The sequence below is a fragment of the Triticum urartu genome, chromosome 5A (assembly GCF_056163025.1).
Source record: "Triticum urartu cultivar PI428250 chromosome 5A, HENAU_Tu73, whole genome shotgun sequence".
In the NCBI taxonomy this organism is placed as follows: Eukaryota; Viridiplantae; Streptophyta; class Magnoliopsida; order Poales; family Poaceae; genus Triticum; species Triticum urartu.
The window spans coordinates 686,301,298-686,373,386 of NC_141877.1; the positions used below are offsets into that span (position 1 = coordinate 686,301,298).

Sequence of the window (72,089 nt, forward strand, 5' to 3'; positions counted from 1 at the left end):
TCGTAACTCAAATATTCTCCTCCACGATCAGATCGTAGAAATTTTATTTTCTTGTTACGATGATTTTCAACTTCACTCTGAAATTCTTTGAACTTTTCAAATGTTTCAGACTTATGTTTCATTAAGTAGATATACCCATATCTGCTTAAATCATCTGTGAAGGTGAGAAAATAACGATACCCGCCGCGAGCCTCAACATTCATCGGACCACATACATCTGTATGTATGATTTCCAACAAACCTGTTGCTTGCTCCATAGTTCTGGAGAATGGCGTTTTAATCATCTTGCCCATGAGGCATGGTTCGCAAGTACCAAGTGATTCATAATCAAGTGGTTCCAAAAGTCCATCAGTATGGAGTTTCTTCATGCGCTTTACACCGATATGACCTAAACGGCAGTGCCACAAATAATTTGCACTATCATTATCAACTCTGCATCTTTTGGCATCAATATTATGAATATGTGTATCACTACTATCGAGATTCAACAAAAATAGACCACTCTTCAAGGGTGCATGACCATAAAAGATATTACTCATATAAATAGAACAACCATTATTCTCTGGTTTAAATGAATAACCGTCTCGCATCAAACAAGATCCAGATATAATGTTCATGCTCAACACTGGCACCAAATAACAATTATTTAGGTCTAAAACTAATCCCGAAGGTAGATGTAGAGGTAGCGTGCCGACCGCGATCACATCGACTTTGGAACCATTTCCCACGCGCATCGTCACCTCGTCCTTAGCCAATCTTCTCTTAATCCGTAGTCCCTATTTCAAGTTGCAAATATTAGCAACAGAACCAGTATCAAATACACAGGTGCTACTACGAGCATTAGTAAGGTACACATCAATAACATGTATATCACATATACCTTTGTTCACCTTGCCATCCTTCTTATCCGCCAAATACTTGGGGTAGTTCCGCTTCCAGTGACCAGTCTGTTTGCAGTAGAAGCACCCAGTCTCAGGCTTAGGTCCAGACTTGGGTTTCTTCTCCTGAGCAGCAACTTGTTTGTTGTTCTTCTTGAAGTTCCCCTTCTTCTTCCCTTTGCCCTTTTTCTTGAAACTGGTGGTCTTGTTGACCATCAACACTTGATGCTCCTTCTTGATTTGTACCTCCGCAACCTTTAGCATTGCGAAGAGCTCGGGAATTGTCTTATCCATCCCTTGCATGTTATAGTTCATCACGAAGCTCTTGTAGCTTGGTGGCAGTGATTGAAGAATTCTGTCAATGACGCTATCATCTGGAAGATTAACTCCCAGTTGAATCAAGTGATTGTTATACCTAGACATTTTGAGTATATGCTCACTGACAGAACTATTCTCCTCCATCTTACAGTTGTAGAACTTATTGGAGACTTCATATCTCTCAATCCGGGCATTTGCTTGAAATATTAACTTCAACTCCTGGAACATCTCATATGCTCCATGACGTTCAAAACGTCGTTGAAGTCCCGGTTCTAAGCCGTAAAGTATGGCACACTGAACTATCGAGTAGTCATCAGCTTTGCTCTGCCAGACGTTCATAACATTTCGTGTTGCTCCTGCAGCAGGTCTGGCACCTAGCGGTGCTTCCAGGACGTAATTCTTCTGTGCAGCAATGAGGATAATCCTCAAGTTACGGATCCAGTCCGTGTAATTGCTACCATCATCTTTCAACTTTGCTTTCTCAAAGAATGCATTAAAATTCAACAGAACAATAGCACGGGCCATCTATCTACAATCAACATAGACAAGCAAGATACTATTAGGTACTAAGTTCATGATAAATTTAAGTTCAATTACTTAAGAACTCCCACTTATATAGACATCCATCTAATCCTCTAAGTGATAATGTGATCCATATCAACTAAACCATGTCCGATCATCACGTGAGATGGAGTAGTTTCAATGGTGAACATCATTATGTTGATCATATCTACTATATGATTCATGCTCGACCTTTCGGTCTCCGTGTTCTGAGGCCATATATGTTATATGCTAGGCTCATCAAGTTTAACCTGAGTATTCCGCGTGTGCAACTGTTTTGCACCCGTTGTATTTGAACGTAGAGCCTATCACACCCAATCATCACGTGGTGTCTCAGCACGAAGAACTTTCGCAATGGTGCATACTCAGGGAGAACACTTATACTTTGATAACTTAGTGAGGGGTCATCTTATAATGCTACCGTCAAGCAAAGCAAGATAAGACGCATAAAAGATAAACATCACATGCAATCAATATAAGTGATATGATATGGCCATCATCATCTTGTGCTTGTGATCTCCATCTCCGAAGCACCGTCATGATCACCATCGTCACCGGCACGACACCTTGATCTCCATCGTAGCATCGTTGTCGTCTCGCCAATCTTATGCTTCTACGACTATCGCTACCGCTTAGTGATAAAGTAAAGCATTACAGGGCAATTGCATTGCATACAATAAAGCGACAACCATATGGCTCATGCCAGTTGCCGATAACTCGGTTACAAAACATGATCATCTCATACAATAAAATTTAGCATCATGCCTTGACCATATCACATCACAATATGCCCTGCAAAAACAAGTTAGACGTCCTCTACTTTGTTGTTGCAAATTTTACGTGGCTGCTACAGGCTGAGCAAGAACCGTTCTTACCTACGCATCAAAACCACAACGATAGTTTGTCAAGTTGGTGCTGTTTTAACCTTTGCAAGGACCGGGCGTAGCCACACTCGGTTCAACTAAAGTTGGAGAAACTGACACCCGCTAGCCACCTGTGTGCAAAGCACGTCGGTAGAACCAGTCTCGCGTAAGCGTACACGTAATGTCGGTCCGGGCCGCTTCATCCAACAATACCGCCAAACCAAAGTATGACATGCTGGTAAGCAGTATGACTTATATCATCCACAACTCACTTGTGTTCTACTCGTGCATATGACATCTACGCATAAAACCTGGCTCTAATGCCACTGTTGGGGAACGTAGTAATTTCAAAAAAATTCCTACGCACACGCAAGATCATGGCGATGCATAGCAACGAGAGGGGAGAGTGTGTCCACGTACCCTCGTAGACCGAAAGCAGAAGCGTTAGCACAATGCGGTTGATGTAGTCGTACGTCTTCACCATCCGACCGATCAAGTACCGAACGCACGTCACCTCCGAGTTCAGCACACATTCAGCCCGATGACGTCCCTCGAACTCCGATCCAGCCGAGTGTTGAGGGAGACTTTCGTCAGCACGACGGTGTAGTCACGATGATGATGTTCTACCGACGCAGGGCTTCGCCTAAGCACCGCTACAATATTATCGAGGTGGACTATGGTGGAGGGGGGCACCGCACACGGCTAAAAGATCAATGATCAATTGTTGTGTCTTTGGGGTGCCCCCTGCCCCCGTATATAAAGAAGCAAGGGGGGAGAGGCGGCCGGCCTGGAGAGGGGCGCGCCAGGAGGATTCCTACTCCCACCGGGAGTAGGACTCCCTCCCTTCCTTGTTGGATTAGGAGAAGGGTGGAAGGAGGAGAGAGAGAGAGGAAGGAAAGGGGGGGCGCCGCCCCCCTCCTTGTCCAATTCAGACTAGAGGGGGAGGGGCGTGCGGCCTGCCCTAGCCGCCTCTCCTCTTCTCCACTAAGGCCCATGTAGGCCCATTAAACCCCTGGGGGGTTCCGGTAACCTCCCGGTACTCCGGTACATATCCGATAACCCCCGGAACCATTCCGGTGTCCGAATATAGTCGTCCAATATATCAATCTTCATGTCTCGACCATTTAGAGACTCCTCGTCATGTCTGTGATCACATCCGGGACTCCGAACTACCTTCGGTACATCAAAACATATAAACTCATAATATAACTGTCATCAAAACTTTAAGCGTGCGGACCCTACGGGTTCGAGAACTATGTAGACATGACCGAGACACGTCTCCGGCCAATAACCAATACCGGAACCTGGATGCTCATATTGGCTCCCACATATTCTACGAAGATCTTTATCGGTCAAACCGCATAACAACATACGTTGTTCCCTTTGTCATCGGTATGTTACTTGCCCGAGATTCGATCGTTGGTATCTCAATACCTAGTTCAATCTCGTTACCAGCAAGTCTCTTTACTCGTTCTTTAATACATCATCTCGCAACTAACTCATTAGTTGCAATGCTTGCAAGGCTTAAGTGACGTGCATTACCGAGTGGGCCCAGAGATACCTCTCCGACAATCGAAGTGACACATCCTAATCTCGAAATATGCCAACCCAACAAGTATCTTTGGAGACACCTGTAGAGCACCTTTATAATCACCCAGTTACGTTGTGACATTTGGTAGCACATAAAGTGTTCCTCCGGTAAACGGGAGTTGCATAATCTCATAGTCATAGGAACATGTATAAGTCATGAAGAAAGCAATAGCAGAATACTAAACGATCGTGTGCTAAGCTAATGGAATGGGTCAAGTCAATCACATCATTCTCCTAATGATGTGATCCCGTTAATCAAATGACAACTCATGTCTATGGCTAGAAAATATAACCATCTTTGATCAACGAGCTAGTCAAGTAGAGGCATACTAGTGACACTCTGTTTGTCTATGTATTCACACAAGTATTATGTTTCTGGTTAATACAATTCTAGCATGAATAATAAACATTTATCATGATATAAGGAAAAAATAATAACTTTATTATTGCCTCTAGGGCATATTTCCTTCAAGATGACCCAAGATGTGACACGTGGCGAACCAACTTGTGGTTGGATGGTTAGAGGGACTGTGGTATCACCAGCCCATCAGGATTCAAGTCTTGGTGCTCGCATTTATTCTTGGATTATTTCAGGATTTTTGGCAATGCACATTCAGTGGGAGAAGACGTTCTCGTCGACGATGAGGTGCATACGTTGACTTCGTAAATTTCAAGATGATATTGCCGGCTCAGTCTTTCGAATGTGCTCTTAGAAGTATGGTGTGTGTATTCATAGGGGTGAGTGTATGCGCGTGTATATGAGCGCTTGCGTTTGTATTGTGTTAAATAAAGAAAAAAAGATATGACACGTGCATCTAATCGGGTCCACTTATATGTACGTGCAAAGCCCACACATTGTTTGTGACCACTATTTGTTATGCCCTCCGGATCTTTCTTGTCCGCTCATTTTATGGCTCCGTCATTGACTCAGCGTCCCATCTCGTTTCCCTTCTTTCCCAGCTCTTCTTTTGTTTAGAGCAACTCCAATGGGGCGACCCAAACGGACGGCGCATTTATCCGCTTTTTGTCCGTTTGAGTCGGCCGTCCGCCCAAGCGTCTGCCCAGTTTTGCATTTGGATCGGCAATGCGCCCAACGCGCCGACCCATTTCATGTCCGCATTCAACTTTTAAATAAAAAAGGCCCGGGGCCGATCATGACAGCGGCCATGTCTCATGCCGGCACCATACCAGCGCCGGCATACAATGCCGGCTTCAGAAAATACCACAGTTCATGCTGGCGCACTCGCCAGCCGGCCGGCACACATGCCCGCACACAAAAAATGGTGGGACTTGAGTTCGACCACGCCATCGCGGCTCCCGTGGTCATGCCGGCACACCTGACGGCATACAAAAAGATGGCCCTCGACGCCATAGATCACTTGTCGTCGAACTTGAGCATGTCGGCCTGCATCTTCTTGAACCACGGCCTCTTCCTTGGTGACAAGGCGTTGAAATTCACCTTCATGATCTCCACCCCGGTCATCATGCTTGCAAGAGCCACTTCTTTTGCCTTTGTCTTGGCGTTGGCGGCCTCGATCTCTAGCATCTTGGCTTGCTTCTCCGCCTCGAGCTCGAACATCTTGGCTTGCTTCTCAGCATCAAGATCAAACCTCCTCCTTTGGATGTCCATGAAAGCATCCATTTTCTCCGCCTTGAAACGCCGGCGCTCCTCCTCCCTTGAGTCCTTCTTATTCATCATGCCGTCCACGCTTGCGATCAAGGCGTTGGTGGCCGCATCTCGCTTGTCCTCCTTCTTGGAGTTGGTCTTCCCCCGCGGCCGTGTCGGCTCACCCTCCCCAACATCCTCCACGGCGCCCTTCCCCCCATGTGCCTTGAGCGTGGCATATTGTGCCTTGAACTTCTCTTCATCCTTGATGAACTGATAGCAATGGGAGAGGTTGAAGCACTTGCCATTGTGTTGAACCTTGAATGCCTCCAAAGCTTGAAATGCCTACAAAATGTTTCCATGCAAGCATATGGGCAAGTGATAGCAAATGAAGACGTAAAAGAATGATCTTGATGGCACAAAAGAGGGCGGCTTGCTTGCTATCATACCATGTCTTGCACGCCGATGCCGCTCACGGGGCGGGCCTTGACGCTCTCAAGGGTGGCGCAAAACTTGTTGCACTCTTGTTGGATCATCTTCCACCGCTTGGAAATGGAGACCCGCCCGCGCGTGCTCACAAATTGGTAAGGTGGAAACTTCTTGCGCTCATGAAACTCGCGGTGCACACGAGTCCAAAAGTTCGAATGCTTTTGCTCAGCGCCCGTCTTTGGGTCTTGTCCAATGTCTCGCCAACACTCGCAAAGAAGCTTGTCCTCGGCAGCTGTGTACGCCTTCGTGCGCTTGCTCTTGCGCTTCGGCTTAGGACCGGCGGTTTGGTTGGCGAGCTCATCCTCGAACAAAGGCTCCACTTCGATGTCGCACTCGTCCTCTTCCTCTAGCCCATAGTCCTCCAGGAACTCGTGGTCGAGGGGGGAAGCCGTCCAGGTCGATGCCGACTTGACCACGCATGAAGGCCGCCTACTTGGGATCATAGCCAGCGGCCGGCGTGAACGCCCCGCGGCCGTCCTGGCTTTGTGTCTCGTCGGGATCGTAGCCAGCGCCCGGCGCACCACCCTCGAAGATGAGGTTTTGCATGTAGTCCTCATCAACGGCGGACGACATTTTCTCGAACAGGTTACGGGCGTCCGGGAGCCCGCCGGCATGCGTCTGTTGAGCGCATTTCCTCGTGCCGCTGGACGACGAGCCACCGACCACCGGGGTGGCGTTGAGGTCGATGGGCGCGGGCGCGGGCGTGGAAGGCGCGACCACGCTCACGTCGGGTGAGCACTCCCCGGAGAGGCGGGAGGCCTGCGGGTAGACGTGAAAGCCGGGGACCGGGTTGCGAACCGACGCGCGGGGTGAGTCCGGCAGCACCATCCGAGGAAACGCCGACGAGCCGGTGCTGGCCGCGGCGACGGTGGCTTGGAGGACGTTGTGCTGGCTAGGGTTTACCCCTAGCATGTAAAGTGCCTCCCTCGTTGCCGCGACGACGCGAGCGTTGATGAACTCCTGCTGCGCGGCGGCGACGGCGGTGGCCTGTCCGACGGCCTCATCCCTCGCGTCTGCGGCGTGCCTCCGGCCCTTCCTCTTGGCCGACTCCCTTGCCCGCTGTTCGGGCGTCAGCGCCTTCTTCGGCTTGGTCGCCGCGGCGGTCTTGCGCGGGGCATGAGGCTTGCCTTTCCCGGAGGGGGCGACGGCGCCGGATGAGGCGAGGGAGGCGAGGCCGGCAGCGGCATCGAGGTCGAGGTCGAGGTCGATGGCGTCCTCCATGGCTGGTTGGGGGGCGGGGGTGCGCGCGGGCGGGAGCGTTTTTGTGGAAAATGGGGGGAAATGTTGGTGGCTGCCACCGACCGGCGGACCCGGGGAGAGGAGTAGGCGCGCACGCGTCCGTCTCTTGTCCGCGCCGACGCAAATCCGGCTCAAAATTGGGCCTGGAATGAGTCGCCCGCGGACGAAAACGGAGACGCGTTCGTTTGGGTCGGCGCGTTGGGCCGCCACTTTTGTCTGCGCTGACCCAAACGGACGCGGACGGACGAAATGGGTCGCCCCATTGGAGTTGCTCTTAGAGCATCTCTGACAACCTTTATATATTGGAGTGCTAAAATGTGATGATAGAAAAAGGAGAGAATGTTTAGCAATCCAAATCAAGTTTTGCTTTGGCAGCTTTGTACATTATATTAGTATATTTTTACAAAATACACAATGACATATAAAAACAATTTGCCATATATACTACAGACTAGCTTACATACATGAATACATATACAACCACAAATCGTCACCGTACACGTCACATACACACTGCATGAAAAGACCATGCAAAAGAAAAGCGTACACAACACATCACACACGCGGCATGAAAAAAAATTCCATGCAAAAAGGAAAAAAAGGTACACACGCAGCACACAGTACACAACACACACGCGGCATGCAGAGCCCATCGGTTATTGAGACAAAAATATGAAGGGGATCATTTTAGGAAGCTTTGTAAAATTATAGCAAGTGTCCTCTTCTCTTTGCAAATATACAAAATCTGGGTGCAAATATAGCAAGCTTTTGTAAAAAAATTGGTGAGGAGCCACTTATACAAAAGCTGTTGGAGGAGGGTATTTGGCCAAGATCTCTACCTAATAATAAAACACGGATTGCTTCCGTCGCACCTTTTTGCAAAAAGGCCCCTGTGTATTTTGTAATCAACTCGCAATCTAGACTTAAGTCACACCCGAACCGTTATTTTACATTTTTTAAAAAAAAAACAACTAACCTTTTAGGTAATTCATCCATGGATCATATTTAAGTCAAATAAATGCTTTTCTAAATCATCCATATTTTTTAAACCGTAACTCCAATTGTAACATGTTATATATGAAATTTGATTAAAAAATATGTAGAATATGAATACGAGATTATTTTTACCTGTTAAGTATTTTTAAAGATTATTTTGGAAGATATTTAAGTCAAACAAATAATTTTCTAAATTATCCGTATCTTTTAAACCGTAACTCCGATTTTAACATCTTATATATGAAATTTGATTAGAAAAATGTGTGGAATCTGAATATGATGTTAATTTTTCCTGTTAAATATTTTTTAAATATTATTTTGGAAGCAAACTTATAATTCATAACACATGATTCATTTTTTCGTACCGACGGCGATTCAGATTGCAAATAAACACCCAACCATATAGTGAAAAGAAAACATTAATAACTACACATGCATACCTCTGAAAAACGTCGCATGAGAAAACAATAGATTTATCATCGCGCGCGCGAGAGAGAGAGAGAGAGAGAGAGAGAGAGAGAGAGAGAGAGAGAGAGAGAGAGAGAGAGAGAGAGAGAGAGAGAGAGAGAGAGAGAGACGCCTAAGCATTAACCACATTCAAACACGTTTTGGTTTGTGTGAACACTGAGGCCATCACCGACGAGGATGAGAGGGAGGATAAGCGGCAACACAAATATGATGCCTCGCTAAAATAAAGGAGATGGACCTATTGTGGTCTTGAGTGATGGTTGTTGGGTTAAGAGCGTGTGTTATCTTTTTCTCCCATTGCAACACACATGCTCTTTTGCTATATTACTAAAATAGTAATTGAGAGCAAATATACAAAGGATGTTGAAGATGCTCTTATCACACCTCCACCATCACGCTTTGGATCCAGTTCAGAGTAGTTCAGAACACAAGAGAAGGAACTATGGTCTGATGATGATGAGGTCAAGACACAACCAGAGGTCGGGGTAGCATTATCTTTGCCCAAGAGAAGGAGATGGTGATTGGCTCACGGATAAACCTTAATTAACTGCAGCAAATCATTGTTTTGAGCAAAGCATTGCAATTAATGGGAGAGGGTGAGAAAACACATCCAGAGGAGCTTCTCGCACTCTGCAGCCTGCATCTGCAAGAAAATGCTATGTCAGACAAAAGATGCGCACTGACCGACCCTTGTGCCAAAAGATGCTATGTTAGTAGCGTTAAATCTATTGTTCTAAAAGATTTATTTGTTAATCTATCAACATCAAAGTGTAAGGCTGCCAAAAAGATAGTGTTACAGAAACTACTAATGAGGATGAAAGACGAGTACATCAAGGTCTTTGATTACGAGCTAGAACTAGTAAGAAGCAATCTCGGGAGTACAATTCTTGTTGGCTTGAAGCCTGAGAACACAGGGCAAAGTGTTTTCCAAAGGTTACATGTGTGTTCAACGCTATGAAACATGGAAAAATATATTTCATTATGTAATAAAATGTCCATTCAAAATTTTTGGGTTTTCCTTTTACTTTTTTCAATTCAATTTTTTAAAAGTGAACATATCTTAATTCCCTCTCTATTTTAAATATATGTTCATTTACTCAAATGCAAGAACATTTTTTTAAATTCGTGAATATTATATCAAATCTATTAAAATCTTTTCAAATTTATTATGTTTTAAAACAATCATTAATTTCTTCCAAAAGCATGAACATTTTTCATATTCATGACTATTTTTAGCAAAAAAAAATTCAAAACAAATCATGAACATTTTTGTAAATTACCAACATGCCTTTGGAATATTAAAATATTATAAAACTTTCTAACTTTTTTATTTCGAGATTATGTTTTAAGTAAAATAATTATATAAATCAAAAAAAACAACGTTATTTACTAGACCGCTTTTCGTAGGCCTTCTACTCCCCACTGACCGAGGGAAACAGTAGACCTTTCGACCGGGTGAGCGAAGCCTTACTGGGCCTATGCTGAGCTAGTGTCAATAGGAGCGGTAGCTCCTTTTTTTCCTCACATTTTATTTATTTAAAAATGTTCTAAAATATAATATTGTTTCATCTTGTATGTGTCCGAAACTATTATTATTTTACTTATTGTAAAACCATTACATTATGTAAATTTTCTAAAATATCTATTGGTTTTTATCGGTTAGTCTTTTTTTTTCATTTACTTTTTTGTATCAACTTCTTAAACTTTTGTATATGTTTTCATTTCCTAACTGCATTTTATTTCAAAATTCATAATTTTTTTTTCAAATTTGTGATCATTTTTCGAATACATGAACGATTTTAATTTTTTTTAATTTGTTATTTTCTTTCAAATGCGTGAACATTTTCAAATTCATGAATATATTTTCCCAATTCATGAATTTTTCAGGTTTAGCATATATTCTGAAACTACCGACATTCTGTTGGATTTATAAAACTTTCAAAATGTCATGAATTTTCTTCTTTCATGAACATTTTTGAAATATAATGATTTTCTAAATCTGTTAAAAAAATATTAAACCGGTAATTGCTGGCTTTTAACTAGCTAGTGATCCAGATGATTGAGGGAAGCGCTAGTGGGTCGCTGCCGACCTAGTGTGTGCATATGCCGCCTATGGTGAGCGACACGCCCACCTCGCTACAGGGACATATTTTGTGCCAGGCCCACAAAGCACGCCTAGCTGGGCTACACTTTCTTTTATATCGCCTATAGGATACGTGGTAGGTAGGCTTCCTTTTATTTTTTTTCAATTGTTTTCTAATATATATGTTTTTGGCAAATATTGTTATTTTACTTACTATGAAAACATTTCTTAATGTATAAAAAACGTTCAAAAATATCTATTCAGATTTTTTTGGTTTTCCTTTATTTTTTCTTTTCATTTTTAGAACTTTTTTCGAGTTCGGTAGCTTTTCAAAATCCATGTACATTTTTCCAAATTCAAGAAAACTTTTTCAAACTCAAGAATATTTTTCAAACCCATGAATATGTTTTCGAATCTATGAACACTTCTTTCACATGCACGAATTTTTAATTTGTGAACAGTTTTCAAACTTGCCAACAATATTATAGTTCAGGAACATCTTAAAATTTCATGAACGTTTTTATTTTGCGTTTTGCTCAATATAAGAATTTTCTAAATCTAACAAAAAATAAAATCCACTTTTTATTTAACTAGTAGTTGTTGACTTTTTACTGGCTACTGAGCCAAGTGAGCAATAGAAGTATTAGACCTTCCGAGCGACTGTGGGAAGCCTTACGGGGCCACAGCCGAGCTAGTGAGAACACGAGCATCAGCTTTCGTTTCTGGCGACTGCACACAAGGAAGAGGAGCTCACATATTGCCTATGGCCAGCGTCATACCTAGCAGCGGGCATTTGGGTAACCGAACCCGAATCAAACAGATATAACCGAATTTTCGGTTATTTCCGTTTTTGGTCTTCGGTACGGGTTTTATTTTCTGTTAATTCGGTCTTCGGGTTAGGTTTCAGGTTTTTAGACTTCAAACCAGAATAAACAAAACAAACCGATAAAACCATTCACCCACGAACCCGTCGCTTTCTCTCCTCACCCCACGTGACGCCCCTGGTCCCCACCATCTCTCTCTCCTCAACCCACATCCCCACCAGGCCACCACCTATCTTTCCCCGTCCCCCACAATTTTTGGATCAGAGCAAAGCTCCTCTCCCCCCCACGCGCCATGGGCAACGCCGCAGCTTGCAGCGGAGGTGATCTCCTCCCCGGCCTTAGTGCTCCTCATTCCCATGCCCCTCAGACAAGACTCCTGCTTCCGACCTGGACCTCACCGTCTCCTACCACCATATCTCTCCAGCCACTGTCGTCCCCTCCTCTGAAGAGCTCCACCATGCCATGCCGTCCACTGCTCGTCGCCTCATCTGATCCGACGACGAGCCCCGGATTCGAGGAAGATGGCGACCTACGACATCATCCACGTGGTTCCCTCCCGCACGTGGTCGCCTGAATCCTGATGCAGAGGACATAGGGTCTTATCCCTCCCCGTATTTTCGGGGATGTCTGCTTCCTCACGGTTAGCCACTTGGATGAAAGCAACTCATGGGTGTTTGATTTTTTGACGCGCGCATTTCTTTGGGATGTGGCGGGGTAGAAACTCATGTGTGGCCGTGCGTTTGTTTTGTAAATTTTTTGAACTTGCTTGCTCCTTCACCGTGTGGCTTTAGCCGTTCAAGATGTATGTGCTTCACGTGTTGTGTTGGTTTTCAGTTATACTTTTCCTTTTTACGCCATTCTAGCATGCAGTAGCCCAGGTTGTGTCACAGAAAATATATGTATATGTTCGCATGCCAGAGGAACCACGTATAATGGTTAAGAAATGAAAGCAAACCGGTGGTCAGCACTACGTACGTACGTTCAGATGCAAGGCAACAAATGTACGTTCAAATCAGCTACTGCATGCATGCAGACGAATGGGAACACGCCGCTTGGGTGGACGAGCGATCAATTGCAACTGCCCGAAGCGGTGATCAGGGGATTTTGACGACAAGGTGCATGCAGTCGAGACGGAACACGACGTCTGCGTACGTGACTGGCCAATAATCACTCACCGAAGTGGTGCTCTGGGGATGCGTGGTTGGGGCCAATGGCAACACGACAAGGAGGTATGGGCGGTCCGGCAGTTGGTTCAGCGATAGCGAATTGTTGGGGTAATTTAAAATTGACCGGGACACCCACGCCAGTCCAGCTTGCCGCTTACTCAGTTCTTAAAGATGTTCCAGAGATTGGCACCGCTTGCATGGTCTACTCTGGACGCGTCTGTGTTTTGCTTTTTGTAAGCGGCGCCGCTTATATGGGTCATTCTACACCTGCCGCTGTTCTACACTCTGTGTTTGGTTTTGTTTCCGACTCTCCATCCCTCTATACACTATAAATAGGTGTCCCCTGGAAAGAGAGCTATGGTGAGTTATGGCCTTGGACTGGAACATCCCCAAGGTGGAGGCCATCGTCAACACTGGCCCAGAGTGGATCTTTTCACTACTGGACCCCTTGGATGAGACGGCGAGACTGGTGGTGCTCATTACCATGTGGAGAGTATGGCATGTCCGAGATGAGATCACACACGACAAGGCGCCGCCCACTGCCGAAGCCTCTCGATGCTTTTTGCAAGGATACATCAACTCACTCCTGTGCATACAACAACATCCTGATGGTAACCTAGAGAAAAGGAAGATGGTGGTCCTGCCTTCACCACCATGCGCTCCAGAAAGTACGGCGCCCAAGGTGCGCGCACGCTAGGTACCACCCTAGCCGGGCTCAGTTAAGTTGAATACAGGTGGGAGCTACATAGCGGCCACATGTGCGGCGGGAGGAGGTATGATCCTGCGTGATGATAGAGGCGAGATCATCTACAACGCATGTAGGGAGCTACACACATGTGACAACGCCTTAGAGGCAGAGCTAGCAGCGTGCAGAGAAGGCTTGGAGCTGGCCTTGCATCGACCTAACCTACCTATTCTGGTTGAGTTGGATAGCGCGGAGGCAGTGTCAATGATTACAGCGCGAGAGATGGATAGATCGTCACATCATGCACTTATAGAGGAGATTCGTAGGTTGGCTGGGAGCGATGCTAGGGAGATCTCTTTTACTCTTTATAGCCTTCTGTAGAACATGATTAGTTATGAAGAGTTAGGAGTGTTAGGGATAAAATCAGCCACACTACTCCAAACAGGCGAAAAGAGAAATCAGTTAGCATGTAACATCTCATCATGCTCCTCTCAATGAAATAAGTAGCATGTATATAACATCTCCTCATACTCTTCTCAATGAATTAACTTTCGATTTGACAGTAGTTTCTATTGAAGATTTGTTCAACTTCTTTGTTTCTTTTCAGTGCAACCTGTAATAGAGGATTATATCACACAAATGCTATGTGGGAAGAGGTATTTACAATTGAAAATATCAAGGCAATTTACTAACAGCGCATCATTACTTGCCTTATTATGACTGTACAATTTTACACACATATCTTCTACATTGAATCACAGCCGATTGAAAAAAAGGAATGTCAACTCAGCAACACCTCACACAACATGACAACTTTCATTAGCAACATTGAACCAATTTCATGGCAATGAATAAACAGGGTGCGGCGTGTCGCCGCGCGTGCATAACTAGTACTTAGCTAGAGCACAAAGCACGGCTCATCCTGTCACTTGCTAGAACTGCTATACTCTTTTTTTACCGCCCACAAGCAACGTAGTACCCTTACAAAAACAAGCAACGTACTAGGTACGCTTCACTTAGATCCCCCCTCTTTTTCTCTCTTTTTATTTATCTCTATACTTACTGTGAAAATATCTATTCAATTTTTATAGTTTTTGCTTTTATTTATTTCATTTCACTGTTTTTAAATATAACATTTTTCATTTCACTATCATTTTAAATCTATGTACAATTGTTTTCAAATTTTATGGACATTTGAATTCTTGAATCTTTTTTAAAATCCATTTACTGTTTTGTAAAATTTTGAAATTCTTCAACATTGATTCCCAATTCAGGATTTTTTTTTCAAATTTGTTGACACTTTTTTGGATTCATGACCATATTTATTATCATTTTTATTTCATGAACATTTTTTAAATGTAAGAATTTTCTACATATATAAAAGAGGTTAAATTCTTATTTTTATTAAACAAGTAGTTGTTGACTTTTCACTGGCTACCCAGTAGGGAGAGAGAGAAGCGCCAGATAGATCGAGTGACTAAGCGAAGTCTTACTGAGCCAGGCCTAGCCAGCATGAGCACGAGGACCAGCTCCAATTTGCTACCGCCTGACACACCGAAGAGGAGGTCTCATATGCTAATCCAGAAACAAGAATCACGGGAGAACCCGGCCTCCTTAGAGTTTAGCAACATCCGGTCGTCCGTTACGTTTGCTTGTTGCGACTGCGACCGTCAGATCTTGCGTGTGGACGATCTGGGTCGTCGGATCAAAAAAGGCGATGTAGCAATGAATAGTTACCTCTCGTTCGTGCCATCGCTTGTAATTCAAGTCGAGGGCATTTTCATTGTTTCATCAGTTGACGTATAAAAGGAAGCGGCTCCAGCAGAGACCTAGCTACTTGCCTCCTCCCGCACTCGCGCCCCCTCTCCTCTTCCCAGCCGTGCCTTCCCATCCTCTTCCTCCGCCCCTCCCGCCGCCATCTCCGCCTCCTCCCCTCCGGATGCCACCTCTGGCTCATCCCCTCTCACCCGCTCATCCTCGTCCTCCCGCTTCCCATCCCCGTCGTGCCTCCCTGCTCCTCCCCACGGAATCACAAGCGGCCCTCCCTTGTGCTAGCCACTCATGGCCATGAAGGCGGTGAAGCCAGGAGCGACTGAGGTGGCTTGATGCGGATGCGACTGCGGCTCCCCTAGTGCTCCTCTCGTGCTCCCTCTTCTCATTGACGACTTCTTTGGATCCCTCCTCTTCACCCAGGTAACATGGCCAGCGGTGGCGGAGGTGGATGTGGGGATCATGAACACCACCCTGTAGAGAGGATCAACAACGGCATGGGGTGGTTCCTCCGGCTGTTGCTGTTGCTTGGGGCTCAGGGTCGGTGTCAGCGTGCTGATCTTGGCACCCCTGACCTTCCTGTGCAAACCCTAGGCTCCCAGTGTGGATTGGTGGCGGCGGCACAAGGAGGAGGTGTGGATTGGGGCGGGGTGGGGGTGAAGGGGAGGCTGCACATGGTGAGGCGTGGCAAAGACCTCATCCTATCGATACTCCAGCTTCCATTGCACACTGGTAGCCTCTTCTTTCTTCCTCTTATCTCCATTTTACTTTGCACTTACTCTGTTATGCTTGATAGCGCGATACTTGCATTGAATATCAATGAATGGCACTATGGCAGCAAGGAGTAGCAACAGTAGGTCTGCTCGATCACAATTGCAAATTTCTTTGTTATTTTGTACTGTTAAGCAATGAATCTTTTGGATGACCTTGGTAATTTCAGAATCTGCAGTGCCATATTTAGTTTTAATTTGTTTACAATCTGTGTGTGTGTGTGAGAGTGTGATGTTTACCACGGTTTCCTTTTGTTTTCCGGATTGGAATTGGCCTGAAGAATGATGTAGAATTAATAGTTGACTGTTCTATTTGTTGTTAATACCAGTTCCACATATATATGTCGTTGGTCTAGCTATTAGCGTTATGGTGGCATGCTTTTGTATTTTATTTCTATTTGCACTGCTGCCCATTGGATGACAGGACAACATACCACCGCTCCATCATGCTAACACCATATTCAGGTGGGAATTCAGTATGACAGGACAACATGCTTGCAGTAACAAGTAGTAGTAGTAGTAGTAGTAGTAGTAGTAGTAGTAGTAGTAGTAGTAGTAGTAATGTCTAGAACTCCATGCTTGGAATCACAACCAACCAAATGCGAGTCCATACTTGATTAACCAAGCAGGATTATTTCAGCCATCGACTAAGATAAGTCACACTAAAGATGCAGGAATTATATAGCATATGCACTTGTTCGTCTTCTACAATGAGGAGCTCTCACAAGCAGTCCAAAAGAAACAGCAAGCACAATATAATATAATGCCCAATTCAGTGACACAACTTTAATTTAGGGAAGAACTCCCACACACACACAAAAGGGGGAAGCAGAACTAGAGGAGTGCAATCTCTATATACGAGATCAGGCGAAGTAAGATTGTCAAAAAAAGAGAGGTGGAGATTAGGCAAAGGGGAACAAGCTGTGTACTCATCTGCCATTCTTCAGTAGCTCCTTCCCTCCCTCCCTATTGAGCTTGAGCATCCATCCATCTACCTTGAGCAAGTAAAGTAATTTGTCAGCTACGTACATTGACGGCACAGACCTTGCACTGATCTGCCATTGCTAGCTAGCTAGGGTAGTAGCGTAGGAGGATGGAATGGATGGATAATAGTAACCAGCCGCTTGCCTGCCGCGGTGAGGGATGGGTCTTGCTGCGGTGAGGGATGGGGAGGAGAAAGAGCACCGCTTTCCTGCCATCGTCGGCCGGCGTGGTGCGGCGGAGCGAGAAGAAGAAGAAGAGTGCAAGTGGGGAATGCGTGAACAAGGAAGGGCTGGCGTGGTCTAGGTGATGGCCACGTGCTTCGGCCCATGTATGTTTTCTCTATCTCTATATAAACTAATAACCCTGACTCTCATTTTTTTAGTTGGAAAAAAAATGTTGCCTCTTCATTCAACGCTTTCTGTGATATCTCGTCTTTGACGGCTCATTCTGCAATGCTAGCTTCATATAAGCTTTACTTATATTGTATTCCCTCCGTAAACTAATATAAGAGCGTTTAGAATACTAAAGTAGTAATCAAAACGCTTTTATATTAGTTTACAGAAGAGGGAGTAACTCATAAGCTTCAAGAAGCATAGCTAGAGCTCCTCCAAACACAATCACCCAAAGCTTTAATCATGACGTATGACGGGTCACACCAGCCACAATTTGAATCACACCCATCGCCACACAAACTTTCAAGTTCCATCCTGAAGAAAAGGCAGGCAGGCATATAAACACAAGAATTAATATGTTTGCCACCAAAGGTAACTGTGTGTCGAAGGTAAAAAAAACACTGAAGACACAATTTTTTAGTTCGTTTCCGTCGTAGCTGGCCTTTATTTATGACACGGGCTCAAACTTGTAACACCACAAAAACATGGTAAAACTAACAGCTACTCCCTCCGTTCTATAATACATGCCTTCCATTTGTTAAAATCTAGATGTATCTAGACTTGTTTTAGTATATAGGTACATCCATTTTTGGACAAGTGGAAGTCAAGTATTTTAGAACGGAGGGAGTACAAGATTGTTCAAATATTTATTGTCATACTATATGCAGGGTAGATAGATATAGTATGCAAAAGATCAAATACTGTAGAAGGAGAAGCAAAAAGGAACTTTACCGTAGTCAAGGTCATAGAAGTTAAGATACAAGATGTGTGTTGTAACAAATACTAGAATAGGTGCAGCAACCATCACCCTGGCAGGCCCCTCCTTGACATTAAAAATTTGTAGCAATGTAACGATTAAAGAGTAGCCAAGTACGACCACAACTGAAGAGTAATCCAATTTCTCAGTCACGTCAATATCCCTACAATACAAAATGAAGAATGAATGAATGATGGTGAGCAAGATATCAAACCCAATATATTATTATGACAGCAGCATGCCCAAGCTCTGATTGAGCAAATGCGCACCTGGTATGGAATAAAGAGCTCCAGATCCATGCATTCATTGATAATATTGCATAGATATGCCATAGGCCAGTGTATTCATAGTACATCCTCTTCGTCTGGGGTCTAAGAGGTAATCTGTATTTCACTAGCAGGAAGAACGAAAGCCAGTCAGTGAAGTGCATCAATAGGTTGAGAGCAGACAGTGCAGCCGAGAGGGGCTCCTGATAAATACACAGCCAACAAGTTAGTAGTAGTAGTCATCATGGTGAAATTATAGTAAGTATCACTACTCATCAACATACAAGCCAGATATTACAAGACAGAAACACGTTTGAAGGGACATTTTCCGTGATATTGAACAGGGCTCAGGCCACCTAGCCGCCGTTCCTCTTCTCTTTGCATCATGCAGTAGTAGCGGCAGTCTGTCATACAGTTTAGTTGCTTCCAATGCATGCAAGGGCCTCCTGTGTGTACCAAGAACTTCCAGCAGATATGCTGTCGTTCTCCCGGGACTGGCAGTGACTGATGATGTTGCTTCCAATAATCCCTGTATTCTGACACTCCCCCACACAGGTGAAGGAAATATGTCCTAGAGGCAATGATAAAGTTATTATTTATTTCCTTATATCATGATAAATGTTTATTATTCATGCTAGAATTGTATTAACCGGAAACATAATACATGTGTGAATACATAGACAAACAGAGTGTCACTAGTATGCTTCTACATGACTAGCTCATTAATCAAAGATGGTTACGTTTCCTAATCATAGACATGAGTTGTCATTTGATTAACGGGATCACATCATTAGGAGAATGGTGTGATTGACTTGACCCATTCTGTTAGCTTAGCACTTGATCGTTTAGTATGTTGCTATTGCTTTCTTCATGACTTATACATGTTCCTATGACTATGGGATTATGCAACTCCCGTTTACCGGAGGAACACTTTGTGTGCTACCAAATGTCACAACGTAACTGGGTGATTATAAAGGTGCTCTACAGGTGTCTCCGAAGGTACATGTTGGGTTGGCGTATTTCGAGATTAGGATTTGTCACTCCGATTGTCGGAGAGGTATCTCTGGGCCCTCTCGGTAATGCACATCACTATAAGCCTTGCAAGCATTGCAACTAATGAGTTAGTTGCGGGATGATGTATTACGGAACGAGTAAAGAGACTTGCCGGTAACGAGATTGAACTAGGTATTGAGATACCGACGATCGAATCTCGGGCAAGTAACATACCGATGACAAAGGGAACAACGTATGTTGTTATGCGGTCTGACCGATAAAGATCTTCGTAGAATATGTGGGAACCAATATGAGCATCCAGGTTCCGCTATTGGTTATTGACCGGAGACGTGTCTTGGTCATGTCTACATTGTTCTCGAACCCGTAGGGTCCGCACGCTTAAGGTTTCGATGACAGTTATATTATGAGTTTATGAGTTTTGATGTACCGAAGGAGTTCGGAGTCCCGGATGAGATCGGGGACATGACGAGGAGTCTCGAAATGGTCGAGACGTAAAGATCGATATATTGGACGACTATATTCAGACATCAGAAAGGTTCCGAGTGATTCGGGTATTTTTCGGAGTACCGGGGAGTTACGGGAATACGGGGGAAGAAGTATATGTGCCTTATTAGGCTTTAGGGGAGAGGAAGAGGCAGGCCGCGCGCCCCCATTGACTAGTCCGAATTGGACTAGGGGGAGGGGCGGCGCCCCCTCCTTCCTTCTCTTCCCTCTTCCCCTTCCTTGTCTCCTACTCCTACCACTTGGAAGGACACCTAGTTGTACTAGGAAAGGGGGAATCCTACTCCCGGTGGGAGTAGGACTCCCCTAGGGCACGCCCTAGGACGGCCCTCCCCTCCTCCACTCCTTTATATACAGGGGCAGGGGGCACCCCATAGACACACAAGTTGATATTCGTGATCGTTCTCCTAGCCGTGTGCGGTGCCCCCCTCCACCATAATCCTCGATAATATTGTAGCGGTGCTTAGGCGAAGCCCTATGATGGTAGAACATCAAGATCGTCACCACGCCGTCGTGCTGATGGAACTCTTCCCCGACACTTTGTTGGATCGGAGTCCGGGGATCGTCATCGAGCTGAACGTGTGCTAGAACTCGGAGGTGCCGTAGTTTCGGTGCTTGATCGGTCGGGCCGTGAAGACGTACGACTACAAAAACCGTGTTGTCATAACGCTTCCGCTTTCGGTCTACGAGGGTACGTGGACAACACTCTCCCCTCTCGTTGCTATGCATCACCATGATCTTGCGTGTGCGTAGGAAAATTTTGAAATTACTACGTTACCCAACAGTGGTATCCGAGCCTAGGTTTTATGTGTTGATGTTATATGCACGAGTAGAACACAAGTGAGTTGTGGGCGATATAAGTCATACTTCTTACCAGCATGTCATACTTTGGTTCGGCGGTATTGTTGGATGAAGCGGCTCGGACCGACATTACGCGTACGCTTACGCGAGACTGGTTCTACCGACGTGCTTTGCACACAAGTGGCTGGCGGGTGTCAGTTTCTCCAACTTTAGTTGAACCGAGTGTGGCTACGCCCGGTCCTTGCGAAGGTTAAAACAGCACCAACTTGACAAACTATCGTTGTGGTTTTGATGCGTAGGTAAGATTGGTTCTTGCTAAGCCCGTAGCAGCCACGTAAAACTTGCAACAAACAAAATAGAGAACGTCTAACTTGTTTTTGCATGGCATGTTGTGATGTGATATGGTCAAGGCATGATGCTAAATTTTATTGTATGAAATGATCATCAAATTAAGAATTAGCTGTGGTAATTGTGACTGAAATCATCCAACAGGACGAATTAGTTAGGGCCATCATGCAGTAGTTGGTGGTAGCACAGCAAATTGACAGTTGGTAGTGAAAATATAGTGTATATGAGTGGTTGGTGTTACTGATGAATTGCATTGGCATGCAGATGCAGATGTACTGTGATTACATAAATCTCACTAGCTACTACGTAAGTACATGATAGTACGTACAGTACGTAGAGTAGTACACAAGACCGATGAATTACGGGCACATCATCCATCACGCAGTACATCTGAGCTACATACTGTGATTAAAGCTCACTTGTTAAATGAACTAGATGACCCGTTGCGCCAATGGCGCAAAGGCCGAGCGTAAGCTAATCGGTGTAAGAGTGTGCATTAACATATTGTTGTTCAAAAAAAATAACTCATATACTATATGCAGTAAGTACATAAGATTGGAAATGATGCACTAAGTCATGTAGAAAAGGACTCTTGAGCGAAATAAAAAATTGTATGGGAATAATTAGGATGGGACAGTGCTTATAAGCATTATATCAAGAACCAGAGCTATGGCAAAAAGCATGGTGATTTCATATGTTAATAAACCTGAAAAAGTAGCAAGATGACTCTGAAAAACAAATCTCTTGACAGTGCTCTCTGGCAAGTGTTGCAGAGATAAATAAAACTCAGTCACAGTCTCTATACCAACGTTTTCCTGTAGGCTGGGTGTAGTATACATATATTGGGAGCTAAAGTGTCTTTCAGCACAGCATCTAAAATAATGCTTGGTGAAATGTGTACATGATCCATTTGGAAATCTTAAGATGATCTTGTAAGTGCTGCAGATATGATCACAGGGAAGCTTTGATGAAAACATTGAAGTGAAAGCATGCATAAAAGGAAAGGTTGTTTCTTGAGTCATAGTGTTCTCGAAACAAAAGTAGAAGAGGAGTCCTTCACATATGTACAATAAGCGATGATAAACCGCTTTTGACCATAGAGACAACAACAAAATCTAAAGATCATAGACTACATCATAGACTACTTTTCACCATAGAGGCAGCAAGGAAGGACTAAAGTCTATACATTTCTTGCTCAGAGTACTCCAACCCAAATCGGAGAAGGGGCATGGTTAAATCGAAGATGTGTTAGTCGTACCGTATGTACATATCTAGATTACGCCATGGAAGAACTACTGCTTCGCTTTCTTTGGTATGCCAGCCCCCTTGCCGGTATTGTTTGTTCTGAATTTGATCCATTAGCAAAAACCAAAGACATGTTAGTAATTTTGTTCCCGGCGAGAAAGCCTAGAGCTCTAGAATGTTGTAGAAATAATGAGAAAAAAAAGATTAGACATAGGAACTGCAGAAAAACATAAACGACCAGAAGTCTCATTGAACCTTAGCACATAGAAAACCAATTATATAGATAATCAATCTGCATGCACATGGAACAAAAAAGAAATAAGAATGCATATAAATATGCTGAAGGTAAAGGAATGTTTTACTGAGCCTGTCATAAATCTAAAAACAGCGGTTCTAGAAAGAAAAGCCAGATCAAATGACATTGCATGCATGAGTGAAGAAGGAAGCATGGTCAATATGCACAAGGAAGACTGTTTTGAACTGTAAAGAACAAAAGACCCATAGGATTCCTACATGAGAGACTAATATTACTGGATAGGCATCCAACTTGCAATGCATCGTGAGCAATGAAACAGGCAAAAGCTGAGTTTTTTTTGTGGGCAGGTAATTAATCCGCATACACCAGAGAGCTCAGAACAACTAGTGAGCCTGGTAACAAACTTGTATTTAGTAAATTTTTAAGAGGTATGACCAAGTAGCAAGCGAAACAATAAGTGGATGCTAGAACTTATATCAGAAAGAATACATATCAAATGCACATACTAAAGCAGGAACCATTCCATAGTCTAACAGCAGAACTTAGTTTGTTCCATAAAAGGCAGCGCAAGACGCAACTAAATTCAATGCCTCTCTCATACGTGTTGAAATAGTTAAATGTAACAGGTCATGAGTCTATACCTCTTGGGCTTAGAGGGGTCAGGAAGGGTGTTCTTTGGATCCTCAGCAACTGCACCTTCAGTTTCCTGTCCAACCTGTATAATTTGGTGCCATCACAGATTATTGTACATCAAGCATGGTTTGTGCAGAATAGAAACGATATTTGCATCTTAAGCATAGGCACGAACATCTGGCATGGGTGCAGGCTGAACAACATTTCCGGCAGCGGCAACCTCTTCAGTTTGGCTAGCCACCTTGGTAGTAGAGGCAGAAAGTTCAGTGTCCTTAGATTTAGAGGGTCCAAGACAGAGTTTGCGGTGAGCACTTTTTGGGCACGGTGATTTGCTGATTTAAAAAAAACAGCAGTCATAAGCAAAGAGGAAGAACTCTCAGAATGTATGATAGGACAAAGGAAGGGCCGATACCTAGGAGTTTTAGGCACAATAGCCTGTCCTTTTCCTTTGAATGCAGATATAGGAGTGTTCATCTGCCAAAGAAACAGCAAAGGAATTAAAAGACTGAAAGAGAATTTGAAAGAGGAAACCAGCAGCAGGAATACCTCATCGAGAGGCATCACAACAAGTGTAGAAGGGAAGGGAGCTACTTCCTTTCATTGACACAGGGGAGAAATGAAATCTTAATACTTGTGTGGAGATGGACTCAATTATATTAGAAAATTAAATAATGAAAAAGGACCCCGTTTGTAAATAACTTGTTCATGAGAAGAAGAAAAACTGGGATATGAAAAATAGATTTAATACAGAAGCTTGATGCCACCTGTAGACATATGTAGTAAAGTACAACTACTTTTGTGGGGGTTGTGGTGAAACAAGTTTGCACAGAAAATCATGATTATGCATGCCACCTAGAATAGAAATTAACCAGTGAGAAAGTTACATTTCATACAGAAGAACTTTCCTGGCACCTTTACCAAGACAGGGAAAAGGTAGTCGCTCAGTTCATTTATAAGATGTTGTAGCCAATTCAGACATCACCCAAAACAGTTCATGTTAGCTGGCTGAAACGTCTTATAAAAGTGCACGGAGGGAGTATATCTAATTGTAACCACCATCATAGGATTCAATGAAAAAAATTCACAGGGTGTCACTTCTGCATAACAGGTTGATTCTACTGGAGAGAAAACTGAGTCGGACAACTTATTTGCTGGTGCAACTGTCCATGTTGGACAGTCGTAAGAACCCATCTTTTGTAGTGCATGCATTACAGTCATTCCTTATTCCACCTACATTTACCCAGTAAAACCTCTACAACCTAGACATTTTTTTTAATACCGAACACATGTCCTCCCTTTTTAAGTGTGTGTTTGAAGCTTCAGAAAATTCAAAACAAATCTTACATGTACATCTCAGAGCGCACTATGTATCTTCAATGTTTTGTGAAGAGACATCATTTGATTTGCCATTTGCCATCTTAAGTGGATTCTCCTTAGTCTTCTGACCACATGAGGTGAACCAAGGTACCAGATGGGGAACGATGAGCGGCATGTCTGGAAGGAATGAAGGATGCCATAACGGTCAATGTTATATTTCTATGAGATTACTTGCTATAGGATGATCTTTTATGATCCTCCATAAAGTAAAAAAAACAAAAAGATATGTGTTGAAGATTGACTATAATAGTAAATTTCCCCTATGGAAAACACAATGATTAGTCCTCCATCTGTTGGAGATCATTCGCGAGGGCAATAATCTTTGTTATCGCTGCCTCCTCTTCACCTAGTTGCACTTGTCCATTTTATACATGCCCTCGTGCCTGTCTGTGTATCCTCGCACTACTTGCGGTTGAAGATGTCTAATAGTCATTCTTACGTCATGATGGGAGAGGTGAGAAGAGGGAGGGTGACTCGGTATCTCTTTTTGTCGAAACTATTGACACATAAAAGTCAGCATCACATTGAATGGTGTTGGAGAGCCAAACGGCCAACATGCTCGACGTGCAACCAACATCTTCTTTACTTGATTATCTCGAAGTGGGGAAGTCGGTTCTGCAGGGTGCACAGCTAGGGGCATCCGAAGTGGCCAAGGGTTGTTGTTGTTGCTCTTCTAAGCAATGGGTTTGAAAGAAAAAAGCGGCCTTGATTCGTCGGCAATAAAGGCATCCATCCAATTTACATTAATTAATTATACCAATTTTATGTATCTTCCTCTGTCCACTTACCCAAGGCCATGTGTAGAGGATGGCGAGATCATTTTGTAAAAGAAATGGATAAAAGAGTTGTCAAGCATTCAATCGATCAAGAACAACAACAATTTGGTCAGGTTGTCAATCTAAACCAGGTGTCATGTAGCAACGCGAATCAAAGAATTTCAATGCTTCATAATCTTATCGTCTGAATTGAAGCTTGGTTGGTGATTTCAACCATGCTCCTCTACTCAGATAGCGCATACCGTCACTTGTGCTAAATCCCAAATCTCTCAAACAGATGCTCCTTCAAGTAATCGAAAGCACTTAAATTCCTTGGCTAGATATGAGATTAAGGTTCTGGGGGTCTTGTTATGTCAATCCAGCATGCCAAATTTCCGGCATGCATCTGCAACATTCAGAATCCACAAGTATTCAGCTTCAACGCAAACCAGTATCTTGTGACACATGTGGGTGAATTTTGAAGAAACCTATGGTTTCGTGCTTAAAACCTAAACCCAAAATTTGATCTTTCCTAACACGTCATCTTTTTAGGCAAATCTTGATTGAATCCAGCACAAAAAACAAGCGCGCATGATGAAAACCTACCCCCCCCCCCATTTTTTTTCTTTTTCATTTTGGCAAAACATACGATTCAAAAACTAATTATTTCAATTACCGGCAGTGCAGAAAATGGAACTAGATGTGAACCTTAGACAAGAAATAATAGAAATAAGCCGAAGACGTGGCGTGTCCAATCAGCTCCAAAAGCAAAATACTCCCTCCATTCCTAAAGAATAGTATTTGTTTTTTAGAGATTTTAAATAGACTACCACATATATGTAAGGATGTATATAGATAGACATATTTTAAAGTGTAGATTCACTCATTTTGCTCCGTATGTAGTCAATTTTTTTTTGCGGAAAAATTTCTGATCTATTCATCTTCAATCATGGCAGTACAACAAATACCAGAAATAAAAACTACATCCAGATCCGTAGACCACCTAGTTTAGGAACGGAGGGAGTAATAGGGAAAAGGTAAAATGTGTCACAAACATATGTTAATTGAGTGTAAATTGAGAAGTAAATCTATGTATGTATTCCGTCCGGGTGAATGGTGATGGCCGGGTTAGGTTGGGTTGGGTTGGGTTGGGTTGGATCACTAGCAGACAGGCAGTACGTCTCTTTTCTTTCTGGAATTCTTTCTTGTTTTCCATTGGGATTCATTGCTTGCTTGCTTACCTGAATGAATCTGAATGAAAAATAAATTAGGGGCCGCAAGCGCGCGTGCATCACCTACTGCATCACCTACATCCTCAGCTGCATCACCAAGCACTCCCCGCAGTACCGGGTCCTCCTCCTCGGCCGCATCCTCGGCGGCGTCGCCACCTCCCTCCTCTTCTCCACATTCGAGTCATGACTCGTCGCCGAGCACAACAAGGTTTCTTTCCCCTTCTTTCTTTCTTTCTTTCTTTCTTTCTCTCTTGGTTTTTACTCCACTCCACTCCTGCCACCACTCATCATTAGAGTAGTAGTAACAACCACTCATCATTAGAGTAGTAACTATTTTCTGTATCTTTGTATGTAACCCACCCAAACCAGATGAGATCTACACTACTCCCCAGTGTCACTGTCAATCAAATCAAATCAAATCAAATCAAAATCAACTCAACCCAAACCACTGTGCTAGCTAGCTAGCTGCCTTTGCCTTTAATCCAAAGAAAGAAAGAAAGAAAAAGATTTAACCTTTTGTCTTGTTCTATATCCACAAGGCAAGGCATCAAGCACTCACTAGATTGTGTGTACTACTCCCTCCGTTCCAAAATAGGTTACCCAACTTTGTATTAAAGTTAGTACACAGTTGGGTCATCTCTTTGGAAACGGAGGGAGTAGATCTTTGGAATGTGTCTTGTGTTGAACATCCGTCCTTACTACTACCTACGTAATGCTGCTGCTGCTTATCCCTTCCTATCTACCCCCTGTCCCAAAATATAAGAACGTTTTTAACACTACACTAGTGTCAAAAACGTTCTTATATTATAGGACGGAGGGAGTATATTTGTCGTGAATAATCTAGTACTAGTGCTGAAGTGAATATGCTGGCTGCACTGGATGTTTGACTGCCAATGCTACAAGCAAGTCCAATATAAATAAATAAAGATGACTACACAAGTGGTGTTAGTTAAATAATTGGAGATTTCACTCACTTTGTCTATGAGTGAGTGCCCAGCAAGAGGAAAGGAAAACCTCACTCACTTTGTCATCATCCATCTCAAAGGAAAAAAGACTGAATGAAATCTTGCCGCCTGCAATCTTAAATGAAATCCACCATGTTTTGTTTTTGTTTTTGTTTCATCAATCAGTCACTTGTCCTTTGTTTGTTGTGTCGGTGGAATGGATTAGATCAGGTGAGGTGAGGTGAGGTCAGGTCATCCTATGGTGGTTGCCGACTTGCCATTGGCATTTATTTAACAGAGCAAGGAAGCATGGCCCTTTCTTTCTCTGGGGCATCAATCTGGGACCTTATCCTTTTATTCGCCCTCTCTCTCCATGTGCTGTCTCTCTCACTATTAATTAACATAACACTGTGCTCACTGAATTATCCATCCTAACCTAACAAGAGAGAGAGAGAATCCAAGGATAGGATGGATCCTCTAACTACAGTATCTGCAGCATGCATGTGACACTCTATTTAATCCTCTTCTTCTGCCCCTCCCTCCCCTCCCCTCCCCTCCCCTCCCCTCCCCTAATGTAATGTACTAATAGGCCGCAAGTACTATTTTTTGATTAACAACCAACCAGAAATAAATCCTTGTCATCTCCAAATTGCCAAATTATGCATTATTATTATTATTATATCTTGTTGATTTCTACAGTACCTTTTTGCAATGCAACAAGACTAGTAAGTATTATTCACCTTTTTGTTTTGTTTCATGTCATCTTTCACAGAGAGGCTATGACCCGCAGTGGTTGTCAATCACATTCTCAAAGGCTATATTCCTCGGAAATGGTCTCATCGCCATTATAGCCGGGCTGTTTGCAAACCTGCTTGCTGACAACCTGGGCTTTGGTCCTGTGGCTCCTTTCGATGCCGCCGCGTGCTTCCTGGCAATAGGCATGGCTATCATCATGTCCTCCTGGAGTGAAAACTACGGAGATCAATCTGAAGGCAAGGATCTCATGTCTCAGTTCAAGGTTGCCGCCAAGGCAATCGCTTCAGGTATGTATATATGCTGCTTACCATAGCTTCACTTCCTTTATTGGACGGACGGACTGCAACACAACATTACAAGAATTGTTATTCTGACACTAACCATTTATGAATGAATGAATGAATGAATCTTCAGATGAGAAAATCGCATTCAGTCGCTGTTCGAGGGCTCCATGTACACCTTTGTCTTCCTCTGGACTCCAGCCTTGAGCCCAAATGATGAAGACATTCCTCATGGCTTCATATTTGCTACCTTCATGCTGTCGTCTATGCTGGGTAGCTCCATTGCATCACGCCTGTTGGCCCGCAAGATGAAGGTCGAAGGCTATATGCAGATCGTGTTTGCAGTATCAGCCTTCACCCTTCTCCTCCCGGTTGCCACCAGCGTAAGACCATACTTACTCTTCATTTCTTTCTCTGCCTTTCATTCTAGTACGACGATTTCTTCTTACTGATAGCGAATCGTTTTCGCATGTGTGACGTGACAGCTTCTGGTGCCGACGTCTTCAGTGAAAGGAAGCGGCATCTCGTTTGGGGGCTCTCTACAGCTGCTTGGTTTCTGTACCTTTGAGTCGTGCGTCGGCATTTTCTGGCCATCCATCATGAAGATGAGATCTCAGTACATTCCTGAGGAGGCGAGGAGCACCATCATGAACTTCTTCCGCATACCGCTCAACCTGTTTGTCTGTGTGGTGCTCTACAATGTAAGCAAAATGTTCTTCTCCTATCCAAAATATCCACTGATGGTGATCTGTCAGTCAGGATCTTTTGGAAACCATGGCACTGAAACTCCTTTTTACCTAGTAGGAGTAATAAACATGCATGATTATGTTGCAGGTGAATGCTTTCCCTATCACCGTCATGTTTGGCATGTGTTCCATCTTCCTCTTGATGGTGGCAATCTTGCAGAGACGGCTCATGCTTGTCGCTGACCTACACAAGCTATCCACAAGTAACTTGCCTTTCCTTTAATTTGTTCCAGCAGCTATCTTTCCGATCGATGTATGTATCGATTCAGAGTGTCCCTAACTGCTGCTAACAACCATATATACTTACCGCAGAATCACAAGAGATGACTGCGCAAGACGAGCCTCTAAATCCTTGAAAGGCCAACCTGGGTGCTGAATAAGATGGAATTGGGGAAAGCAAAAGATGTTTTGATTGTAATATTTCTTTTTTCTGTAGCCTAGATCACATGGATCGATATTATTATTGGATGGATGGATACACCAAAGCAAGAATTCAGAGGCTGCTGAGTGAATTGGTATAGTCTATTATTATGATTCCTGCTCTTGTTGTTCATCGGGACGGCATTATTTGTGTTGAATACGCTACGAGTATCTTCGTCCAAGCTATATATATATATATATATATATATATATATATATATGTATTATTACACCAGATAACAATATCTGAGTGAATATCTATCTATTGCCAAAAAGAAAACAAAAAAAGTTTATGTTGTTTTCTGCTTTTTTGCATACTAACACAAATTTCAAACCTTTGAATTTTCATTGTTTTCTAAATTGCTGATGCTTCTTTCATTTATTTAGTAAATGTATGTATGTATGTATGTAATTCTCAATGGAGGTTGTGAACCAATGTACTTGTATCTATCATGGGATGGAAGCGGAAGGCGTGAGCCACACCGGCCGCTGCCAGCTCCGGTGCCGCCCCAGCCCCCACACCTTCTTCACCGTGCCGTCCTTGAGGCTCAACACTCCGACGGCAAGCTGTCGGTCTAGTAGACGCAGCCGGCCCTGAGCTCCTGGTGGACACGCACAGGGACTCGTTCGCCCACACGAACAGCGCCGCGTCTCCGATGTCCTCCGTCTCCTTCCACCTGCCTCCGTCCAGCACATGCACCTTCAAGGACCACGTCCGGCCACACCAGCCCGTCGTCGTCTCCTTCAACTCCTTGAGCACCACCATCAGCCGCCACGAGGTACTTGCGTCGGCGCCACGGTTGGCTGTCCTCATTAGTCAGCCTTGGCGTCTGCTCGGCCTCCAGCGTGAAGGTGCCAACAGGGGTACGGCGGGCCCCTGGTGAAGGGCTCCAGCGTGAACTCCAAGTCCGTGGAGCGCGTGGACGCAGGGGAGCGCGCGCTGCTCGCCGGTCACCGGGTTGACGAGGCGCAGCGCGGCGTCAGCGTCGGCTGTGACGAGCCACCCGCGGGAGGAGCCCATGAAGGCGTGGCCCCGGGAGCGCACGGCGGCGGCGCGGCGGTCGGCGACGGAGAAGAGTGTGGCGGTGTCCGGGGTCCGGCCGGGGATGAGGAGGTACGGCGCCTCGGGCCTGAAGGCGTGGCGCTCGGCGCGGAAGACGGCGGCCAAGGCGAGGCGCTCGGGGAAGGCCAGGCGGGCGTGGATGTTGCCCAGCACATCCGGCGACAGGCTGACGCCGGCGACGGCGGGCTCTGGCTCTGCCTCTGCCTCTGCCTCTGCGTGGTCTGTCGGCATGGCACTGGCTCCCCACGGATCGATGGTTTGGGCGGCGGCGGCGGCCTATATTACTCCGTTACTATATTTTTTTTTGAGATGATATCCGATTCTACTACTACTCCTACTTTGACGGCAGTTCAAGCCCTACTCAAATTTTTTATTCTTTTTCTAAAATCAAATACAAATCCAATATAGTAATTACTAAAGTTTATTTATTCAACCTCCAGTTTAGACTAAGGTCAACTATAAATCCCAAAGTTATTTACTAGACTAGAGTTCAATTCAAGTCTTATCTGTGCTTGGACTAAATTCAGTTTAAATTTATTTTTCTAAAATCAATTTAACTCCAAAATTTTACTAGGTAAATTTTAAGTTTCCCAATTATATTGCAAAAGGATTTATTCAATTTGAGTTCATGGTTCTAAGGTTATAACCAATTTTAACTTGAACTGAATCCAAATATTACTTTGAATTTCCTAAAGTCAAATAATAATCCAAAAATATTAATAAAGTTCATTTTAAGTTTCTGAACTTAGTTGCAAAAGGAATTATTCCATTTAGGTCTTTTATTTAAAGTCAACTCAAATAGTTCCAAATTTCTTTTAAATTCTGGCATCTACTGGATTCTACCTAAATTCATTTTTTTTAATTATTCAAATTTTATTTTCAGTGAGACCATTTGAAACTTAATTTTACTAAGTTTATTCTGTAAAAGGATTCAATTTAATTGGATTTATAAATTACAAGTTATGCCCAATTTAAATTTAAATTCATTCTGCTTGAATTTGAATTTTATACTATTCAAAGGCTAAATATTTTTGGACTAGCTGAAAGTGTATTTCATAAGTATCGTTCTGCAAAAAGTTCACTAAATTAGCATTCGTAGATAAAAGTTACGATGGTTTGAAGTGCTAGGGGTTTTCTATAAAACTACCAAATAATTCAATTAAACGGAAATTGTTCTGAATAATGTTTTGGATAAGGTGGGACACGTGATTGGCCGGTACCGATTTGGTAAGTGAGTGCGTGTGTGAGCTGAGCTATTGGATTGAAACAAACAGATGAGATTAGATCTGGGCCTCACCGGGGTTAGGTCACCGGAGATGTCGCCAGAAAAATGTAGGCACGACGCTGAACGATGGTGCTACGCCCTGCGTTCGACAGATTTGGCACTCCAGGGAGTCTTGGGGATGGGGAGGGGCTCGGGTGGACGCGGCTCGATGCGGTGGTGCTGATGGTGGATGAAAGAACATAGTGGTGCCCCCATCTTTGGTTTTGGTAATTGATGACAATCTCTATGGACTAATGGTTGTCTTGAGTTATATTCGTAGGATTTGTCCATAGGCTTTTCTTGAAGTCCATTTGTTGGTTGTGACCAAGGTGTTATTCAAGGAATTATCCAAAGATTGGTCATAAACAATACATGATACAAGGTTGATCAAGACTAAGTCAAAGAGTGATTCAAGTTGATCAACACACAAAGTGTAGAAGATATACCAAGCGGGATCAAGTGAGGGCGTGAGGAGATTACGGTGACCCTATTAGAAATATGCCCTAGAGGCAATAATAAAGTGGTTATTATTATATTTCCTTGTTCATGATAATCGTTTATTGTCCATGCTATAATTGTATTGACTGAAAACTCAAATGCATGTGTGGATACATAGACAACAACATGTCCCTAGTAAGCCTTTACCGGACTAGCTCGTTGATCAAAGACGGCTATGGTTTCCTAGTCATAGACATGAGTTTGTTGGGGAACGTAGTAATTTTAAAAAAATTCCTACGCACACACAGGATCATGGTGATGCATAACAACGAGAGGGAAGAGTGTGTCCACGTACCCTCGTAGACCGAAAGCGGAAGCGTTAGCACAACGCGGTTGATGTAGTCGTACGTCTTCACGATCCGACCGATCCGAGTACCGAACGTACGGCACCTCTGAGTTCAGCACACGTTCAGCTCGATGACGTACCTCGAACTCCGAGCTAGCCGAGCTTTGAGGGAGAGTTCTATCAGCATGACGTCGTGGTGATGGTGATGATGATGCTACCAACGCAGGGCTTCGCCTAAGCACCGCTACAATATTATAGAGGTGGAATATGGTGGAGGGGGGCACCGCACACGTCTAAGAGATCAAGAGATCAATTGTTGTGTCTCCAAGGGGTGCCCTCCTCCCCGTATGTAAAGGAGTGGAGGAGGGGGAGGGGGCCGGCCACCCTAGGCGCGCCCCATGAGGAGTCCTACTCCCACCGGGAGTAGGACTCCCCCCTTCCAAGTGGGAGTAGGAGAGGAGAGGGAAGGAGAGAGAGGGGGAAAGGAAAAGGGGGGCGCCGCCCCCTCCTTGTCCAATTCGGACTTGGGGGGGGGGGGAGGAGGGGCGCGCAGCTGGCCTTGGCCGCCCCTCCTCTTCTCCACTAGGGCCCAATAGGCCCATTAGTCTCCCCGGGGGGTTCCGGTAACCCCCCGGTACTCCGGTATGTGTCTGAAACTCCCCGAAACCATTCCGGTGTCCGAACATAGTCGTCCAATATATCGATCTTTATGTCTCGACCATTTCGAGACTCCTCGTCATGTCCGTGATCATATCCGAGACTCCAAACTATCTTCGGTACATCAAAACACAAAACTCATAATACCGATCGTGATCTAACTTTAAGCGTGCGGACCCTATGGGTTCGAGAACTATGTAGACATGACCGAGACACGTCTCTGGTCAATAACCAATAGCGGAACCTGGATGCTCATATTGGCTCCTATACATTCTTCGAAGATCTTTATCGGTCAAACCGCATAACAACATACGTTGTTCCCTTTGTCATCGGTATGTTACTTGCCCGAGATTCGATCGTCGGTATCACAATACCTAGTTCAATCTCGTTACCGGCAAGTCTGTTTACTCGTTCCGTAATACATCATCTCACAACTAACTCATTAGTCACAATGCTTGCAAGGCTTATAGTGATGTGCATTAACGAGAGGGCCCAGAGATACCTCTCCGATAATCGGAGTGACAAATCCTAATCTCGAAATACGCCAACCCAACAAGTACCTTCAGAGACACCTGTAGAGCACCTTTATAATCACCCAGTTACGTTGTGACGTTTGGTAGCACACAAAGTGTTCCTCCGGTAAGCGGGAGTTGCATAATCTCATAGTCATAGGAACATGTATAAGTCATGAAGAAAGCAATAGCAACATACTAAACGATCAAGTGCTAAGCTAACGGAATGAGTCAAGTCAATCACATTATTCTCCTAATAATGTGATCCCGTTAATCAAATGACAACTCATGTCCATGGCTAGGAAACTTAACCATCTTTGATTAACGAGCTAGTCAAGTAGAGGCATACTAGTGACACTATGTTTGTCTATGTATTCACACATGTATTATGTTTCCGGTTAATACAATTCTAGCATGAATAATAAACATTTATCATGATATGAGGAAATAAATAATAACTTTATTATTACCTCCAGGGCATATTTCCTTCAGTCTCCCACTTGCACTAGAGTCAATAATCTAGATTACACAGTAATGATTCTAACACCCATGGAGTTTTGGTGCTGATCATGTTTTGCTCGTGGAAGATGCTTAGTCAACGGGTGTGCAAAATTCAGATCCGTATGTATCTTGCAAATCTCTATGTCTCCCACCTGGACTTGGTCCCGGATGGAATTGAAGCGTCTCTTGATGTGCTGGGTCCTCTTGTGAAATCTGGATTCCTTTGCCAAGGCAATTGCACCAGTATGCTCACAGAAGATTTTCATTGGACCCGATGCACTTGGTATGACACCTGGATCGGATATGAACTCCTTCATCCAGACTCCTTCATTTGCTGCTTCCGAAGCAGCTATGTACTCCGCTTCTTACTTAGATCCCGCCATGACGCTTTGTTTAGAACTGCACCAACTGACAGCTCCACCGTTCAATGTAAACACGTATCGGGTTTGTGATTTAGAATCGTCCGGATCAGTGTCAAAGCTTGCATCGACGTAACCATTTACGACTAGCTCTTTGTCACCTCCATAAACGAGAAACATATCCTTAGTCCCTTTCAGGTATTTCAGGATGTTCTTGACCGCTGTCCAGTGATCCACTCCTAGATTACTTTGGTACCTGCCTGCTAGGCTAATAGCAAGACACACATCAGGTCTGGTACACATCATTGCATACATGATAAAGCCTATGGCTGAAGCATAGGGAACATCTTTCATTTTCTCTCTATCTTCTGCAGTGGTCGGGCATTGAGTCTGACTCAACTTCACACCTTGTAATACAGGCAAGAACCCTTTCTTTGCTTGATCCATTTTGAACTTTTTCAAAACTTTGTCAAGGTATGTGCTTTGTGAAAGTCCTATCAAGCGTCTTGATCTATCTCTATAGATCTTGATGCCTAATATGTAAGCAACTTCACCGAGGTCTTTCATTGAATTTTTTTATTCAAGTATCCTTTTATGCTATCCAGAAATTCTATATCATTTCCAATCAGTAATATGCCATCCACATATAATATCAGAAATGCTACAGAGCTCCCACTCACTTTATTGTAAATACAGGCTTCTCCAAAAGTCTGTATAAAACCATATGCTTTGATCACACTATCAAAACGTTTGTTCCAACTCGAGAGGCTTACACCAGTCCATAAATGGATCACTGGAGCTTGCACACTTTGTTAGCTCCCTTTGGATCAACAAAACCTTCTGGTTGCATCATATACAACTCTTCTTCCAGAAATCCATTTAGGAATGCAGTTTTGACATCCATTTGCCAAATTTCATAATCATAAAATGCAGAAATTGCTAACATGATTCGGACAGACTTAAGCATCGCTACGGGTGAGAAAGTCTCAACGTAGTCAATCCCTTGAACTTGTCGAAAACCTTTTGCAACAAGTCGAGCTTTATAGACAGTAACATTACCGTCAGCGTCAGTCTTCTTCTTGAAGATCCACTTATTCTCAATGGCTTGCCGATCATCAGGCAAGTCAACCAAAGTCCATACTTTGTTCTCATACATGGATCCCATCTCAGATTTCATGGCCTCCAGCCATTTTGTCGAATCTGGGCTCACCATCGCTTCTTCATAGTTTGTAGGTTCACCTTGGTCAAGTAACATGACCTCCAGAATAGGATTACCGTACCACTCTGGTGTGGATCTTACTCTGGTTGACCTACGAGGTTCAGTAGTAACTTGATCTGAAGTTTCATGATTGATATCATTAGCTTCCTCACTAATTGGTGTAGGTGTCACAGAAACCGGTTTCTGTGATGAACTACTTTCCAATAAGGGAGCAGGTACAATTACCTCATCAAGTTCTACTTTCCTCCCACTCACTTCTTTCGAGAGAAACTCCTTCTCTAGAAAGGATCCATTCTTAGCAACGAATATCTTGCCTTCGGATCTGTGATAGAAGGTGTACCCAACAGTTTCCATTGGGTACCCTATGAAGATACATTTCTCCGATTTGGGTTCAAGCTTATCAGGTTGAAGTTTTTTCACATAAGCATCGTAGCCCCAAACTTTAAGAAACGACAACTTTGGTTTCTTGCCAAACCACAGTTCATAAGGTGTCGTCTCAACGGATTTTGATGGTGCCCTATTAACGTGAATGCAACTGAGGGAGTCCTGGATTAGGGGGTCTCCGGACAGCCGGACTATATCCTTTGGCCGGACTGTTGGACTATGAAGATACAAGATTGAAGACTTCGTCCCGTGTTCGGATGGGACTCTCCTTGGCGTGGAAGGCAAGCTTGGCAATACGGATATGTAGATCTCCTCCCATTGTAACCGACTCTGTGTAACCCTAGCCCCCTCCGGTGTCTATATAAACCGGAGGGTTTAGTCCGTAGAACAACAATCATACCATAGGCTAGCTTCTAGGGTTTAGCCTCTATGATCTCGTGGTAGATGAACTCTTGTAATACTCATATCATCAAGATCAATCAAGCAGGAAGTAGGGTATTACCTCCATCGAGAGGGCCCGAACCTGGGTAAACATCGGGTCCCCCGCCTCCTGTTACCATCCGCCTTAGACGCACAGTTCGGGACCCCCTACCCGAGATCCACCGGTTTTGACACCGACATTGGTGCTTTCATTGAGAGTTCCACTATGTCATCACCATAAGGCCTGATGGCTCCTTCGATCATTGGTAACGATGCGGTCCAGGGTGAGGTTTTCCTCCCCGGACAGATCTTCGTATTCGGCTGCTTCGCTCTGCGGGCTAACTCGCTTGGCCATCTGGAGCAGATCGAGAGCTACGCCCCTGGCCACCAGGTCAGGTTTGGGAACTTGAATTACACTGCCGACATCCGCGGAGACTTCATCTTCGACGGATTCGAGCCCATGCCAGGTGCGCCGCACGATCACGACGAGCATAATTTAGCTCTGCCATCGGACAGTGTTCGGGAGATCACACCGGCAACTACTCCGGCCTTCAATCCGGAGCAAATTGCTCCATCCAAGGACGGGTGGATAGACCCCGCCATGGAGACCATACTCTCAGCGGAGATAGAGCCGGATACTGACTTCACCCCACACGAGAGTCGTGATGCCGAACCACTTGATTCATCTCCGGCCACGGACTCCGAGCCGCCTGTGTTGGGGAACGTTGCAGAAAATAAAAATTTTTCTACGGTTTCACCAAGATCCATCTATGAGTTCATCGAGCAACGAGTGATCGGAGTGCATCTACATACCTTTGTAGATCGCGAGCGGAAGCGTTCAAGAGAACGGGGTTGAGGGAGTCGTACTCGTCGTGATCCAAATCACCGGAGATCCTAGCGCTGAACGGACGGCACCTCTGCGTTCAACACACGTACGGTCAGCATGACGTCTCCTCCTTCTTGATCCAGCAAGGGGGGAAGGAGAGGTTGATGAAGATCCAGCAGCACGACGGCGTGGTGGTGGATGCAGCAGTCACCGCAACAGGGCTTCGCCGAGCTTCTGCGAGAGGGAGAGGTGTAGCAGGGGAGAGGGAGGAGCCAAGACTTGGGTGCGGCTGCGCTCCCTCCCCCTTTATATAGGCCCCCTGGGGGGGGGGCGTCGGCCCTGGGAGATGGGATCTCCTGGGGGGGGCGGTGGCCAAGGGGGGTGGAGTGCCCCCCAAGGCAAGTGGAGGCGCCCCCACCCTAGGGTTTCCAACCCTAGGCACAGGGGGGCCCAAGGGGGGGGCGCACCAACCCACTATGGGCTGGTTCCCCTCCCCACTTCAGCCCATGGGGCCCTCCGGGATGGGTGGCCCCACCCGGTGGACCCCCGGGACCCATCCGGTGGTCCCGGTACAATACCGGTGACCCCGAATCTTTCCCGATGGCCGAAACTGCACTTCCTATATATAATTCTTTACCTCCGGACCATTCCGGAACTCCTCGTGACGTCTGGGATCTCATCCGGGACTCCAAACAACTTTCAGATTACCGCATACTCATATCTCTACAACCCTAGCGTCACCGAACCTTAAGTGTGTAGACCCTACGGGTTCGGGAGATATGCAGACATGACCGAGACGCCTCTCCGGCAAATAAACAACAACGGGATCTGGATACCCATGTTGGCTCCCACATACTCCTCGATAATCTCATCGGATGAACCACGATGTCGAGGATTCAATCAATCCCGTATACAATTCCCTTTGTCAATCGGTATTTTACTTGCCTGAGATTCGATCGTCGGTATCCCAATACCTCGTTCAATCTCGTTACCGGCAAGTCACTTTACTCGTACCGTAATGCATGATCCCGTGACCAAACACTTGGTCACCTTGAGCTCATTATGATGATGCATTACCTAGTGGGCCCAGAGATACCTCTCCGTCACACGGAGTGACAAATCCCAGTCTCGATCCGTGTCAACCCAACAGACACTTTCGGAGATACCCGTAGTATACCTTTATAGTCACCCAGTTACGTTGTGATGTTTGGTACACCCAAAGCACTCCTACGGTATCCGGGAGTTACACGATCTGATGGTCTAAGGAAAAGATACTCGACATTGGAAAAGCTCTAGCAAACGAACTATACGATCTTGTGCTATGCTTAGGATTGGGTCTTGTCCATCACATCATTCTCCTAATGATGTGATCTCGTTATCAATGACATCCAATGTCCATAGTCAGGAAACCATGACTATCTATTGATCAATGAGCTAGTCAACTAGATGCTTACTAGGGACATGTTGGTGTCTATGTATTCACACATGTATTACGATTTCCGGATAACAAAATTATAGCATGAATAAAAGACAATTATCATGAACAAGGAAGTATAATAATAATCCTTTTATTATTGCCTCTAGGGCATATTTCCAACAGTCTCCCACTTGCACTAGAGTCAATAATCTAGTTATATTGTGATGAATCGAACACCCATAGAGTTCTGGTGTTGATCATGTTTTGCTCGCAGAAGAGGTTTAGTCAATGGATCTGCGACATTCAGATCCGCATGCACTTTGCAAATTTCTATGTCTCCATCTTGAACATTTTCACGAATGGAGTTGAACCGACGCTTGATGTGTCTGGTCTTCTTGTGAAACCTGGGCTCCTTGGCAAGTGCAATAGCTCCAGTGTTGTCACAGAAGAGTTTGATCGGCCCCGACGCATTGGGTATGACTCCTAGGTCGGTGATGAACTCCTTCACCCAAATTGCTTCATGCGCTGCCTCCGAGGCTGCCATGTACTCCGCTTCACATGTAGATCCCGCCATGACGCTCTGCTTGCAGCTGCACCAGCTTACTGCTCCACCATTCAACATATACACGTATCCGGTTTGTGACTTAGAGTCATCCAGATCTGTGTCGAAGCTAGCGTGGACGTAACCCTTTACGACGAGCTCTTCGTCACCTCCATAAACGAGAAACATGTCCTTAGTCCTTTTCAGGTACTTCAGGATATTCTTGACCGCTGTCCAGTGTTCCTTGCCGGGATTACTTTGGTACCTTCCTACCAAACTTAGGGCAAGGTTTACATCAGGTCTGGTACACAGCATGGCATACATAATAGACCCTATGGCTGGGGCATAGGGGATGACACTCATCTCTTCTATATCTTCTACCGTGGTTGGACATTGAGCTGAGCTCAATTTCACACCTTGCAACACAAGCAAGAACCCCTTCTTAGACTGATCCATATTGAATTTCTTCAATATCTTATCAAGGTATGTGCTTTGTGAAAGACCTATGAGGCGTCTTGATCTATCTCTATAGATCTTGATGCCTAATATATAAGCAGCTTCTCCAAGGTCCTTCATTGAAAAACTCTTATTCAAGTAGGCCTTAATGCTGTCCAAAAGTTCTATATCATTTCCCATCAAAAGTATGTCATCTACATATAATATGAGAAATGCTACAGAGCTCCCACTCACTTTCTTGTAAACGCAGGCTTCTCCATAAGTCCGCATAAACCCAAACACTTTGATCATCTCATCAAAGCGAATGTTCCAACTCCGAGATGCTTGCACCAGCCCATAAATGGATCGCTGGAGCTTGCATACCTTGTTAGCATTCTTAGGGTCGACAAAACCTTCCGGCTGCATCATATACAGTTCTTCCTTAAGATAACCGTTAAGGAATGCCGTTTTGACGTCCATTTGCCATATCTCATAATCATAGTATGCGGCAATTGCTAACATAATTCGGACGGACTTCAGCTTCGCTACGGGAGAGAAATTCTCATCATAGTCAACCCCTTGAACTTGCCGATAACCCTTAGCAACAAGTCGAGCTTTATAGATGGTAACATTACCATCCGCGTCCGTCTTCTTCTTAAATATCCATTTGTTTTCTATCGCTCGCCGATCATCGGGCAAGTCTGTCAAAGTCCATACTTTGTTTTCATACATGGATCCTATCTCGGATTGCATGGCTTCAAGCCATTTGTTGGAATCTGGGCCCGCCATCGCTTCTTCATAGTTCGAAGGTTCACCGTTGTCTAACAACATGATTTCCAGGACAGGGTTGCCATACCACTCTGGTGTGGAACGTGTCCTTGTGGACCTACGAAGTTCAGTAGCAACTTGATTCGAAGTACCTTGATCATCATCATTAATTTCCTCTCCAGTGGATGTAGGCACCACAGGAACATTTTCCTGAGCTGCACTACTTTCCGGTTCAAGAGGTAGTACTTCATCGAGTTCTACTGTAACACCCCGGATGTAACTTTCCCTATTTGTACTCCAACTCTTGCCGTTTCCGGCACTAATTTATATTTATTTCTCGGGTTCGGGTCTTTGTCTCCGTGTGTTGTTTTCGTTTTCATGCATCTCATATCATGTCATCATGTGCATTGCATTTGCATACGTGTTCATCTCATGCATTCGAGCATTTTCCCCGTTGTCCGTTTTGCATTCCGGCGCTTCGTTCTCCTCCGGTGGTCAATTCTAGCTTTCTTTCGTGTGTGGGGATTAAACATTTCCGGATTGGACCGAGACATGTCATGCGGCCTTGGTTTACTACCGGTAGACCGCCTGTCAAGTTTCGTATCATTTGGACTTCGTTTGATACTCCAACGGTTAACCGAGGGACCGAAAAGGCCTCGTGTGTGTTGCAGCCCAACACCCCTCCAATTTGGCCCAAAACCCACCAATCTTTGCTCCATCATCTAGATCGTTCGACCACGAACGCGTGGCTGAAAACCGTACCTCATTTGGACTCTCCTACCTCCACTTATGCCTATAAATAGCCCCCTCCATTTTTCGGATCATCTCCTCCCATGAAACCCTAGATCCACCCCTCGCGCCCGCCGGAAAAATTCCCCGCCGACAGACACGTCTGAATCGCCACCCCGCCGCCACTTGTCGCCACGCCATTGGCCCGCGCCGCCGCGCCCACATCGCCGCTCCCGCCGCCCCGCAGGCCCGAGGCGGGCCCTCCCCCGCGCCTCGTCGGGCCCGAGGAGCCTCGCCCCGCGCCGCCCGTCTTCCCCGGCCCCGGGCGCCGAAGCTCGCCGCCTCCGCGGGCGACCTCGCCGGAGCCCGCACCGGCCGACCCCGGCCGCCCTTCGCCCGCCTCACCGGAGCCCGCACCGGCCGACCCCGGCCGCCGCCGCCGCCGTCCTCGTCGGATCCGGCCGGCCCCGCCGTCCTCCTCCTCCTCCCCATGCATGTCCGGCTTCTTCCTCTCCGGCAAGACTCCGGCGTGAACAGTGAAATCCGGCAAACTCCGTTATCCGTGCCGATCCAGATCTGGATCCCGAACGGTTGACTTTTTGCTCAGAAACCCTAATTTTTATGCCTACTTTGACCTGCCGTAACTTTGCATCCGTAGCTCCGATTTGGGCATATAGTATATCAAAATGTTCGTCTCGACGAGTACATCATTTCATTCCATTGCATCATTTTCATTTGAGTTCATATTGATGCCCAAAATGCTGTTAGAAGGAGGCTTGGTGAGTTAATTGTAAGATCTGCTAGTTCATCTTAGACTTTTGTCATTTTTGTCATGATTATTGTGTGCATGCTATGCCTGTGAGTCCTTCATATGTTTTGTTATGGATTTTGTCTTCTTTCTATAGGTGCAACCCATACATTTTTAGGATGTGTGTGGTGACTTGTGCAAGCTTGCAAAGTGAGGCACCCGGAAAATCTGTTTTCAGGGACTTAGTAGTTTTCACTAAGTCTGGGATTATTTAGTTCATAATGCCATATGTTCAGCTTGTTTCCTAGTGATCCTTGCCTCTTTTGAGGATGATCAGTAAAGGAGTTTTGTTAATCATGTTATGTTCTATCCATATATGTCTTTACTTGCAATTATGGAGCACCATAGCTTGAGTCAATCGAGCTCTACTTTTGCTTCGTGGTGAATCTGGGCAGATCGTCAACTCGTTTGCGATTTTGCCGATGTTATTGTAGTTGATCTTTGCATGCTATGCCATTGTTCTTGCCATGTCTAGCTAGAATTTTGTACCTTCTTAATGGATGTATGTCTGCCTTGCCATGACTTGGACCGTGGTGAGTGCATCGAGCTCGTTTACATGCCTTCGTGAGTTATATTTCAGCATGTCTCAGTTTTCACTAAGTCTGAAAACTGATTGTGTTTTTGCTATGTTCATGAGCCCGTTAGTATATTTTGTGAACCCTTTTGGCCCCATGTCACTTTGGGTCTTTTGTTAAGCTTGTTGAGTAGCTCCATGCCATGTTCTTACTTGTCTTAATCAGGTCATGTATCATGTTGTTTTGCTGCTCCGAAGAGGGCTTCGTGATCTGAAATTTCAGACAAGTGTTAATTTCACTAAGTCTGAGATCTGTTTTGCATTTGCGTTTTTGACATGCTTGTTTGAACCTCTTAATGGATGAATTGGCCGAGGCTCAGTGCTAGTCTTTTGTTAAGCATCTTGTGTGCATCCCTGCCATGTATTTTGTTGTCATGTTTGGTGGCTGTAGCATGTTCATCTCATTGCATTTAGATGCCTACTTGCTGTAAATTGCAGACCGGTGTCATTCTTAAAACGCTTGCCATTTCCAAACCGTAACTCCGATTCCGGCGTTCTTTATATCGTTTTCAAGCGATTTCATCTCATATTTCCAGTGGCACCCTTGGAATTCCAAGTTGAGGCCAGGTTCATGCATTTCCTGTCATATCTTGCATTTTGCATCCCGCGTCACATCCCGCATAGCATATCATCATTTCATCATATTGCTTGGTCTTGCACGTGGTTGATTGTATCCTTGTTGCTTGTTTGTCTTGTTGGGTAGATCCAGGAGACGAGTTCGCTAACGAGGAGCCCGTTGAGTTCGCTTGTGAGGATCCAGTCAACTCTGACAACTGTGCAGGCAAGATGATCATACCCTCGGAATCACTACTATCTTTGCTATGCTAGTTTGCTCGCTCTTTTGCTATGCCAATGCTGCGATGCCTAACTTTTGCTTGTCAGCCTTCCAATTGCCATGTCAAACCTCTAACCCACCTTGTCCTAGCAAACCGTTGATTGGCTATGTTACCGCTTTGCTCAGCCCCTCTTGTAGCGTTGCTAGTTGCAGGTGAAGATTGGAGGCCGTTCCTTGTTGGAACATCCTTTATTTACTTGTTGGGATATCATTATATTGCCATGATTATCTTAATGCATCTATATACTTGGTGAAGGGTGGAAGGCTCGGCCTCTCGCCTAGTGTTTTGTTCCACTCTTACCGCCCTAGGTTCCGTCATATCGGTGTTATGTTCCCGGATTTTGCGTTCCTTACGCGGTTGGGTTATAATGGGAACCCCTTGATACTTCGCCTTGATTAAAGCTTTTCCGGCAATGCCCAACCTTGGTTTTACCATTCGCCACCTATCCTCCTTTTCCCTTGGGTTACCGGAGCCCAAGGGTCATCTTGTTTTAACCCCCCCGGGCCAGTGCTCCCTCTGAGTGTTGGTCCGAATCGGGCAGCCTGTGGGGCCACCTCGGGGAAACTTGAGGGTTGGTTTTACTCGTAGCTTGACCTATCTGAGTGTGCCCTGAGAACGAGATATGTGCAGCTCCTATCGGGATTTGTCGGCACATTCAGGCGGTGTTGCTGGACTTGTTTTAACCTGTCGAAGTGTCTTGACTTACCGAGATACCGAGTCTGATCGGAACGTCTTGGGAGGTCTATTCCTTCGTTGACCGTGAGAGCTTGTCATGGGCTAAGTTGGGACTCCCCTGCAGGGATTGAACTTTCGAAAGCCGTGCCCGCGGTTATGGGCAGATGGGAATTTGTTAATGTCCGGTTGTAGATAACTTGAATTAAACTTAATTAAAATGAATCAACCGTGTGTGTTACCGTGATGGCCCCTTTCCGGCGGAGTCCGAGAAGTGGACACGGTGTTGGAGTTATGCTTGCGCAGGTTGTTCTTCTAGATTCTTGCTCGCGCTTTGCCTCCTCTTCTCACTCTCTTTTGCGTATAAGATAGCCACCATATATGCTAGTCGCTTGCTGCAGCTCCACATATATTTGCCTTATCCTTCCTATAAGCTTAAATAGTCTTGATCGCGAGGGTGCGAGATTGCTGAGTCCCCGTGGCTCACAGATACTATAATTCCAGATGCAGGTCCAGGTGATTTCGCTCCAGGTGACGAGTACGAGCTCAAGTGGGAGTTCGACAAGGACTCTCAGCGTTATTATGTTTCCTTTCCCGATGATCAGTAGTGGTGCCTAGTTGGGGTTCGATTCAGGGCCTTGTCGCATGTTGGGTTTTCTTCTATTTGGGCACCGTAGTCGGGCCATGAGTGTTTGTATGATGGATGTTATTTATGTACTTTGATGTGACGTGGCGAGTGTAAGCCAACTATGTTCTCCCCCTTTTATTATATATTACATGGGATGTTGTAATGATTGCCTGACTTGCGACATTGCTTTCAATGCGGTTATGTCTCTAAGTCGTGCCTCGACACGTGGGAGCTATAGCCGCATCGAGGGCGTTACATCTACTTTCCTCCCACTTACTCCTTTCGAGAGAAAATCTTTTTCCAGAAAGGATCTGTTCTTGGCAACAAAGATCTTGCCTTCGGATCTAAGGTAGAAGGTATACCCAATGGTTTCCTTAGGGTATCCTATGAAGACGCATTTTTCCGACTTGGGTTCGAGCTTTTCAGGTTGAAGTTTCTTGACATAAGCATCGCATCCCCAAACTTTTAGAAACGACAGCTTAGGTTTCTTCCCAAACCATAATTCATACGGTGTCGTCTCAACGGATTTAGACGGTGCCCTATTTAAAGTGAATGTAGCTGTCTCTAGAGCGTATCCCCAAAATGATAGCGGTAAATCAGTAAGAGACATCATAGATCGCACCATATCCAATAGAGTGCGATTACGACGTTCGGACACACCGTTACGTTGAGGTGTTCCAGGCGGCGTGAGTTGTGAAACGATTCCACATTTCCTTAAGTGTGTGCCAAATTCGTGACTTAAATATTCTCCTCCACGATCTGATCGTAAGAACTTTATTTTTCGGTCACGTTGATTCTCTACCTCATTCTGAAATTCCTTGAACTTTTCAAAGGTCTCAGACTTGTGTTTCATCAAGTAGACATACCCATATCTACTCAAGTCATCAGTGAGAGTGAGAACATAACGATATCCTCCGCGAGCCTCAACGCTCATTGGACCGCACACATCAGTATGTATGATTTCCAATAAGCTGATTGCTCGCTCCATTGTTCCGGAGAACGGAGTCTTGGTCATTTTGCCCATGAGGCATGGTTCGCATGTGTCAAATGATTCATAATCGTGAGACTCTAAAAGTCCATCAGCATGGAGCTTCTTCATGCGCTTTACACCAATGTGACCAAGGCGGCAGTGCCACAAGTATGTGGGACCATCGTTATCAACTTTACATCTTTTGCTATTCACATTATGAATATGTGTAACATCACGTTCGAGATTCATTAAGAATAAACCATTGACCATCGGAGCATGACCATAAAACATATCTCTCATATAAATAGAACAACCATTATTCTCGGATTTAAATGAGTAGCCATCTCGTATTAAACGAGATCCGGATACAATGTTCATGCTCAAACTTGGCACTAAATAACAATTATTGAGGTTTAAAACTAATCCCGTAGGTAAATGTAGAGGTAGCATGCTGACGGCGATCACATCGACCTTGGAACCATTCCCGACGCGCATCGTCACCTCGTCCTTCGCCAGTCTCCGCTTATTCCGCAGCTCCTGCTTTGAGTTACAAATATGAGCAACGGCACCGGTATCAAATACCCAGGAGCTACTACGAGCACTGGTAAGGTACACATCAATTACATGTATATCACATATACCTTTAGTGTTGCCGGCCTTCTTGTCCGCTAAGTATTTGGGGCAGTTCCGCTTCCAGTGACCCTTCCCTTTGCAATAAAAGCACTCAGTCTCAGGCTTGGGTCCATTCTTTGACTTCTTCCCGGCAACTGGCTTACCGGGCGCGGAAACATCCTTGCCGTCCTTCTTGAAGTTCTTCTTACCCTTGCCTTTCTTGAACTTGGTGGTTTTATTGACCATCAACACTTGATGTTCCTTCTTGATTTCTACCTCCGCTGATTTCAGCATTGAAAATACTTCAGGAATGGTCTTTTCCATCCCCTGCATATTGTAGTTCATCACAAAGCTCTTGTAGCTAGGTGGGAGCGACTGAAGGATTCTGTCAATGACCGCCTCGTCTGGGAGGTTAATGTCCAGCTTGGACAAGCGGTTGTGCAACCCAGACATCTTGAGTATGTGCTCACTGACAGAACTATTTTCCTCCATCTTACAACTGTAGAACTTGTCGGAGACTTCATATCTCTCGACCCGGGCATGATCTTGGAAAACCATTTTCAGCTCTTCGAACATCTCATATGCTCCGTGTTGCTCAAAACGCTTTTGGAGCCCCGGTTCTAAGCTGTAAAGCATGCCGCACTGAACGAGGGAGTAATCATCAGCACGCTGCCGCCAAGCGTTCATAACGTCTTGGTTCTCTGGGATGGGTGCTTCACCTAGCGGTGCTTCTAGGACATATTGTTTCCTGGCAGCTATGAGGATGATCCTCAGGTTCCGGACCCAGTCCGTATAGTTGCTGCCATCATCTTTCAGCTTGGTTTTCTCTAGGAACGCGTTGAAGTTCATGTTGACATGAGCGTTGGCCATTTGATCTACAAGACATTTATGCAAAGTTTTTTAGACTAAGTTCATGATAATTAAGTTCATCTAATCAAATTATTTAATGAACTCCCACTTAGATTAGACATCCCTCTAGTCATCTAAGTGAAACATGATCCGACTTGACTAGGCCGTGTCCGATCATCACGTGAGACGGACTAGTCATCATCGGTGAACATCTCCATGTTGATCGTATCTTTCATACGACTCATGTTCGACCTTTCGGTCTCTTGTGTTCCGAGGCCATGTCTGTACATGCTAGGCTCGTCAAGTTAACCTAAGTGTTTTCATGTGTAAATCTGTCTTACACCCGTTGTATGTGAACGTTGGAATCTATCACACCCGATCATCATGTGGTGCTTCGAAACAACGAACTGTCGCAACGGCGCACAGTTAGGGGGAACACTTTCTTGAAATTATTATGAGGGATCATCTTATTTACTACCGTCGTTCTAAGTAAACAAGATGCAAAAACATGATAAACATGACATGCAATCAAATAATAGTGACATGATATGGCCAATATCATATAGCTCCTTTGATCTCCATCTTGGGGCTCCATGATCATCTTGTCACCGGCATGACACCATGATCTCCAACATCATGATCTCCATCATCGTGTCTCCATGAAGTTGCTCGCCAACTATTACTTCTACTACTATGGCTAACACGTTTAGCAATAAAGTAAAGTAATTTACATGGCGTTTCTCAATGACACGCAGGTCATACAAAAATAAAGACAACTCCTATGGCTCCTGCCGGTTGTCATACTCATCGACATGCAAGTCGTGATTCCTATTACAAGAACATGATCTCATACATCACATATATATCATTCATCATTCATCACAACTTTGGCCACATCACATCACAAAACACTTGCTGCAAAAACAAGTTAGACGTCCTCTAATTGTTGTTGCAAGTTTTATGTGGCTGCAATAGGGTTCTAACAAGAACGTTTTCTTACCTACGTGAAAGCCACAACGTGATTTGTCAACTTCTATTTACCCTTCATAAGGACCCTTTTCATCGAATCCGCTCCAACTAAAGTGGGAGAGACAGACACCCGCTAGCCACCTTTTGCAACTAGTGCATGTCAGTCGGTGGAACCTGTCTCACGTAAGCATACGTGTAAGGTCGGTCCGGGCCGCTTCATCTCACAATACCGCTGAAGCAAAATAAGACTAGTAGCGTCAAGAAAGTTGACAACATCTACGCCCACAACAAATTGTGTTCTACTCGTGCAAAGAGAACTACGCATAGACCTAGCTCTGATACCACTGTTGGGGAACGTTGCAGAAAATAAAAAATTTTCTACGGTTTCACCAAGATCCATCCATGAGTTCATCTAGCAACGAGTGATCGGAGTGCATCTACATACCTTTGTATATCGCGAGCGGAAGCGTTCAAGAGAATGGGGTTGAGGGAGTCGTACTCGTCGTGATCCAAATCACCGGAGATCCTAGCGCCGAACGGACGGCACCTCCGCGTTCAACACACGTACGGTCAGCATGATGTCTCCTCCTTCTTGATCCAGCAAGGGGGGAAGGAGAGGTTGATGAAGATCCAGCAGCACGACGGCGTGGTGGTGGATGCAGCAGTCACCGCAACAGGGCTTCGCCGAGCTTCTGCGAGAGGGAGAGGTGTAGCAGGGGAGAGGGAGGAGCCAAGACTTGGGTGCGGCTGCGCTCCCTCCCCCTTTATATAGGCCCCCTGGGGGGGGCGTCGGCCCTGGGAGATGGGATCTCCTGGGGGGGGGCGGTGGCCAAGGGGGGTGGAGTGCCCCCCAAGGCAAGTGGAGGCGCCCCCACCCTAGGGTTTCCAACCCTAGGCACAGGGGGGCCCAAGGGGGGGGCGCACCAACCCACTATGGGCTGGTTCCCCTCCCCACTTCAGCCCATGGGGCCCTCCGGGATGGGTGGCCCCACCCGGTGGACCCCCGGGACCCATCCGGTGGTCCCGGTACAATACCGGTGACCCCGAATCTTTCCCGATGGCCGAAACTGCACTTCCTATATATAATTCTTTACCTCCGGACCATTCCGGAACTCCTCGTGACGTCTGGGATCTCATCCGGGACTCCAAACAACTTTCGGATTACCGCATACTCATATCTCTACAACCCTAGCGTCACCGAACCTTAAGTGTGTAGACCCTACGGGTTCGGGAGATATGCAGACATGACCGAGACGCCTCTCCGACAAATAAACAACAGCGGGATCTGGATACCCATGTTGGCTCCCACATACTCCTCGATAATCTCATCGGATGAACCACGATGTCGAGGATTCAATCAATCCCGTATACAATTCCCTTTGTCAATCGGTATTTTACTTGCCTGAGATTCGATCGTCGGTATCCCAATACCTCGTTCAATCTCGTTACCGGCAAGTCACTTTACTCGTACCGTAATGCATGATCCCGTGACCAAACACTTGGTCACCTTGAGCTCATTATGATGATGCATTACCTAGTGGGCCCAGAGATACCTCTCCGTCACACGGAGTGACAAATCCCAGTCTCGATCCGTGTCAACCCAACAGACACTTTCGGAGATACCCGTAGTATACCTTTATAGTCACCCAGTTATGTTGTGACGTTTGGTACACCCAAAGCACTCCTACGGTATCCGGGAGTTACACGATCTCATGGTCTAAGGAAAAGATACTCGACATTGGAAAAGCTCTAGCAAACGAACTATACGATCTTGTGCTATGCTTAGGATTGGGTCTTGTCCATCACATCATTCTCCTAATGATGTGATCTCGTTATCAATGACATCCAATGTCCATAGTCAGGAAACCATGACTATCTATTGATCAACGAGCTAGTCAACTAGATGCTTACTAGGGACATGTTGGTGTCTATGTATTCACACATGTATTACGATTTCCGGATAACACAATTATAGCATGAATAAAAGACAATTATCATGAACAAGGAAATATAATAATAATCCTTTTATTATTGCCTCTAGGGCATATTTCCAATAGTCTCCTACTTGCACTAGAGTCAATAATCTAGTTATATTGTGATGAATCGAAGGCGTGGGTGAAAAGAGTAAATCATTGTCCCTTTATAAGGGCAGAAGAGGCAATGTGCCTCCCCACTCCCCTGGTAAAACCTCTTATTTCCCAAGCGCCGTAATTGATGGCGCGGCTAGGTTACCCACATCCGTATTGATGAGAATCCCGTGATAAGGGGACACGATCTCTTCTTCGACAAGACGTGCCAAGGAAACCGCCTCGCGATATGTGCGGTAGCTGGTTGAGAAAAACGGCTCGAATAATAACCAGACTGTTGTGTGGTGTCATGCTGCGAAATACGTCGGCAGATTAGATTTGTGGAAATATTTGTTGGGGAACATAGTAATTTCAAATTTTTTCCTACGCACACGCAAGATCATGGTGATGCATAGCAACGAGAGGGGAGAGTGTGATCTACGTACCCTTGTAGACCGACAGTGGAAGCGTTATGAAAACGCGGTTGATGTAGTCGTACGTCTTCACGGCCCGACCGATCAATCACCGAAACTACGGCACCTCCGAGTTCTAGCACACGTTCAGCTCGATGACGATCCCCGGACTCCGATCCAGCAAAGTGTCGGGGAAGAGTTCCGTCAGCACGACGGCGTGGTGACGATCTTGATGCCCATATTGGCTCCTACATATTCTACGAAGATCTTTACCGGTCAGACCGCATAACAACATACGTTGTTCCCTTTGTCATCGGTATGTTACTTGCATGAGATTCGATCGTCGGTATCCAATACCTAGTTCAATCTCATTACCGGCAAGTCTCTTTACTCGTTCCGTAATACATCATCCCGCAACTAACTCATTAGTTGCAATGCTTGCAAGGCTTAAGTGATGTGCATTACCGAGAGGGCCCAGAGATACCTCTCCGACATTCGGAGTGACAAATCCTAATCTCGAAATACGCCAACCCAACATGTACCTTTGGAGACACCTGTAGAGCTCCTTTATAATCACCCAGTTACGTTGTGACGTTTGGTAGCACACAAAGTGTTCCTCCGGTAAACGGGAGTTGCATAATCTCATAGTCATAGGAACATGTATAAGTCATGAAGAAAGCAATAGCAACATACTAAACGATCGGGTGCTAAGCTAATGGAATGGGTCATGTCAATCAGATCATTCAACTAATGATGTGATCCCGTTAATCAAATAACAACTCTTTGTCCATGATTAGGAAACATAACCATCTTTGATTAACGAGCTAGTCAAGTAGAGGCATACTAGTGACATTCTGTTTGTCTATGTATTCACACATGTATTATGTTTCCGGTTAATACAATTCTAGCATGAATAATAAACATTTATCATGATATAAGGAAATAAATAATAACTTTATTATTGCCTCTAGGGCATATTTCCTTCAATATTATTCTCTCTACGGTGGTATGTGGAATTTGTTTTGCAAAGCCGGACACTATCCTTGTGTTCAAAATCTTCTATGGAGTATTCGGAGGAGGAACCCGCCTTGCAATGCCGAAGACAATCTGCGCGCCGGATTCATCGTCATTGAAGCCTGGTTCAGGGGCTACTGAGGGAGTCCTGGATTAGGGGGTCTCCGAACAGCCAGACTATATCCTTTGGCCAGACTGTTGGACTATGAAGATACAAGATTGAAGACTTCGTCCCGTGTCCGGATGGGACTCTCCTTGGCATGGAAGTCAAGTTTGGCAATACGGATATGTAGATCTCCTCCCATTGTAACCGACTCTGTGTAACCCTAGCCCCCTCCGGTGTCTATATAAACTGGAGGGTTTAGTCCGTAGAACAACAATCATACCATAGGCTAGCTTCTAGGGTTTAGCCTCTATGATCTCGTGGTAGATCAACTCTTGTAATACTCATATCATCAAGATCAATCAAGCAGGAAGTAGGATATTACCTCCATCGAGAGGGCCCGAACCTGGGTAAACATCGTGTCCCCCGCCTCCTGTTACCATCCGCCTTAGACGCATAGTTCGGGACCCCCAACCCGAGATCCGCCGGTTTTGACACCGACAACAGTCGTCTCTAAAGCATAACCCCAAAACGATAGCGATAAATCAGTAAGAGACATGATAGATCGCACCATATCTAGTAGGGTACGATTCCGATGTTCGGATACACCATTTCACTGTGGTGTTCCGGGTGGCGTGAGTTGTGAAAATATACCGCATTGGTTCAAATGTAGACCAAACTCGTAACTCAAATATTCTCCTCCACGATCAGATCGTAGAAGCTTTATTTTCTTGTTACCGTGATTTTCCACTTCACTCTAAAATTCTTTGAACTTTTCAAATGTTTCAGATTTATGTTTCATTAAGTAGATATACCCATATCTGCTCAAATCATCTGTGAAGGTGAGAAAATAATGATACCCGCCGCGAGCCTCAACATTCATTGGACCACAGACATCAGTATGTATGATCTCCAACAAATCAGTTGCTCGCTCCATAGTTCCGGAGAACGGCGTTTTAGTCATCTTGCCCATGAGGCATGGTTCGCAAGTACCAAGTGATTCATAATCAAGTGATTCCAAAAGTCCATCAGTATGTAGTTTCTTCATGCGCTTTACACCAATATGACCTAAACGGCAGTGCCACAAATAAGTTGCACTATCATTATCAACTCTGCATCTTTTGGCTTCAACAATATGAATATGTGTATCACTACTATCGAGATTCAACAAAAATAGACCACTCTTGAAGGGTGCATGACCATAAAAGATATTACTCATATAAATAGAACAACCATTATTCTTAGATTTAAATGAATAACCATCTCGCATCAAACAAGATCCAGATATAATGTTCATGCTCAACGCTGGCACCAAATAACAATTATTCAGGTCTAAAACTAATCCCGAAGGTAGATGTAGAGGTAGCGTGCCGACGGCGATCACATCGACTTTGGAACCATTTCCCACGCGCATCGTCACCTCGTCCTTAGCCAATCTTCGCTTAATCCGTAGTCCCTGTTTCGAGTTGCAAATATTAGCAACAGAACCAGTATCAAACACCCAGGTGCTACTGCGAGCTCTAGTAAGGTACACACCAATAACATGTATATCACATATACCTTTGTTCACATTGCCATACTTCTTATCCGCCAAATACTTGGGGCAGTTCCGCTTCCAGTGACCAGCCTGCTTGCAGTAGAAGCACTCAATCTGAGGCTTGGGTCCAGACTTGGGTTTCTTCTCTTGAGCAGCAACTTGTTTGCTGTTCTTCTTGAAGTTCCCCTTTTTCTTCCCTTTGCCCTTTTTCTTGAAACTCGTGGTCTTGTTGATCATCAACACTTGATGCTCCTTTTTGATTTCTACCTCCGCAGCCTTTAGCATTACGAAGAGCTCGGGATTTGTTTTATCCATCCCTTGCATATTATAGTTCATCACGAAGCTCTTGTAGCTTGGTGGCAGTAATTGAAGAATTCTGTCAATGACACTATCATCCGGAAGATTAACTCCCAGTTGAATCAAGTGATTGTTATACCCAGACATTTTGAGTATATGTTCACTGACAGAACTATTCTCTTCCATCTTGCAGCTGTAGAACTTATTGGAGACTTCATATCTCTCAATTCGGGCATTTGCTTGAAATATTAACTTCAACTCCTGGAACATCTCATATGTTCCATGACGTTCAAAACGTCGTTGAAGTCCCGGCTCTAAGCCGTAAAGCATGGCACACTGAACTATTGAGTAGTCGTCAGCTTTGCTCTGTGAGACGTTCTTAACGCCGTCAGTTGCATCTGCAGCAGGCCTGGCACCCAGCAGTGCTTCCAGTACGTAATTCTTCTGTGCAACAATGAGGATAATCCTCAAGTTATGGACCCAGTCTGTGTAATTGCTACCATCATGTTTCAACTTTGCTTTCTCAAGGAACGCATTAAAATTCAACGGAACAACAGCATGGGCCATCTATCTACAATCAACATAGACAAGCAAAATACTATCAGGTACTAAGTTCATGATAAATTTAAGTTCAATTAATCATATTACTTAAGAACTCCCACTTAGATAGACATCCCTCTAATCATCTAAGTGATCACGTGATCCAAATCAACTAAACCATGTCCGATCATCATGTGAGATGGAGTAGTTTTCAATGGTGAATATCACTATGTTGATCATATCTACTATGTGATTCACGCTCGACCTTTCGGTCTCAGTGTTCCGAGGCCATATTTGCATATGCTAGGGTCGTCAAGTTTAACCTGAGTATTCTGCGTGTGCAAAACTGGCTTGCACCCGTTGTAGATGAACGTAGAGCTTATCACACCCGATCATCACGTGGTGTCTGGGCACGACGAACTTTGGCAACGGTGCATACTCAGGGAGAACACTTTTATCTTGAAATTTAGTGAGAGATCATCTTATAATGCTACCGTCAGTCAAAGAAAAATAAGATGCATAAAGGATAAACATCACATGCAATCAATATAAGTGATATGATATGGCCATCATCATCTTGTGCTTGTGATCTCCATCTCCGAAGCACCATCATGATCACCATCGTCACCCGCGCGACACCTTGATCTCCATAGTAGCATCGTTGTCATCTCGCCTACTATTGCTTCTACGACTAACGCTACCGCTTAGTGATAAAGTAAAGCATTACATGGCGATTGCATTGCGTACAATAAAGCGACAACCATATGGCGCCTGCCAGTTGCTGATAACTCGGTTACAAAACATGATCATCTCATACAATAAAATATAGCATCATGCCTTGACCATATCACATCACAACATGCCCTGCAAAAACAAGTTAGACGTCCTCTACTTTGTTGTTGCAAATTTTACGTGGCTGCTACGGGCTGAGCAAGAACCGTTCTTACGTACGCATCAAAACCACAATGATAGTCCGTCAAGTTAGTGTTGTTTTAACCTTCTCAAGGACCGGGCGTAGCCACACTCGGTTCAACTAAAGTTGGAGAAACTGACACCCGCGAGCCACCTGTGTGCAAAGCACGTCGGTAGAACCAGTCTCGCGTAAGCGTACGCGTAATGTCGGTCCGGGCCGCTTCATCCAACAATACCGCCGAACCAAAGTATGACATGCTGGTAAGCAGTATGACTTGTATCGCCCACAACTCACTTGTGTTCTACTCGTGCATATAACATCTACGCATAAAACCTGGCTCGAATGCCACTGTTGGGGAACATAGTAATTTCAAAATTTTTCCTACGCACACATAAGATCATGGTGATGGATAGAAACGAGAGGGAAGAGTGTTTCCACATACCCTCGTAGACCAAAAGCGGAAGCGTTAGCACAACATGGCTGATGTAGTCGTACGTCTTCACGATCCGACCGATCCGAGTACCGAACATACGACACCTCCGAGTTCAGCACACGTTCAGTTCGATGACGTCCCTCGAACTCCGATCCAGCCGAGCTTTGAGGGAGAGTTGCGTCAGCACGACGGTGTGGTGACGGTGATGATGATGCTACCGACGCAGGGCTTCGCCTAAGCACCGCTACGATATTATCAAGGTGGAATATGGTGGAGGGGGCACCGCACATGGCTAAGAGATCAAGAGATCAATTGTTGTGTCTCCAAGGTGTGCCCCCTCCCCGTATATAAAGGAGTGGAGGAGGGCACTACAAAAAAAGACACATCCGTGACATTTTGGGCTGAACGAATTTTTTTGTCATACATATGACACTTCTATGACGATAATTGTGACAAAACCCGGTATCATCATAGATGTGGTGGGCTCCTACTTCTATGACAAAAAATCATGACAGAAAATGGGCTTTTCGTCCTGGGCAGGCCGGAGACGCAGCTGCATGACATTCTTTGGGCCGTCCATGACGGAAACAACCGTGGTAGAAGCGAGGGCGAGGAAAATTTCGGGGAGTTCCCGGTTACGATGGGAGGTCGGGGGCCGAGCGATGCGTGTTTCTCTCGTACACGTACGCGCGTGTGTGCGAGGCGTTGGCTCTAACTGAACCCGAGCGAGGCTTTGGGCTCTAACTGAACTCGAGCGATTGCACTACAGGCTACGCGTTACTGAACCCGAGCGATCGATCGCTGGTTGTTAACTGAACCCGATCGAGCGATTCCTTCGCTACTGCTGCTAACTGAAGCCGATCGATGCTGCTTCTGGATGAACAGTGAGCGTTGGGGGGAGGGTAGATGAACAGTTCCCGGTGGGGGTGGATGAACAGGACCCCGTGGTATTGCCTCTGGATGAACATGACCCCGATCGATCGAGCCGGTTGGGGCTGGATGAACAGGACCCCATGGAGGGCTGGATGAACAGGACCACCCCGTGGAGGGCTGGATGAACAGTAGACGGTGGAGGGCAGGATGAACAGTAGCCCGTGGAGGGGTGGTTGAACAGGAGCCCGTGGAGAGGGCTGGTTGAACAATAGCCGATGGAGTAGCGTGCGGTGGAGGCTGGATGAACAGGAGCCCGTGGATGAACAGTCGCAGGTGGAGGCTGGAGGAGGTCGACGGTGGATGAATAGTAGCTCGTGGAGGTTGGAGGGGGTCGACGGTGGAGATGAACAGTATCCCGTGGAGTCCCGTTTTGCGGTACGCCACACCCCTCCCGATGAACAGGACCCCCGTTTTGACCGTAGGAGGTCCGTTTTCTCCGTTTTGCGGTACGCCACACCCCTCCCGATCAACAGGACGCCCGTTTCGACCATAGGAGGTCTGTTTCCTCCGTTTAGCGGTACGCCACACCCCTCCCGATCAACAGGACCCCCGTTTCGACCGTAGGAGGTCTGTTTCGTCCGTTTTGCGGTACGCCACACCCCTCCCGATCAACAGGACCCCCGTTTCGACCGTAGGAGGTCTGTTTCCTGCGTTGTGCGGTATGCCAGGCCTTGTTTCCATCGCCTCTTCCGTCCAAGCCCTCCCGATGAACACGACGCATTCCGTTGCCTCCCCATGAACACGACGACGACGCTGTTTCTCCGTTCCGACCCAGCCATGTACACGAGCCCTCGCCGTATGTATGTGCGAGTAGGCGTTCGAGACCCCACCCGTATGTACACATACGTGGTTATATTTTCTTTCTTGCACCATGACCACTGTACGTACGTGTACATGCTACGTGCGCGCCTCTACGACGACACGTGCGCGCCTCTACATTGACCAGTATATATGTACGTACATGTTCGCGACCAGAATGACAATGCTACGTACGCTTCGACCAGGTGGGTCCCGACTGTCAGGCACTTCCTTGCGTGCGAAGATGTAGCTGGTGGGTCCCAGCAGTCAGGGGGGCGAATCATTTTGGTTTTTTTTGCCCGGACGCACTTCCTTGCGTGCGAAGGTGTAGCTGGTGGGTCCCAATAGTCAGGGGAGAAACATTTTTTTCGCGAAATACGGTGGCCCGTCCGGTGGGTCCCCGCTAGTAGGTGGAGGAATAATTATTTTGCACGTAATAAGGAGGCACTTCCTTGCTGCGGCCGTGGACCCAGCTGTCAGCCTCTCCACGTACAGTCCACGTCTGATGGAAGTCATTCCTTGACCACGTTGACCATGCCGCGCCGAGAGCACCAGGGCGGTGGACGACGGCGAGGCCTAGGAAGGGGACGACGGGGAGCCAGGAAAGACGTGGCAGTGGAAGCCCATGCGGAGAGGAGTACGAGGGTTCACTGGTTCGGCTGCGGTGTGAGGCTGCCATCGCCGCAGGGCCTGGCCAGCGGTGGGAATAGTAGGGGGCGGTGAGGCCTCCGCGGCAGCACAGCTGGCCATGGGAGGCAGGAGCATGCGGCACGACTGGCGCTGCTTTGGGCGGCTGGAGCAAGAAGACCAGAGGTTGAAGAAGCACTACGGCCGTTGGATGGACATCGTATGGTCACTGGAGCTAGAATCGTTCATATTGACTAAAGTTGACAAAGGCCCCCATCCCAGTCAACTTAGTAGGCCCACAAGTCAGCCTCCCACCATGGTGGGTCCCAACTAGCAGTGGGAGTATTCATTTTTTTGTTCTTAATAAGGAGGCACTTCCGGTGGGTCCGAGCTGACAGCGGGGGGAACGTTTTTTCGCGAAATATGCTGGCCCGTCCGGTGGGTCCGAGCAGTCAGGGGGGAAATGTTTTTTTTCGCGAAATAAGGTGGCCCGTCCGGTGGGTCCCTACTGTAAGGTGGAGGAATAATTATATTGCGCGTAATAAGGAGGCACTTCCTTACGGCCGCCTGGACCCAGCTGTCAGCCTCTCCACGTACAGTACTCTTCCGATGGAAGTCGGTCGTTGACCACGTTGACCACGCCGCGCCGAGAGCACCCGGGTGGTGGTCTGGACGACGACGAGGCCTAGGAAGGGGACGACGCGGAGCTGGGGAAGACGCAGCATTGGAAGCCCGCGCGGAGAGGAGTATGAGGGTTCACCGGTTCGGCTGCGGTGTGAGGCTGCCGTCGCCGCAGAATAACAGGGGGTGTGGGTGAGTGGAGGGATGGCCTGGCCAGCGGTGGGAGTAGTATGGGGGCGGTGAGGCCTCCGCGGCAGCACAGCCGGCCACGGGAGGCAGGAGCAGGCGGCACGACCGGCGCTGCTTTAGGCGGCTGGACCAAGAAGACCAGAGGTTGAAGAAGCACTACGGCCGTTGGATGGGCATCGTACGGTCACTGAAGCTAGAAACGTTTATTATTGACTAAGTTGACAAAGCCCTTGGTACGCTCCAACTTAGTAGGCCCACAGGCCAGCCTCCGAAACGGTGCGCCCCAGATGTCAGGGGGAGGAATCATTTTTTGGGCGGCCGAAGCTAAGAATATCCGAGATTGAAGAAGAAGCACGACATCTGTTGGATAGACATCCATCAGCCACTGCTGCTAGAACCGTGTGTTGACTATAATAAGTTGGCAAAGCCTTGCATACATGTCAACTTATTTTTTTAAGGGGACGCGTCACTTAGTAGGCCCACAAGTGTGTGGCAGAGAACTTATAGCCCATTTGCGTTTTGTAAGAATGTACAGCCCATTTTGGAATTCTAATGGAATTTACAACAGCCCATTTACAGTTTGTTAAAAGTACATCCCATTTTCTAGCTAGGACAATGATTAATAATTTCAACCAACCGTTGAAGAAAGAATTAAATAAAATTTCCCACATTTTGATGGGCTCCGAAATATTTTTATCCTGATATTTCTAGTCAGATTAAATATAAATTTGTATTACGTAAAAATCCAACGAAACATTGCGCGCGCAACAATGAAAATTTAAGATTTTCAAAATCCATAAATAATATTTTATAAACTAATTTCGTGTTTGGTTCATTTTTTATAGTTACTGCCCACTTTTTATAATTACATCCCATTTATTATTTTTTAAAGCCCATTTTCCTGTTAAGCCTAATGCATCCCTCCTAGGAAAGATTTGCAGCCCAGCAGGGCGGAGAATAACAAGTTGACCTTGCCTGGGTATTCCTCAAAAAGACGTATAGCTGGGCTAGCCAGTTTCATCTTGAAAAAATTAGTATCTGGGCTGGATATCTGGCCTGGGCTAGACAGGCCACAGCCCGCCCAGTTAATACCTTGCTCTCCTCTGAACAACAATGAAATCATCGCCAAGAAAAACTCTGCAGTGCTCACGCCTCAAAAACACAAATACTGCTCGAGCTGCTTGGTCCCAGCTGTCGGCCGCACCTTCTGCAATTCTCTCGTTTATATTGACTACATAGGTTGACAATGGTGTGGGACCGTGATGTCAGGAAACCAGGACAAAGAAAAAAAATAGTTGTACATAATAAGGAGGCACTTGCGTACGTACGGCTATGGCCCTAGTGGGTCCCTAGTGTCATCTAGTCAAAATAAAGTCATCTCCTGAATCCGCATGTTCGTTGACGATGTTAACAATGCTCGGCGCCACGGCGAGCGCAACAACTCGAAGGACAACGGAGAGGGCCTCGCGGGCCCTATGGATGGTCTGATACAGCGCCCGCTACTCATTCAGGAAGCCAGGATCATCGGACACCTATGAGCACCTTCGAGAAACTGAGACGGCATGAAACGGTAAGGCCGCGCTTGAGAGCTCTGGTTTATTTCAAACTTGTATTAACATACAAGTGTAATTTACTCGTCAGCGATCACAACGCGTAAAATACAGGCATAATGAAACTGAGGGCCCGAGGTCTGTAAGTAAAACCGGCGGGTTATGCGTGTAATTTGAGAGACCATTCAAAATATGTAATGCCTATGATCGTGGAGTCCTGTCGCTTCTTGTACTTGTTTGAGCACTTCTTGCCCAGGGCACTCCACGTGTTGTTAAATTGCCAATGGTATCTGCAGACTAGTCATGTCACCGGTGTCTAATATTTATGGCACCGGCTGTAGCAATGGAGGGATTCGGTGCCAAACTAAGAAAAGGTGAAATTGGCACCTATTTTGGCCTACATAGTGGAAGGCCTAATACTCTGTAAAGCTTCTCGGTCATTCCTTCTGTAATGTAGCGAAAACAATGACTGCTTCTTTCTGCAAAGTGGAACGACCAACTGGACCCAGTAATGCAGCAGTTTGCCTTGGACACATTGGCTCCTTTTGTGCAGTTGAACTAAAATCAAAGTCGGAATAAAACCGAGCTTTAATTTTGATATCCCTGTAAGCAACAAAAGGTATAAGGGAAACAATTACTGAGAAATAACGGTTGATGACTTGTACTCCCAAAAGAAAAACATCTACTGATCTACCTTATCTTAATGGGAAACAAAGCAGGAGAGTAGCAATTCTCAATCATTGTGATTCATTCATATTAACTGAGACATTATCTTAACAATGCCTTGTTTCAAGATGTATAAAGAACGAAAAGGCAAAAAAGTATCATTCCTAAAACAATGCGACTGATTCATTTTAACAGAGACATTATCTTAACAATACCTTGGTTAAACATGTAGAAAGAACTACAAAGCAGGATAGTACCATTTGTAAAACACTGTAAGTCTGTAACTGATATATAATAACAGAGACATTATCTGAACAATACATTTCTTAAACATGTACTCCGGCCGATCCCTAACAGAAATGGTACTCCTGCCAATCCCTAACAAGTGTTTGCAGTTTTGAACTAAGATTCAGTAGTTAATTCGGAGGAAGGTCAGTACTGACCATTCAAGACCAAGATTTCAAACAACTCGTGAGGAAGATATCAAAGAGATCTCAACACATATATGGAAATCCGGTCTCATTTTGTGCAGTTCCACCAAAATTAAGCGAAGCAAAATGTCGCAATAGCAACAAGTTGAAAAGATATCCCTATTTTAACAGAGGCAAAAAAGGAATCAATTACTGGCCAATAAAGGAGGATGAAACATGCGGCCACAAAATGGTAATCCCGCCAATCCCTAACAAGTGTTGCAATTTTGAACTAAGATTCAGTAGTTAATTAATTCTGAGAGTGGCATTGCTTAATTTTACCAGCGGCATTAGAGTAACGAAAAGCATAAACAGTTCCAGGGTAGAGTGGGCGCAACAACAGTATGTGCTTCCATCTACTTATAAAGGGGGCGATGCAGAGTTTGTTGTAACAAAGCAACAAGCATCATGTCTGGGTTGGTTCCATTTTTGTTCACTACTTAATGGGAAAAGACAGCAATACAATAGCTTCAGTTCAACATTTATTTAAAACAGTACCAATACAAGTAGCACAACATCTCAAAGCACACTGCACAATCATGTGGATGAAGGCCTGTACTGACCTTTCATGAGACGAACAAGATAAAATACGAATCTGCCAACACGAATAGGAAATCCAATCTCGTTTTGTGCAGTTGCACTGAAATCAAGCAAAGTGTTACGCGTAGCGAAGCAAAATGTTGCAATAGCAACAAGTTGAATGGATATCCCTGTATAAATAGAGGCAAAAAAGGAATCAATTACTGGCTAATAAAGGAGGATGAAACATGCGGCCACAAAAATGGTAATCCCGCCAATCCCTAACAAGTGTTGCAGTTTTGTAATAAGATTCAATAGTTAATTCTAAGAGTGGCATCAATTACTCGCTTATAAAGGGGGTGATGCTGAATTTGTTGTAACAAAGCAACAAGCATCATGTCTGGGTTGGTCCCATTTTTGTTCACTACTTAATGGGAAAAGACAACAATACAATAGCTTCAATTCATCATTTATTTAAAACAGTACCAATACAAGTAGCACAACATCTCAAAGCACACTGCACAATCATGTGGATGAAGGCCTGTACTGACCTTTCATGAGACGACCAACATAAAATACGAATCTACCAACACGAATAGGAAATCCAATCAAGTTTTGTGCAGTTGCACTGAAATCAAGCAAAGTTGTCGGTGTGACATTTAAGTTTTCTATAGCAACAAGTTGAATAGATATCCCTGTTTTAAGAGGCAAAAAAGAAAACAATTACTGGCCAATAAAGAAGGATGAAACATGCGGCCACAAAAAGAAGCATCTACCTTATCTTGATGGAAAACAAAGTATAGGACAGTAGCATTTCTAAAACGGTTGCATTGATTCATATTAACAGAGAAATTCTTTTAAAACAGATCAGTAGTTAATTCTCAGATTAACAACAGCAAAATAGCTGCATGGGACATGCCAGCACCATGTGCGTCCACACGTATAAATGGGTGATGCAGAGTATGTAGCCAAGCAGCATATATGCGCTAGTCCCATATTTGTTCTCTTTGAACCTTCTTCCTATGTGAGAGCAGCAAATCTAGTCGTGCACAAACTACCCGACCCCCCAGTTTCTTTCCCTTTTCAACAAAGAGATCGGTTCCTTACAGATGTGTGTACTGGGTTACCCCCTTTTTCCCTTTTCGACATACAAAGTGGCTGGATAGCCAGTCTATACTACTTTCCGCCCCTCCTTTCCTCATTGAACCACGTCCTAGATTCTTGCTCCAGCCCACCGCACCCTTCTTTCCTCTTTGAACCAAGACCTAGATTCGACTACAGATCGAAAAAGATCCACATGCAGCTAGAGCAACGACGGTTTCAAAGAAACTTATACCATAGGGTCGTCGGGATGTGGCAAGGCGTGCGGCGGGAGGCCGGATCTGCCCACACTACGTACGGCAGCGAGGAAGAAGGGGTCGGTGGCCCTCCCGCACTGGAGCTGGGTGAAAGAGAACAGCGCAGCCGGCAGTGGATTGCCTCCCTCGCCGCAGGCGATAGAGTGAACGCTGCACCTCCTCCCCTTCCCGGTGCGACGGGATACGGACGCCTCCTTCACCAGCTGTGAGGGGGGAGAGAGAGACAAGAGGCCAACGCAGTCTTGTTTAGATCTGGTGAAGAGAGGGTGAGAGACTGTGAATATAGCAAACCCTAGCAAATGAACGCTGAGCCTCCAGCGTGTAACATATATGTAGTGCGGCGAGCGTGTGGAGAGTGCAAACCCTAGCGAACAAGCGCTGAGGCTCCCGCTTATATATATACTACTGTAGTATGGACTGAGCTCCGATGCCTTCACTGCACCTGCTTTTGGCTGTATGACAGGTGAGCCAGCCACATTTTGGGCCCACCTGTCGTAAATCCAAAGGCAGGTGCACTAAGTCAATGAAGCTATGTCCATATAGTACTCTCGTGTGTACGACTAAAATATAGTGGAGTGGTTTTCTTATTCTCTCCATAACAATCATTTTAAATTGTGTAAGTACGAAACGAAACTCTTTATTTAATGTACAGTGAAGAAAACTAGTACTACTTCCGATGAACTAACGATCCATGCCCACGCGTCCTGGTCGCACTTCCTGTCCTTCACGTGTGGTACACTACCCTCCCTTAAGTGAACAACCACACATGCGCCAAATTATCGGAAACGTGTGAGAGTGTGTACAAATAAAGAAATTTAATTTCAATTATCGGAAAGGTTTGAGAGTATTACAAAGTTTGACTTCAGTCAAATCTAATATGCGGAGTAAATAAAAATGGAGAGCTACTACGTCCATCCGGGATTTTAGTCCACACCATTTTTAAATCAAAGTTAATAGCTGGACAAATAAAATTACAGGGGAGCTGGAGACAAAGATGTGAGAAGGCTTAGAAATCAATACAAAACTTATGCTCTTAGTACCAACGTCGATCCTTCTTCGAGGAAACATTTGGTTCATAGCCAATTGTGTGATAAAATTGCACCAACGTGAAAGACGACTGCGTCTCCAATGCAACCAAGGTGAACTTACGAAGGATATCATCTTTGTGCGTAACAAGCAAAGAGCACTGATGGAAGACAGCTTGTTTTTCGTCGAAAATCGATCAGCTTCACCAGCCGACGCAACCATGAGGCGCAACCATGAGCATCGATAGGTCATCGTGGTGATGCATATCCATTTGGCATCAAGTTTGGGTGAGGCACCTAAGAAGTTCGACAAATCCTCACTGTGGTCTGTTTCTTCTCAGTAATCAAGCTCGAGGAAGGAAGAACCACGTGGCAGAGGACAGCGAGGCGGAACAACAATGGCCATCCAATTTTGTGCAGTTCCACTAAAATTGAGGAAGACATGCCCGGGTATGGAGACACGCATGGCTGTTTCCAAAAATATAAAAAAGGGTTAGCAACGACATCTCAATTGTCAATAAGAATTAATGAAAAGTACACCAACAAACAGAAGCATCATAATTATCTTGATGAGAACTAAACCAGGATACCCGAGAAAAAAAGCATTTCTTCATTTAACCAGTGATAGTACTACCACCAAATGGACAATGACCGCACAACCACCATGTACTTTTTGTCGAAACAACATGTATACCTCCACCGAGGCATAAATCAGGACAACTTTTTGAGTGGCATTTCCTCTATAATAGTAGTACTAGTAGGTGATGTTGGACCAGGCGACGAACCCTAGCTACTATGCATGGGGAGCTGGGGAGTAGTCGCATAGAAGAAAACCCGCACGTAGCGACCTGGGGAGCTGGAGCAGTACAAGAAGTTATACCTCAGGTGGCCGAGATGTCGTTTAGGCAGGCGGGCGGGATCTGCCCACTCGACGACAGCGAACAAGGGCGCGGAGGATCTTCGTCCGCGCCAGCGCAAGCTCCGAGAGGACGGTGCACATCGGCTTCCTCCGTCACCGATGGCGACAACGTCAACGCTGCACCTCCTCACCTCCTGCAGCGGACGGGATTCGGCCGGATCTGTGACCACCGGTGAGGAGAGAGATAGAGTGGACACTGTCATCTTGTTTTGATATGGAGAGGGTGAGAGAGCGAGACGCGAGAAACTCTATCAAACAAGAGGCTATAATGGAGTACAAAAATCTCTCCATAGTAGTGGTTTTAAATAGAATACGCGCGTTCCCGGAAAAAAGAAACGAAAACTGGCGGACAATTTTTTAAGGGTCTGTCTAGGACACATCTAGATGTGACATAGTTATGTCACATATAAGTTGATGTCCACTCTATTTGTGGTCTTTTCCTAGTTTTTTTTGTTTCTTGTTGCTACATTATATACTTGTGGGAGCTTAGATGTGATATCCTTAAATAACATCTAGATGTGAATTAGACAAACTGATTTTCTAACGTACCAAGAAAGAAAACTCGATCAAAAACACGCCCCTGCTTCCAGGTCGCGAGAGTCGTCGCGCACACACACATAGACATAGACATGCATATCCCTGTTTACGTAAAATTCCATTTCCATCTCCATCTCCAATCATATTTGTCCAACTGGCACATTATTTACGTTGTTAATTATATACGCAGCAATATTAACGTACAACATCTCTTGTTTGCGCACGTCCGGACCGCTGCCACGACCGGTCCTGACCAACCCGAACCCTCTTCATCACCCACGCGTGCTTCCCGCCCTAAACGGTCAGTGCTGCATTCATGCCCGGCCAGAGCAGACGCGATCTCTCACTGGCGCCGGCATTGAAGCGGCGCACCGGCCGAGAGAGCGTCGCCCGCGCCGCTTCCGGGTGCACGCGGCTGCTCCGCGTTCAAAGGTCGCAATAGCCGGCTACAACATGCATGTAAAAAGTTCTTGGGAGTCCGTGCTACAGCTAGCTGTCCTCCCCCAACTCGTTAATATCTTCCAGTAGTACTAGTACTCCATGGCGCGATCCGTCGACAAGCAGGCGGGAAAGTTATGGTATACTACTCGGTTTGCGGTGAGTGGCATGCCGAGCGACCGTGTGGGGTCGAGCCGTGGAGGAGGGTGAGACACGAACACGACAAACGTGATTTAAACGTTGGTTTTGCTCGATGGCGCGATCCAACGAAACGAAACATTGGTTTCTCTCCATTTCCATTTTTTCTCCAGAAAAACGGAAACTTTTCCACTCCATTTTCATTCCTCTTCCAAGGTTGCCCCGTTACAACATTCCATCAAATACAAAGCAAAACTAACACGCATGCTGATGCATCTCAATGATTCACAGATCATAGCCAATATTTACTTCACAACTAAAGAAAAAAGTTGTGAGAGCGTGTACGAAAGAAAAACTACTGATGGGGTCACTACGACTTAAACCCTAAACCCTAAACATGATTTAATTTCCTGGCTAGGTAGAACCTATCGAAGGAAAGACGGCTGTCACCCTCGGATCATACGATGCTTTTGTGTAGTTCCACTAAAATCGACCTGAGCATCCCTGATGGCAAAGATATTGAAGAAGTGTGATTAGAATAATAGTACTGGCACTAGTTCATGAGACATAAACTCATCACAAGTAGAAGCCGGTAGAAGTAGAGAAAGATCGACATGGAGGTGGAGCTACGGCAGTGGAGCAAGCCGGCTCCAAAAGGAAGATGGACTACCTGGGACGTCGGGCTGTAGCTAGAAGGGCGGTTGGGACGCGGCATCGGCCCATACCGCGGTGACCCCCAATTGGGACGCACCGACTGTGGGTTTTCTCCCTCGCCGATGTCGACCGCATCTACGCAGAACATTTTTCCCTTCCCCCAGCTGCGGGATCAGGCCCGCCGTTCTATGCTTGTGAAGAGAGCAACCTAAGCAAGTAGGCTTGTAGCTTAGGCTCCTTCTAGTGTATATATAGTGGTTTTCTTTTTCTCTCCATATCAACCATTTTATATTGCGTACGTGTCATTCAAGAGTGAAATGATGGTTGCTTCTTCCGACTAACTTACTGTGTGATTTGACTGCTCCTTAGTGGCCCCTACACGTACTCCCCCTACGTGTATGCAACAGTCACACGTGCACATGGACGCAAAAACGCGCGCGGCGCCCTAATGCATGCATGTCCGAGCACACGACGGAACCCACACGGTCACGCTCAAGTGCTCAACCTACACGTGCATGCACACACATACTCAGTCAGGGTGAGCTAGTGACCGTATGAACACCGGAAAATATATATATTGAGCGCAATGAGCATATTGTGAAGTCCACTGACCGTATTTTTACAAATATACAGTGACAGACAGTGTATTTATCTCGTTTGAAATTAAGCCATATTAACCGGAGAGGAGGCAGCATGGACTAGCATTACTTTGTTGTGCCCGTCAACTTGCCGAACGAGGAGAAGGTTGCAGGACAGGAGAAGCTTGCGCGCGGTGGCTCGCAGGACAAGGAGAAACTTTTGACTAATGCAAGCTCTCCCTCGCTCAGGCGGTGGACGTGCAATAGTTAATTCGGTGTCAGATTGCCAGAAGCATACTACACTATACTACTAGTGCTATTATTGCTCGACTTCCCGAACAGCCAAGCGCAAAGTTTACTAGTACTACTACTATAGTCCATAAAGGTACGTACTATACTAGTACTACTAGGAACCGGATGGAGGAGCGTCTGCACTCTTATTATAATTTTAAAATGTGATAAAGCAATCTTCAACACATTTGGTTCTCTTCGAGGGTTCTCGCATGTGATAATGGAAGTTGATTGCATGGAACACTCGCCACAATTCTCGCTTAATTCTGGCTCATATCCTGTTACAAATAGTAGCGCTCTGTAATATTTCCTCTTTTTTTGTTATTTAGCATGTAAACAGGTCAGCAAACCTTGCGGCGCATCTTCGTGGAACCGTGCTTGCTGCACTTTGAATGTGGTCGAGAGCTGGCTTGATGAAACACCTCGCTTCCTACTTCTTTTTTTGCGGGGTACCTCGCTTCCTAGTGACCAGTGTCTTGGCTGATCATCCTAAGAATGCTTATATATGAATAAAGCTCTCTCATTTACCCGCAAAAAAGATTAAGCCATATTAACCGGAAAGGAGGGAGTATGGACTAGCACTACTTATTGGTGTGTCCCGTCAACTCGCAGAACGAGGAGAAGCTTGCAGGACAAGGTGAAGCTCGCTTACGCCTTTTGACTAATGCAACCTACCCTCGGTGGACATGCATCAGTCCATTCGGTGTCAGATTGTCCGAGGCATACACTGTAGTACCCAACATGCAGAGTACCATCATTGTTCGACTTCACGAAGGGGCGAAGAGCCAAGCGCAGTACTAGTACGCGTACTTGGTTTTGCACCTTCATACTACTCCACCCTCCGTCACAGTTTACAGGGCGCGCTTCATTATGATGCATTTCTCGAAATGCATTTCCACCAGCAGAGAGACTTTAGACGCGTTTGGTTTACTGCTCAATTAATTAGGGCGTGGTAACCGCAATCAAGTCCACAATTTTCTCTCCATGTACTGTACTACTACGGAGTGCATGCATGTGTGTACCTGGGGTGGAAGCACTGCATGCATGTGTGTACGCATTATTCCCTCTAGTAATAGACGCCGTGCTATAACTACCAATGCTATTTTTCAGGCCGATCGCTAGTCGCCTTGGTCCCACATTTTTTTTCTTTTTTCTGAAGCGCGCTGTATAAACAGTGACAGATGGAGTAGTATGAGCGGATTGAAAGAAGAGCGTATTGATGGTTGCTTCGTCAGAGCAACTTACAGTGGGAAAGGTGGGGCTTATGATTTGACTGCTCATTACTCACTATTAATGCGGCACAACGACCGGGCTGAGTCTCCCATGCGGTTGTGCACTACCCCCTTGGTTCTTAAATATACTCCGGAGTATTTGTCTTTCTAGAGATTTCAAGAGTGACTACTCAAATATTTGTCTTTTTAGAGATTTCAAATGGACTGCCACATATGGATGTATATAGACATATTTTAGAGTGTAGATTCACTCATTTTGCGCCGTATGTAGTCACTTGTTGAAATCTCTGTTAAGACGAATATAATATTTAGGAACGGAGGGAGTACACATACGAAGCAAAATGAGTGAATCTACACTCTAAAATATGCCCGTTTGAAATTTGTAAAAAGACAAATATTTAGGAACGAAGGAGTATAAGTTTGTGCATGGCACATGGACCCGGATGATGAAGAGGCTTCTGGCAATGCTATCAAGCTTCCATCATTTGTTTACATAATTGACGTACTATACAAATAATTTTCCAGCGACATGAAATTGTACAATGGTGTGAGCTTTCAGCTTTTGTTTCGCGTGTCTTGCCATCGATGCTCTTTTGGAAACAATAAAAAACTAACTTCCTTGCTAATGCATCTCAATTATTAGCAGATCAAAGCTAATAATTACATCACAACTGAAGACAAAGTTGTGAGAAGGTGTTAAATTAAAATTGATCCATGCTTTCATTGGCAGCAACGTCCCCCCAGCTCTGTCTAAATCAACAAGGCATGTTGGGAAAAAAAAGTAGCTATCTGGAGCATGCAACATTCCGATCATTTTGTGCAGTTCCACCAAAATAGAGCTGAGCGTCCCTGTTCCAAAGATATCAAGTGTGATTACGATAATAGAGGACTGCTGATGAAACAATAAACACACAAATAGAAGCCGGTCACCTTTGCAGTCTCTCTTAAGACGAACTAGTTGGAGAAGATTAGGCTCGGAGTTGGATGAGAAGGATAGAGCAAAACCAATCTCCCTTTGTGCAGTCGCACTGAAATGTAGAGACGTTGCTCGTGTGACATTTTAGTACAACTGCACAAAACACTCTTAAGAAAAAAGTGATTTGTGCAGTTCACCAAAAGGTCGCAATAGCAACGAGGTGAAATGGATAGCCCTGTTTGCAAAAAAGAGGTAGAAAGGAAACAATTACTGGCCAATAACAGTTGATGACACATGCGACGACAAAAAAGAAGCATATTCCTTGTCCTAAGGGAAGATAACAACACAGTTGTGTTTGTCTAAAACGGTGTGAGGACGAGAATGCAATATGGAAAGTATGCCGGACGAGCTACCTTTTGGGCAAAGAACTATGGAAGATCCACATGCAACGACATGGGAAAACGGGCAGTGGAGCAAGGCCGGAGGGGATACCTGGAGGTCGTCGGGATGTAACTAGGTGAGCGGGGGCGGGTGGAATCTGCGAGCAGGTGGCGTAGGCCCTGCCGGGCCGGAGCTTGGTCAGAGAGAACGGCGTGTACAGCAGATCGGGACATGCTGCCTCGGCGCCGTCAAACGGAGAAACGATGCACTTCCTCCCTTTCCCCCGGCGGACGGGATGCGGCCGGATCAGTGACCAACGGTGAGAGAGAGAGAGAGAGGCCACCGCACTCCCTTATCCCCGGCGGACGGGATGCAGCCGGATCAGTGACCAACGGTGAGAGAGAGAGAGAGAGAGGCCACCGCACTCCCTTTCCCCCGGCGGACGGGATGCGGCCGGACCAATGACCAACGGTGAGAGAGAGAGAGAGAGAGAGGCCACCGGAGCCTTGTGTGAGATACTCTGAAGAGCGGACTACCTTTTCCTCCATAAAAATCGTTTATATTCTGTGTACGTGCCATTGAGCGCTATAACTTTATTTAAAAATAATGCGGCAACGCGTCAAGTCGAACTTTGTTTCGTGCACGCGTGGTACACGACCTCCCTAGGTAAACAACCGCTACAGGCGTTCAAATTAGCACGTGGGCTGCCATTTCGTAAAGAAATGAGCTCCACCGTGTACCCGCGCGGGTGTGGCTGGGCACGAAGCGTGAGTACATGCACAGTGCACCTATTCTCTTCTTGTATACGTACACCACCTACGTGGGGTTGTGTGAGAGAGATACGAACCTAGAGAGATATAGTGTGTGGGTTCTTGAGAGTTTTTTTGTGGGGGGGGGGGGTCAATCAAAAAATTTAACATATGCAATGTGTGTGAAATAGAGTCCTAGATATAACATATATATAGAGGGGGTGATCCACGAGAAGAGAGTGGAGGTATCATCGCCTTGAGGTGTCTATGGAATCAAAGAGAGGGATGATGTGTGTGTGTGTGCGCGCGCGCGCGATCGAAGAGTGCCATCGAATTTGTGTGTGCCCACGTCAAAGATATAGAGTGGCTGGCG

General features: G+C 45.4%; 2 protein-coding genes and 1 pseudogene across 3 annotated transcripts; 1 reads left to right on the forward strand and 2 right to left on the reverse strand.

The window, feature by feature from the left end:
- Positions 1-17,845: 17,845 nt before the first annotated feature.
- Positions 17,846-22,524, reverse strand: LOC147974194 (uncharacterized; annotated as a pseudogene).
- Positions 21,792-24,911, reverse strand: LOC147974195 (uncharacterized). Of its 2 annotated transcripts, XM_087522388.1 has the most exons (5): positions 24,050-24,911; positions 23,916-23,977; positions 23,679-23,835; positions 23,512-23,585; positions 21,792-22,713 (listed from the first exon to the last, which is right to left on the reverse strand). In XM_087522388.1, the coding sequence occupies exons 1-5, from the start codon at positions 24,062-24,064 to the stop codon at positions 22,662-22,664; spliced, it is 360 nt and encodes a 119-aa protein (XP_087378514.1). In that variant the 5' UTR covers positions 24,065-24,911; the 3' UTR covers positions 21,792-22,661. The 2 variants fall into 2 exon arrangements, with proteins under 2 accessions (XP_087378514.1, XP_087378513.1); XM_087522387.1 differs by having other exon boundaries at positions 23,916-24,911.
- Positions 24,912-28,371: 3,460 nt separating this feature from the next.
- On the forward strand, positions 28,372-30,128 carry LOC147974196 (uncharacterized). Its single transcript, XM_087522386.1, has 5 exons — positions 28,372-28,854; positions 28,982-29,231; positions 29,334-29,549; positions 29,683-29,797; positions 29,907-30,128. Exons 2-5 carry the CDS (start codon positions 29,019-29,021, stop codon positions 29,948-29,950), a joined length of 588 nt encoding a protein of 195 aa, XP_087378512.1. The 5' UTR covers positions 28,372-28,854; positions 28,982-29,018; the 3' UTR covers positions 29,951-30,128.
- Positions 30,129-72,089: the final 41,961 nt, after the last annotated feature.

Bases quoted from the DNA above. Each gene is read 5' to 3' on its own strand.
- LOC147974195 (XM_087522387.1), bottom strand. From the start codon at position 24,064: ATGCCTCTCGATGAGGTATTCCTGCTGCTGGTTTCCTCTTTCAAATTC. The intron at 23,836-23,915 runs GTATCGGCCCTT...TTTTTAAATCAG, and splicing joins ATTGTGCCTAAAACTCCTAG to CAAATCACCGTGCCCAAAAA. The intron at 23,586-23,678 runs GTTCGTGCCTAT...CAAATTATACAG, and splicing joins AGCCTGCACCCATGCCAGAT to GTTGGACAGGAAACTGAAGG.
- LOC147974196 (XM_087522386.1), top strand. From the start codon at position 29,019: ATGTACACCTTTGTCTTCCTCTGGACTCCAGCCTTGAGCCCAAATGAT. The intron at 29,232-29,333 runs GTAAGACCATAC...GTGACGTGACAG, and splicing joins TCCTCCCGGTTGCCACCAGC to CTTCTGGTGCCGACGTCTTC. The intron at 29,798-29,906 runs GTAACTTGCCTT...TACTTACCGCAG, and splicing joins CCTACACAAGCTATCCACAA to AATCACAAGAGATGACTGCG.